The sequence below is a fragment of the Ceratotherium simum genome, chromosome 8 (genome assembly GCF_057802395.1).
Source record: "Ceratotherium simum simum isolate JZ-2026a chromosome 8, ASM5780239v1, whole genome shotgun sequence".
In the NCBI taxonomy this organism is placed as follows: domain Eukaryota; kingdom Metazoa; phylum Chordata; class Mammalia; order Perissodactyla; family Rhinocerotidae; genus Ceratotherium; species Ceratotherium simum.
In genome coordinates, this window is record NC_141907.1 from 40,535,637 (window position 1) to 40,596,521 (window position 60,885).

At 40.7% G+C, this 60,885-nt stretch overlaps 1 protein-coding gene across 7 annotated transcripts; it reads left to right on the forward strand.

The window, feature by feature from the left end:
• The first annotated feature begins 1,214 nt into the window (after positions 1-1,214).
• CWH43 (cell wall biogenesis 43 C-terminal homolog) lies at positions 1,215-58,199 on the forward strand. 7 transcript variants are annotated; one of them, XM_087434293.1, is made up of 16 exons: positions 1,215-1,397; positions 3,505-3,696; positions 15,696-15,816; positions 16,179-16,333; positions 18,556-18,757; positions 22,553-22,641; positions 28,006-28,263; positions 30,841-30,966; positions 34,787-34,866; positions 38,036-38,141; positions 38,889-39,024; positions 40,701-40,850; positions 45,583-45,727; positions 49,990-50,051; positions 54,842-54,997; positions 57,884-58,199. In XM_087434293.1, exons 2-16 carry the CDS (start codon positions 3,543-3,545, stop codon positions 57,960-57,962), a joined length of 2,019 nt encoding a protein of 672 aa, XP_087290419.1. In that variant the 5' UTR covers positions 1,215-1,397; positions 3,505-3,542; the 3' UTR covers positions 57,963-58,199. The 7 variants fall into 7 exon arrangements, with proteins under 7 accessions (XP_087290419.1, XP_087290425.1, XP_087290422.1 ...); XM_087434296.1 differs by lacking the exons at positions 1,215-1,397; positions 54,842-54,997; positions 57,884-58,199 and adding exons at positions 1,527-1,730; positions 50,747-50,805; positions 51,333-51,557; XM_004419055.3 differs by lacking the exon at positions 1,215-1,397 and adding an exon at positions 1,531-1,730.
• Positions 58,200-60,885: the final 2,686 nt, after the last annotated feature.

Below are 60,885 nucleotides of genomic sequence, written 5' to 3' on the forward strand. Positions count from 1 at the left end.
TTCTTGTGCTTATTTGCTACCTGTATATGTTCTTTGGCGAAAGGTCTAACAGATCCTTTGTTCATCTTTTAATTGTCTTTTTATCATTGAATTGTAATTTTTTAAAATCTATTTTGGATACCAATTCCTTACCAGATGTATGATTTAAAAATACTTTCTCCCCATTCTGTGCATTCTTTTCACTTTCTTGATAGTGTCCTTTGAAGCACAAAAGCTTTTAATTTTAATGAAGTCCAATTTATCTATTATTTCTTTTGTCACTTGTGGTTTTGGTTCTGTTTCCAAGAACCCATTGCCTAACTAAAGATCATGAAGATTTACACCTGTTTTCTTCCAAGATTTTTATAGTTTTATCTCTTACATTTAGGTCTTTGATCCATTTTGAGTTAATTTTGGTATATGGTGTGAGATAGGGGTCCTATTTTATTCTTTTTCATGTGGATATTCACTGGTCCTAGAAACATTTGTTGAAGACTATCCTTTTCCCAGTGTAATTGTCTTGGCAGGCTTGTTGAAAATCATTTGACCCTAAATGAGAGGGTTTATTTCTGGACTCTCAATTCTGTTCCATTGATCTATATGTCTATCCTGTGACAAAGAGTAAGTTGGAACTCTTTGCTCAAAACTGCTATGAGCTTATAGCAATAATTGCTCTTAAGTGATTCCTATACCTTTAGGCAAGCAATCATTGTTTGTTTAATTTCAGAGTAAACTTTACAGAAATGATAAATGATAAACTTTTCCAAAAAATTAAACCTAATTAAAATAAACTGCTTTGAGAAGGTTCTAAAGAAAAATTCAAGACATTTTGGGGTATGGTAATATTTGAGGGAGAAATAACTGGCCTAGTTCACTCGCTCCGTTGTTAATTAGAATGTCTCTCACCTTCTCCTTGGGGATGAGCACTCTCAAAGATGACCATCCATAAAGTTGAGGAGGGTAGAATTTCCACTCTCATCAATTATTCTCTCTCCCTCCAGCAAGTGTTGCGACGTCTCTAAAAGCCACAGAAAATCATGTAGCCTCTAGAAGTTTTTGACCACCTATCAAGAATGCAATTTATTTACTATCAAAGCTGAGAAGGAGTAGCGCAGTCAAGCGGCTCTCGCCGGAGCCCGCTCGCGTCCAGAGCGTCGCCCAGGCCTTAAGAACGCCCAAGTCCTGTTCGCACCTGTTCGCCCAGAGCGCCACAGCCGGGCTTACCGGCCCCTTCCGCAGCTCAGGCTGCCCCATCGGGTCTCCAGCCTTATGCACCACCGGTCCGCAGGTGCACTTGTTCCCGCCCTCCTGGGCGTTGGCAGCATCGGTCCCGCGGCTGCCGAGGCCCCCAGGTCTCGGCGCCGGGACGCGTGTCCTCTGCAGTGTGCAGCGGCGACGGTGGAGACGGCGGCGCAGAGGTGCGCTGGGGCGCGGGCAGAAGCAGCGCTGCGAAGGCGGCGCGGGGACACGAGGCGCGCAGGCGGCGCCGGGCTGGGGCAGGCTGGACCGGGTGTGGTGGGGCGGAGGCGGACGGGCCGTGGCCCCACCCTCGCCTCGCCACACCGGCTTTCGGGCGGCGGACTCGGCGAGGGGACGTGGGGCGCGGACGCCGGCCCGGAAGGACGCGGCGGTTGTCTGGGCGCGCAGGGTGTGCGCGGCGGGGCCGGCTCGGGCTGCTTTGCTAGAAAACGCCGCTCCACGCGCGGCCATGGCCTCCCTGTGGCGAGAAATCCTCCTGGAGACCCTCCTGGGTAAGCCGAGGCCGTACTCGCCGCGCGTTCGCGGGTGCCCGCTCCCCGTGGCCCTGCCTGGAGCCGCGGCGCTCGGCCCGGGAGGGGGAAAAGCGCGCCCGGTGCCCAGAATAGACATGCTTATCGCCCCCTGGGAATTTTGCTACGGAAAGAAAAGAAAAGAAAAGACCCAGATTGAGGTTCCGAAGCCGAGGACTCGGCGAGGCGCCCGCGGGGGCAACGCTTCCCCAGCTCCCACGCCACCCTGGGATTGCGCCTAAGGGGCGCGAATTCTCCACGTGCCGGCTTGGAACCCGCTCGCCTGGTACCGCCCCTGAGTCCCCCTACCCGTGACCTTTAAGTTTAGCTTAATAAAATTTAGTACTGAACTTTTAACTTTCAGGAGGACAGGGCCCCCCCTTCCCCCTCCCCCCGGCGGCAGTAGGTGAGCACACAGGGCGGTAGCCGCTGCTTGTGGTGTCCCGGCAAAAGTGGCCTTTGGTGGCCGCTGCGCATTTGGGATTTGGCAAAAAGCGTCAAACTCCAGTCCCATGTGCTCACTTAGCAGCTTTGCAAAAAGTCTCAAGAACAATTATTGGTGTAATTCTGTCGGAGCTGCATGATTAAAATCAGAATTCCGAGACAAACGTTTGGGAGATTGCTAGAATCGCGCTGTCCACTGTGAAACAAGCATTCCTCTGGCCTGGGAGGGGCGCCTGCCTAAGAATCTGATTTGCTGGGAGCTGGTAATGCTCAGGAGGGCCCATTTTTCTGGCTCAGTCTGTATCTTATAAGTGAGGACAGCCATGTAAAGCGAATTACATTAAGTACCTAGGGTGCTAGGTACTCTGTGCGCCTGATCTCATTTAATCCTAACAACTCTGTGAGATGGTTAAAAGTACTATTTTGCTGTTTAAGAAGGGGAGGGTGAGAAGTACCTTGGGAGAAAGTAACTACACTTAATGGTTAGATGGCTATGTTTGGAGCCAGACTGCTTGGGTTTACATTCACTCTGCCGTTTGCTGCTTTTGTGACCTTAGGCAATTACTGACTTTCTGAGTCCCGATTTTATTTTTTGTTTGTTTTTGCATTTGTAGAGAGAGTAGAAATAGTGTTAATTTCATAGGACATGGGTAGTGTGAGGAATAAGAGAGATGATCCCTGTAAATACTTAGTACAGAGCCTAGCACTTGGTAAGTGCCCATTAGTTAATTATCATTATTGTAGAAGATTACACAGTGAGTGGTTGGCAGAGGTGTAACTGCCTTGGGATCTGGGTGGTCCACTACCTGGTACTGTCTCCTAAGGGTGAGATTTAAAGTAGTCTCGTCACAAGAAAGTGATTGTTGCCTAACTAACCTGCCTTTTGATGTAGTCTGGAGTGGGAGGAAGTGGTCCTGCTGTTTGTTGCTCTTGTTGGTTTTCATTATATTTCTCATTATAGAAGGGTCAACTTAGGTAAGGAAATGTTGTCAGTCAGGGTCCTGACAGGAAACCAAATTCAACCAAGATGGTCCAAATGAAGAGGCTTTAGTAAAGGAACTACCTAGGGAGTATGAACTAGGTTAAAGGAACAAACAAGGGATGCTGAGGGACTCACAACAGCAGGAAGCCATTTTCACACTGGGCTTGATGGGAAGGGGAGGAATTCTCTTACTGGAACCCGGTTAAAGCCCGAGTTGTGACAGAGGGTGGCCAGTGGGAGCAGTTGGCCTGTGGTGCAGGGGCAGGGCTATTGTTTGAAACAATGACAAAGTTACATTTTCTCTCTCTCTTTAAAAAAATTTTTTTCTAGGATATGTTTCTTGGTCTCTCTGCCATGGCCTGGGACCGATGATCTATTACTTTCCTCTGCAAACCCTTGAACTCACTGGGCTTGAAGGTTTTGGCATAGCGTTGCTTTCTCCAATATTCCTAACAATTAGTCCTTTCTGGAAATTGGTTAAGAAGAAGTGGATGCTAACCCTGCTGCGGATAATTACTATTGGTAAGATTTGAAGTGTTTCTTTAAGAATTTGTTTTACTTAAAAATCAAGTAAAATTGTGTATACTGTTCTTTGAATACTAAATGATTGCATAAAAAATAAGAGATTTCTCTTTCTCTTACTACTACTTTGAAGGGTTTTAGCAGAACTAGAAGACTAGAGCGAGTCAGTGTATCTTACATTTCTCACTTTTCTGTCGGATTGGAAAAGCCTAAAAATCAGTGAAATGAGGACAGAGACCTTGGTGAACAGGTCAACACTTGAACATATTGTGTTCTTTTTTCCAACTATGACCCGAAACTCAGAAGCCATTAAAAAATTGTTAAATGATACTGCATAAAAATATGAAAATTATCCGTGATGAACACCACAGTAAGTGAAGTCAAACAGCAAATTAGGAAGAACATTTGAAATTCTTTTAGTCAAAGGGCTAATTTCACTAATACGTGGAATTTTTACAAATCAATAATAAAAAAAGACCAACAACTCAACAGAAAAGGGAGCAAGGGATATGATCAGTTTACTGGAAAGGAAATATAATTGGTTCTTAAAAATATACTAAAATGTATAGTGAAGGGCAGGAAGACTATCCTCTACTCACTCTGAGTCCTTTCTGGCTGGGCTACAAATTAAATTGACATGAGACTGTGGGGGAAGAGGGAGAATCCCCCTCTGCCCTTTCCCTTAAGGTTCTTACAGCTGTCGAAATAATTAACAAGACAGGTTAGCTGGAGAAAATAATACCAAGTTTAATAACATGTATACATGAGAGAAAGCAGGGACACTGCATTTCTCAACACAATAGCAGAAATTCTCATCTTAAATACCATCTTCACCTAAAGACAGAGGAGGATGTTGGGGGTGGGGGGAGTCAGTTACAGGAGATCACCACTAAAGCACTGTAAACAAGAGTAAGGTTATTATGCAGATTTAAGGCCTCACCGTCCACACTGATAAGTTTCTAGAAATGAGGTCGTCCCCCTTCTTCCCAATACAGAGAGGGAGATACCTTTACAAATGGAGATTTCCCTTATAAATGTAAATGTTTGTCTGGCAGCTCCTCGCAGGGCCATCCAGAGAATGTGGCCAGAGAGACAGAACTTCAGATAAGATGGGCTTGTTGGTGCCTTTTCTATTGTAACATCTATTTTACACTATATTACAGTGATCAGATAGAAGATCTGTTCCAGGAAGGAGTTACTATGTCAAATTCTTTAGGCAGTTAGTGGGGGAGGTCAAATGTCCGTCAGAGAAAACAATCAAGGTAAAGAGATATATTTCAGGGTGGCCAAATCTTGATCTCCCACAAGACCAAATAGCAGGAGAAAATCAAAACTTTATAACATGTGTACATGGGCAAAACCAGGGAAACTGAGTTTCTCAACAAGGTGGTGGAGGTTCTCACCTTAAATACTACCTTCAGCTAAAGACAAAGGAGGATGTTGGGGGTGGGGGCGTCCGCTATGGGAGATTACCAGAAAGCACAGTAAACAAGTGTATGCAGATTAAGTCCTCACCTTCCAGCCTTCCACACTGATAAGAGTTTCTAGAGATAAGGTCATCCCCCCTTCTTCCTGGTACAGAGAGGGAAATACCTTTACAAATGGAGATTTCGCTTGTCAATGTCAATGTCTCTTACAAAGGGTAACTTCTACTTTTCAGAGCTTCTTTTCCTTCTGCAGTTTTCTTAAAAGTAACCAGCCCCAAATAATCCTCATGCGAAAGAAACACGTTTTGGGGTGGCCAATTCTGATCTCCTACGGTCCCACATTTGAAACTAAGAAATTTCACAGTCCTTTTGAAACTTAAAGAAGTTTTGTAGTCCAGAGGCTGAGTTCGTAGATTCTTCCATCTCATAGAACACATTTCTTAGTTCTGATAATCAATCAGTCCAATTAAGTTCATTTTAGAAGGCGGTGATGCAGGTGGGATCCCAAATTTAGGCCTATATCGTGGAAGCAAGCAATCAGGTATTTAATAAGAAGCATCTCTATGGAAACAAAAGAAAAACAAAGTTAACGGTTGGAGCAAATTATAAACCAGTTTCTGAGTTCAGAGGACAGCCAGTTAAGAAGATTTTTACACGCCAGCATCAAAGCATCTTTTGCAGCTTAAAATATCTCTGATCATGTCATTGATTAATCTCTCTTAAGTTTATGTCAGGTCTACCAGCTTCAGTTTGCAAGGCTTCAGGAAAAAGGGCAGGTTCACTTCTCAGTGATTCCAAATGAAAATGATGGAAAAAAAATCAAAAACATCAGTTTGGAGATTTACAGCCAGATATTTAAGGAGACTAGAAGAATTCAGGATCCAGTCCAGTCAACAGATATAAAACAAAAACCTCAAAGACAACAAAACTAGGATCTAATATCCACAAATGTGTACTGTGATTTTTACTGAAATATAATTTTTCTCTCTAAAATCATCCTCATTCTTTGTAAAAGATAGCCAAGTTAAGACTAACTGGTTTGCAAATTAAGTCTAGTTTCAATAAATTTGGCCCAGTTATTTCCGTAAGTACAGCAAGAATAGCCATGGATCATATAGGCTCTTTTAAATCTGCTTTGCTGGAACTTTTTATAAGGAATCTCAGATTGAACTTCAAAGGCCTCTCGAGGCCAGGAAAGCTAAGCCAAGGACTTTGTCATCAGACTTTGCCTGCAATACCTACAGATTTGGGTGAATTCATCTCTTCTCAAGGTCCTCCAAAGTATTGAGGTTCCTTGCACCTGCCACATAAGTGATGTTCCTTACCTATCCAGTAAGTGTTGCTTGGAATGCTGCACATAAGGTACCAGGTCAATATTTTCATGTGGCTTTATTCCATAAAGTCCAATCTTTGTCTCTCAAAAGCTGTCTTGTCATATCTGAGTTTGTATGTTTTTCTCAAATATAATATTTCAGTCAAAGCTTTGGTAACATAACCAATGTTTCCAGTTGTGTCCTGTTATAAGGAGAACAGATACTTTTTTTGTTTATTGATGTCTTAATAGTTTATAACATTGTGAAATTTTGGTTGTACATTATTGTTTGTCAGTCACCAGATAAATGCCTCCATTCACCCCTTGTGCCCATCCCCCAACTCCCTTACCCCTGGTAACCACCATACAGTTCTCTCTGTCCGTGTGTTGGTTTATGTTTCACATAGGAGTGAAATCACGTGGTGTTTGTCTTTCTCTTTCTGGCTTATTTCACTTAACATAATACCCTCCAGGTCCATCCATGTTGCTGCAAATGGGACGATTTTGTCTTTTTTTATGGCTGAGTAATATTCCATTGTATATATATACCACATCTTCTTGATCCAATCATCCGTTGAGGGACACTTGGGTTGCTTCCACTTCTTGGCTATAGTGAATAATGCTGCAATGAACATAGGGGTGCATAAGCTTCTTTGGATTGTTGATTTCAGGTTCGTTGGCTAGATTCCCAGTAGTGGGATAGCTGGCTCATAGGGTGTTTCTATTTTTAGTTTTTTGAGGACTCTCCATACTGTTTTCCATAGATGCTGCACCCGTTTGCATTCCCACCAATAGTGATTAGGGTTCCCATTTCTTCACAGCCTCTCTAGCCTTTGTTGTTTTTTGTCTTGGTGATTATAGCCATTCTAATGGGTGTAAGATGATATCTTAGTGTTGTTTTTATCTGCATTTTCCTGATGATTAGTGATGTTGAGCATCTTTTCATGTGCCTATTGGCTATCTGTATATGTTCTTTGGAGAAGTGTCTGTTCATTTCCTCTGCCCATTTTTTGATCGGGTTGTTTGTTTTTTTTCTTGTTCAATTGTGTGAGTTCTGGGCCGGCCCCGTGGCTTAGCGGTTAAGTGCTCGCGCTCCGCTGCTGGCAGCCCGGGTTCGGATCCCGGGCGCGCACCAACACACTGCTTGTCCAGCCATGCTGAGGCCGTGTCCCACATACAGCAACTAGAAGGCTGTGCAACTATGACATACAACTATCTACTGGGGCTTTGGGGGAAAAAAATAAATAAATAAAAAATTAAAAAAAAAAATTGTGTGAGTTCTTTATATATTATGGAGATTAACCCCTTGTTGGATATATGATTTGCAAATATTTTCTCCCAGCTCGTGGGTTGTCTATTCATTTTGATCCTGGTTTCATTTGCCTTGTAGAGGCTCTTCAATCTGATGAAGTCCCACTTGTTTATTTTTTCTTTAGTTTCCCTTGTCTGAGTAGACATGGTATCCGAAAAGATTCCTTTATGCCCAATGTCAAATAGTGTATTGCCTATATTTTCTTCTAGGAGTTTTATAGTTTCAGGTCTCACTTTCAGGTCTCTGATCCATTTTGAGTTAATTTTTGTGAATGGCGAAAGCAGATGGTCTACTTTCATTCTTTTGCATGTGGCTGTCCAGTTTTCCCAGCACCATTTATTGAAGAGACTTTCCGTTGTCCATTGTATGTTCTTAGCTCCTTTGTTGAAGATTAGCTGTCCGTGTATGTGTGGCTTATTTCTGGGCTTTCAATTCTGTTCCATTGATCTGTGTGTCTGTTTTTGTACCAGTACCATGCTGTTTTGATTACTATTGCTTTGTAGTATGTTTTGAAGTCAGGGATTGTGATGCTTCTAGCTTTGGGAGAACAGATTCTTATTGAACTTATGCAAATAACTATATTGCCATGAAAATAACAATACTCACTCACTAAGAGTTTCCAAATTCTGGAGGGATCAGGTAGGGAGAAAAAGATAAGTGTTTCAGTTCTGCTTACAAAGGTATAATTTACCAAATTGCCATAAGTCATAGCTAGCTCGGGAGAAAAGAGAAAAAGTTATCCGTAAATCTGAAAAAACAAAACATTAAAAAAATCAACAATATTTCAAACAAAAGTCATAAAAATTATAATCATCCTCATCAGTTCATTCAGTCCAGTGTCATCGATTCTTGATCTTAATCTTGTTAGTAGTTTCACAAAGTTATCAGTTTCTCAGTTAGAATTCTGTAATTTCTTACGCAGTTCAGTTTTATGATCTGAAAGTTTATCAGAAACCTGTGTTCTAGAGTAAGCGCCAGAGTCCTTTCCATGAACTTCTCTGAAGATAAAACATATTTTGCAAAAGCATCAGAGCAAAGAAATAACTGTCTATAAACCCCAAAATGGCAATTGACAAAGAAATTTGTGACATATACTACTTTAAAGTAATAACCAGAACCAGACTGATAACCAGGAAAGACCAGAATTTCAGTAGTTATGCAATTTTAAAACACCTATGTCAATAACATTCACCCACATAATATCCCCTAAGAAGGTTTATCATCACTTGTTTGACAACGCTTCCCATGTGATTTAACACACCGAATAAGCCTAATAAGTTTTACATCTTTCTCCTTATAGGCAGAGGGCAAATTTCTTTGAGAAGTCCCAGGGATCTTTGAAAATTCTCAAAGAAAAAAGTCAAAAGAAAGACTTTATTTAAGATAGGAATTTTGGGGAGCTTGTCAAAAATATCAGAAGATTTTAGGGGCTGGCCCTGTGGCTTAGCCGTTAAGTGTGCGCGCTCTGCTACTGGCGGCCCGGGTTCGGATCCCGGGCACGCACCGACGCACCGCTTCTCTGGCCGTGCCGAGGCCGTGTCCCACATACAGCAACTAGAAGGATGTGCAGCTATGACATACAACTATCTACTGGGGCTTTGAGGGATAAAAAGGAAGAGGATTGGCAATAGATATTAGCTCAGAGCCGGTCTTCCTCAGCAAAAAAAAAAAAAAAAAAAGAGGAGGATTAGCATGGATGTTAGCTCAGGGCTGATCTTCCTCACAAAAAAAAAAAAGATTTTAAAAGACTTGGTCAGACAAGATCAAGGGATTGCTGATCTTGTCGCTGTGAAACAATGCTTAGTTATCCATTCAAACAAAGTGACAACAGAAACAGTCAAGGGCAAACAAAGCATTAAAACAGTCCAAAAAAGCCTTAATAGAGAGACCTCAGTCTTTTGAACACAAGAAATTACCTTAACAAAACATAGATCTCTGTCTTTTAGGTAAACTTAAGAAAATTTTCCTTTTAAGAGAAAGAGAAAACCAAATTCTAATTTTTGTACCAGCTTACTTCTGCTATTAAAACTTATTTACTTAATTAGATTTATTTTAATCTTAGCCAACTTGACCATGTACAAAACTCTTTTTTTTTTCTTTCAGTCTTAGGAATCTGGGATGGGCTAGATATTTTAATCACTTGCGAAAGTCTCTGGAGTTCAGAGGGGAGGCTTTGGGATTGGCAAATGAACTTTGAACTGCTTTCTATAGTCATACCTCTGGCCTTGCAAAGATTTGTAAGACAAAGATGGTTGTTTCCAGGTCCCCAAAGAACTGGATTACAGTTTAAATGACAAAGAAGTTGACCCACCCTCCCAGCTACATTTTTTTTCCCAATTGCTTTTTTTAAATCAGGGAAAATGTTAACTTGAGAGGTGAATCAAAAGATTTGTGTGTTCTAAAACTTTCAGTACAATGTATCACACCTTTAAAAGTCTGTGCCTTTCTAAGTGTACAATTTAACCCTAGACCAATTTACCTTGGGGAAGGGAGTTTTTATTATCCTGATATTAGCCTCTAGTTTTTATCTCATATAGTGTGGACTCAGGCAACCCTATTGATTCCCCCTTTTGTAAGTATAATTACCACTGTCTTAAGGGCAGATTTATGTGCTGTCTTACAATCAGGTGGGGGAAAGCTTCCATTTTCCCAGTGGGCCACAATGTCTATCCCCACAATACAATCTATAATACAATCAGGCAAAAAGAGATACAATCACTTCACATAAAAGCCAATAAATATATCAGTTTTTCTACAAAATTTCATCTGAATTCCATCACCTTTTATACCTCTAGTCATAATTTTCATTAGGACTTTATCAGTAGGTCTTAGTCTTATAATTTAGGACAAGGGAAGCATTCCGGGTCAGACATTTTAAAACATACTCAGACAAAGTTAATACAACCTCTTTATATAAAATTAGCTTAAACATTCTAACCTTTATAATCTTATCAACACCTACACTTTTACATTTTTTAAATGTAATTGTAACCTGAGCCAGGGTCTGGAGGCTAGTCAAATTTTTTTTTCCTTTTTTTTAATCTGGCCTTTTCATAGGTAACAATAAAACAGTTATGGTGAGAGCTCTCACAAATTGTTTTCCCAAATATTTCCAATTTAAACTGTCCATCATCTGGCCAGATTGACCACTAAGATCTTAAACTTAACAGCAACTCATACCAAAGCTTAACCATGGATGTAAGAGATGTCCTCAAAAGAGATCCAGAGCGTTGCCTCCCCAAAATAAGAAAGCACAACAAGCAACAAAGGTTAAGACGACAAAGGCCCCTTATGAAAGCAAATGGGCCCCCTTATGACAAACCCCTGAGAGCAGACACAGGCAGACAAAGAGTGTGTCCCAGAACCCCAGTCCACTTGACTGGCCACCAAGATGAATGCTGGTACATGTATCCTCCAGATGGTGGAGCCCAATGAGGTCACAAAGCCAAGCCCCAGATAACAGTCTTATAGAGATACCTGTGTCTTATGACAAATGACAAAAAAAGATGGAGACGAGAAATAGTGACTATTTCTGGGAGGAAAAGGATCAATTAACCAATGAGTACTCAACCAGATCCTAGAGTTGCTGAGTCCAAGAAGCTAGGTTCACCACTATTTTCTCCTGCTAATCTAAATCTAGAAAAGAAGAAAACTCCCCACTCTTGCTTCCACTGGACCCTGCAGGCAGAGATCCGGGAGACTGACATGGTAAGAACTCTTTACCTCCTGCCAGCTCTTGTCAGGGGTCCAGGAACTCTCGGCTGCAGTAGTCCAGGAGTAAAGAGCATCCAGCCAGTGAAATTTTTATCCCATCCAAGTCACCAAACTGAAGGGGAGGAAGACCGTCCTCTACCTACTCTGAATCCTTTTTGGCTGGGCTACAAATTAAATTGACATGAGACTGAATAGCAGGAGAAAATCGAACAAAGCTTTATAACATGTATACATGGGCGAAACCAAGGAAACTGAGTTTCTCAACAAGGTGGTGGAGGTTCTCACCTTAAATACTACCTTCAGCTAAAGACAAAGGAGGATGTTGGGGGTGGGGGCGTCCGCTACGGGAGATGACCAGAAAGCACAGTAAACAAGTGTATGCAGATTAAGTCCTCACCTTCCAGCCTTCCACACTGATAAGAGTTTCTAGAGATAAGGTCATCCCCCCTTCTTCCTGGTACAGAGAGGGAGATATCTTTACAAATGGAGATTTCGCTTGTCAATGTCAATGTCTCTTACAAAGGGTAACTTCTACTTTTCAGAGCTTCTTTCCCTTCTGCAGTTTCTTAAAAGTAACCAGCCTCAAATGATCCTCATGTGAAAGAGACACATTTCTGGGTGGCCAATTCTGATCTCCCACAGTAGAAGACAAATTATATGTACACCCATGTATATTTATATACAGTTTCACATATCAGATTGGCAAAGAACAGTCTGATAACACTGTATTGTAAGGGTGGGAAAGCAGGTACTCATACGTTGCTGGTGGGAATGTAAAACTTCTGTGGAGGATAATTTAGCAGTATTTATCAAAATTACAAACATGTATGTGTTCTTTTACTCAGCAGTTCCACTTCTAGGAATATATACTACAGATATACTCACATACGTGTAAAAAGATAAAAATACAAGGTTATTTAATCATTGCAGCAATATTTATAATAGCAAGATTAGAAATAACCTAAATGTCATCTATATGGATAGGTTAAATAAATTATGTTTATGAAATTTGGAATACTGTGCAGCTATACAAAGGGATGAGAACATTGTTTATGTAAGGAAGTGGAATGTTCTTCAAAATATTAAGTGAAAAAAAGCAAGCACTAAACAGTGTGTACAGAATACTAGCATTTGGGTAAAAAAGGTTAGATGAAAATGTATTTAGTATTTAATTGAACATGCATTGAATAGCTCTAGAAGGATTTTAAAAAAAGCAACTGATAGCATTTTAGTTGCTTCCAAGGAGAAGAATATGGTACCTAGAGACAGATATGAAGGGCAACTTTGCACTGTATACCTTTTGAATTCTGAATTTGAATATGTTACATTGCCCAAAACTAGCAATTGAAAAAATTTTAAATGTACACTTGCTATTACAGAAATTGAGATTATTAATATTAATATTGAGAGACCTTGGAGAAGTAGTGGTAGTAGAAAAGTAAGAAAGTGAAGTCATGGAGAAAAGGTTTAAAAAATGTAAAACGCCCGACTCCCCTCTGGATGAATCTGTAGCTGCAAACTCTGAATGTCCTGCCCTCCTGCAATAATGCAGTTGGTTTCTCTGAGTTTTCCAAGGGGCATTTGTTCATAAACCATGCTTTACATTTCTTCCGTTTGACTTTTCTCAGAAACAGTGACAGGAATCACTAGGAAATTGCCCTCTGCTTTTCTGTGCGTCAGACCCAGAAGAAGGCAGGATGCAGTTGGTGCAGTGAGTTCTGTGGCTGCCCACCCAGGTGGAGAGCTCTGGTTTTTAAAAAGCTTGGGCTCAGAAAGAACAGTGGTCAAGACCACAGAAAAATGCACCCTTGACGAAGATGGTGTCCACAGGAATGGAAAGACATACAAATGACAGTGAGATTTTCAGCCCCAGAAGTAATAGAAATGCACCTTTCTACCCTGAATTGAGGAGATGGTAACTTTGTTAAACTGCCTTTGCCTTACTGTATCCTTCTATGAATTACTATGGCCTGAGTGTTGCAAGTTTCGTTTTCTCATCACACTCCTACGGAAGTCATCTCATCAGTGGCACTTTTTTGTTGCCTTTGCTCAGTGCTGCCTGTGCCAGCCTTACCTACAAAGCCACTGACTGAGCAGTTACTGGGACAGTTTTTTTATTATTTAAGTCCAGTTCTGGCCCAGTAACTTCTGGTGGCTGTAAGGGATGTGATGTGGAATGCGTTTGGGTTGGGTGTGGTATTTGGGGTGCTTCCTGTTGTTCCCCTTTCGCCTCCTTCCTCCATGAAAACCCATCCCCTGGAGTAGAGGTAGAATTATATTTGAGAAAGCGGAGTAGGTGGAAAAGTGACTCAGAGTTGAGGATGAAGAGGCCAGTTTCTGCCAGATACTCTTCCAGGTAACCATTGAGCTTTGCTAATGCTAAACAGAGGCTACCGCGATTTGCCTTAAAACTCCCTTCAGATGCTTCTTAAGGCAATGAAACAACTTTGTTTTTGAAGAGTCCTAAGGTTCTCACATAACTACAGAGAAGATCTGAGTGTTACATGCTTTCTCACCTCTGGTACCTCAGGTAATTTAGGTTAGTTACTATGTAGTTCACTATTACATTAGTTCATACTCCTATCGATTTAGGTCACTTTTTGACCTTAAAGATTTTGACACACTAGAATGGCTATAATCAAAAAGATAGACAGGGCCGGCCCTGTGGCTTGGTGGTTAAGTGCGCGCGCTGCGATGCTGGTGGCCCAGGTTCGGATCCCGGGTGCGCATCGAGGCACCACTTCTCCGTTCATCCTGAGGCCGAGTCCCACATACAGCAACTAGAAGGATGTGCAGCTACGACACACAACTATCCACTGGGGCTTTGGGGGGAAAAATAAAATAAATAAAATCTTTAAAAAAAAAAAAAAAAAAAAGATAGACAATAACAAGTGTTGGTAAGGATATGGAGAAATTGGAACCCTCAAACGTTGCTGGTGGGAATGTAAAATGGTGCAGCTGCTTTGGAAAACAGTTTGGTAGTTCCTCAAAATGTTATACAGAGCTGTCATATGACTGGACACTCCACTCCTTGATATATGCCCAAGAAAAATCTAAACATACATTCACACAATACCTTGTACACAAATGTTCATAGCAGCACTATTCATAATAGCCAAAAAGTGGAAACAACCTAAATGCCCAACAACTGATGAATGGATAAACAACATGCTGTATATCCATGCAATGGAATATTATTCAGCCATAAAAAGGAATGACACACTGATACATGGTACAACATGGATGAACCTTGAAAATATTGGCTAAGTGAAAGAAGCCAGTCACAGAAGGCTACATATTATATGATTCCAATTATATGAAATGCCCAGAATAGGAAAAATCCATACAGACAGGAAGTAGATTAGTGATTGCCAGGGGCTGGGAGTGGGGCACAGAGGAGGAAAAGGGAGTGACTGCTAATAGGTATGGGTTTCTTCTTGGGGTGATTGAAAATATTCTGGAATTAGTGGAAATAGTTGCACAACTGTGTTTTTTTTTTGTGAGGAAGGTCAGCCCTGAGCTAACATCCATGCTAATCCTCCTCTTTTTGCTGAGGAAGACTGCCTCTGAGCTAAGATCTATTGCCAATCCTCCTCCTTTTTTTCCCCAAAGCCCCAGTGGATAGTTGTATGTCATAGTTGCACATCCTTCTAGATGCTGTATCTGGGACGCAACCTCAGCATGGCTGGAGAAGCGGTGCGTTGGTGCGCTCCCGGATCCGAACCCGGGCCACCAGTAGCGGAGTGCCTGCACTTAACCGCTAAGCCACGGGGCCGGCCCACAACTTTGTGAATATATTAAAAACCATTGGGGGCTGGCCCTGTGGCTTAGCGGTTAAGTGCGCGCACTCCACTGCTGGCGGCCTGGGTTCGGATCCCGGGCACACACCGACGCACCGCTTCTCCGGCCATGCTGAGGCTGCGTCCCACATACAGCAACTAGAAGGATGTGCAACTATTACATACAACTATCTACTGGGCTTCGGGAGAAAAATAAATAAATTATATATTAAAAAAAACCCATTGAATTGTATACTTTAACATGATGAATTTTATGGTATGAATGATATCTCAATAAAAAATTTTTAAAAGATTTGTACACATGCACAATTATATATTAACTCTCTCTTCCTGAGTATAAAGAGGGCATCAGACACAACAGTTACCAAATGCAGATCACTGAGTACCAATGCATGATTGCCAGAAACCCTTAGTTCTCCTTAATTTGTTTGTAGGCAGCATAGCCTCCTTCCAGGCTCCGAATGCCAAACTTCGGCTAGTGGTCCTTGCGCTTGGCGTGTCTTCCTCTCTGATAGTGCAAGCTGTGACGTGGTGGACAGGAAGCGGTTTGCAAAGGTATGGTTTGTGTCTTATACCTTTAGACAAGCAAGTGTGATTAGTTACCAAAGGGAAAGTCGGGACCAGGAGTTCCAGTGTAGTATTTACCTTGCATTTGGCCTTGTAGAAGTCTCATTTTTATCCTTTTCACAAAACCAGGATGTGAATACTTGCCAATAGTTTTAATAATGTTTTCAGAATTAAAGAATTATGACAAGCTGCCTAGGTAACGGGCTCTATAAAGGCTAAGACATGTACATTACTGCAAATTACCAGCAAGACTATTTCCTATACTCATTCTGTGAAACTATGAAATTCATTATCGGCATAGTACATTGAAACCACACAAAAAGTCGTTAAAAATACTTTTGTACTCACAGGTACTTCAGAATCTGGGGATTCATCTTAGGACAGATTCTTCTTCTTGTTCTCCGCATTTGGTACACTTCACTAAACCCAATCTGGAGTTATCAGATGCCCAACAGAGTGATACTGACGTTAAGTACCATAGCCACACTTGATCGCATTTACATGGGTAAGAATACGCCCAGTTTGTTTCGGGATTTTCTCTCTTGCATAGTTTACCTTGCTTATTTGAATGTAACACATCTTGAAAAGATAAAAATGGTCTTTCTGCACTAATCTCCATTTCAACTTTTTCTCCCTCTGAAATAGAAACCTGCGCAGCCAGCGTGGACTATTATCTAAGCAGAAGGCACCTTTTCCTTGCCAGTAACAGAGGGTGAAAGCAAAAAGCTGGCTTGTATCGCTGTGCAGTGGGAGAGTTGAGCCAGACCTCGTGCTCCCAGCTGGCTTCAGCTCTTCCTCCCCTTCCCCCTGGACAGGGCTTTCCAGGATGGGCTCCTTCATCTTTCTGCCTCCATACTGACCCCAGTATATCTCTAACACTGTGGAAAGTTATCTGTGAGCTAGGGCTGTGGGAACTACCTGGGTTTTTTTTGTGTGTGTGTTTTTTTTTTCCCAAGAGTCTGAAAATATTTAAGTTCCAAATCTAAAATTTGAAAAGAAAGGAAATCTTGCAAATTCACACCACCTTTCAAATCCCCTGTCTCTGTCTGGAGCTGACTTACTCTGAGATAGACACATATCCATCTTGATGTTTGCATTGTGTGCTTACTCGAGACCTCCTGAAAAGAAGGGGAAGTGTTACTAGAGTCTAATTATCTTGCTCCTGGCTTTTAGTGTAACTCTCAGTGAGTCACTGTTCTTTTGTAAATACAAGGAGACATCTCACAGATTAATGGAAGTTTAGAGGGTTTTGGCTCACCGTGAACAGAGTGCTTGTATAATGCCCCTTTTGCCCCAATTTTGGCATGAAACGGGGGTAGTGAGAAGAGGGGGAAATCGTGCAAGTGAATTGGTCAGGTGACGTTAATATTAGTTAGAACTTTGAGAACTCCGTCTATATATATATGCTTTAATGTGTTCTATATTTCATAAAACGCTAACACCTAGAGGCGGAACTCAGGCAGCAAATTTCGCAGGTACAGCCTGATAAGGATCGGAACTTCGGGGTATCATTTACATTTCCTGACTTGAGTTTTCTTCTTTCTCGCCTCTGTTTTAAATTTATGTGACCCAGTTGTCTGTCCCTTCCTGTTTTTGCCCTGTGCCCCATTTACAAAACTCAAGTCTTCCCACCAGCTTCCCCAGGGTATCTGATGATAACCAGGAGTTTTTTGTAGTTTTGTTGAAGATTTGCTGGATCCTGGGGGAGGACTCACCCATCATAATACACAGCATATTACTCAGCAGGTTCATTTTAGGTATCTCTCTTCTCCAAAAACTGTCTGCTTAGCCTCCAGGCCATGGCCTCCCTTCTGTCTTCACCACCCTTTCCCTCATCCCTATAGCTTTCAGCTCTGCTCCTCCTTCCTCCTTGTAAAATAGGGCTGCCAGCCACAAAGCCCTGAGGCATCCTCCTATCCTGCAGAGGGCTTCACAGTGTCGTAAGCATCTGCCCAACAGGCTCTCTGTTCCTACAAAGAAATTCTCCTGCCAGCATTTTCTGCAGTTGTTACATTATGTGAAGTCAATGATGCAATGAATTGAGACCTCTTGGTTCAACAGCCCCATGAAGTATAGTCTAGTTAAGGACACAGGCGCTGGCACCAGGCTAAGTTCCAATCCCAGTTCCTCTTTACTAGCAGTGTGACCTTGGACAAATTACTTATTCTCTCTGGGCCTCGGTTTTCTAATCTGTAAAATTGGGTTAGTAATAGAGCCTACCTCATAAAGTTGTGAAAATTCAGTGAGCTCATATAAAGGGCTTGGAACAGGGCTTGGCACACAGTGACTGCTCAGTCTATGCACTATTATTACTCGCTATACAGAGGGTTAGGTGAGAGCCCTGTTCTTTCTGGGGGAAGCAGCCTGGTGTACTGGAAATGTTCCACTCAAGTTGGACTGCATTTGTTCCCTGAACATACCCTTCACTATTTCTATGTATATTTTTGCTCATGCTGTTAACTTCACATGAAGTAAATAACTTTCTGCATTTTTTTGAATTCCAAGATGCTTTGTTGCCTCTATACTGTTCCTGATCTAGCCTGCCTGAGATCAGCTCTCTTACTGCCTAGCTCTCAGGACATTCTGCTTTGTGTTGTAGTTGCACGTCCCATCTCCTCTTCTAAAGTAAGCTCCTAGAAGCCAGGTATATTTCTTACTTGCTAAAAGTCTGTTAAATATAGAGGGTAGATTTCCATGTAACTGACCCTTTTCCATTTTTTATTCTAGATGGTGACTGCAGTAAACCTGAGGGGAAAAAGACTGGTGAGGCAGCCAAGGGGATGGCCTCTAGATCTAACTGGTTGTTGGCAGGGGCTGCCTTTGGCAGTCTCGTGTTCCTCACCCACTGGGTTTTTGGAGAGGTCTCTCTCGTTTCCAGATGGGCAGTGAGTGGGCATCCCCATCCGGGGCCAGATCCTAACCCATTTGGGTGAGTTTGGGTTTGGAAGCAATCAAGAAATTGGCTGGGGCCAGCCCCGTGGCTTAGTGGTTAAGTGTGCGCGCTCCGCTGCTGGCGGCCTGGGTTCGGATCCCGGGTGCGCAGACGCACTGCTTGTCCGGCCATGCTGAGGCCGCGTCCCACATACAGCAACTAGAAGGATGCAGCTGTGACATACAACTATCTACTGGGACTTTGGGGGAAAAAATAAATAAATAAAATTAAAGAAATTGGCTGTTACAGTTGGGGCAAGAAATACCTCCTTTGTAGAGCAGCTAGATCTGCGCTAGCCAGATATTTCATATGCTACTCTCCCTAGATGTCACACACATTGAGTAAGAGGTTCTGGGAGCTCCTGCATGGGCATAGAAGAGTTTTCTCAGTGGTGGGAAGGTGTGATGTTCCCTGGCATTTTCCTCTAGACACCCTTCCCCCCATTACAGTTATTGGCATTTGGTAGGACAAGACCAGAGTGTCCTGATGAGAGATATGGGGTTTGCAGCCTGGCACAGATCTGTATTCTCTGCAAAGGAGGGAAGCCCAGGAGATCTCTGTATCCTCTGGTAGTTTGGGATTTGCTCCAACCGTGGGGCACCTAGGAAGGGAGCAGTCTTGCGTTTAAATATTAGTCCATGTGCTCGGTCCTCATTAACCTTTTCTCTTTTCTTCCTGACACCTCTTTTCTCCCATGTGGGTTCCAGGTTTTCATGTGAAAAGATTGGAGGAACTCTTAAAACATCTGCCTCAGATATCTGTTTTCCCTTAAAGTGCTGAAATTCCCACATTTGGAGACAGGCAGCTGCCTGCTGCATCTTCCCCAGCAGACATCTGGGCATATCCCACAGGCTTCTCAGACTCAGCATGTCCAAACCTGGATTCAGTAGTTCCCAGGACCGAAACGTGTTCCTCTTCCTCCATGCCTTGGTTCACTCTATCTGTCTACTCCATCATCCAAGCCAGAAACCAAGAGTCATCCTAGAATTCTGTCTTCCTCGTTTTCTGCATCTATTTGGCATTAAGTCCAGTTGATTCTACCACTTCTTTCAAATCTCTCCCTTCTTCCCCATCCCCGACCATAACGGCCTTAGTGGAGTCCTCACCATCTTTCATCCAGGCTCTTGCTATTGTCTTCTAATGGTTTCTCTTCAGTGTGGTCTTCTCCACACTGCTCCAGAATGATCTCTCTAAAACACAAATCTGACTGCATCACTCCCTTGCTTAAAACCTTTCAGCAGTTTCTCTCCCACCAATACCAGGTCATATGAGACAGGATCTACCCCCTACCCTCCACTTTTACAAATGCTCCCTACCTTATCCCTGTACTTCACCTGGGCTGAAAGCACTTGCAATTCTCTAGACGTGCTGAGACTGTTCTAGTCCTCCATCTGCATGTATGTGCTCTTTCTTCTGTCTGGGCTGCCTTCTCTTCCTTAAGATCCTGGCAAGCTCTTATTCACCCTTTAAAACCCAGCTCAAGTATCTCCTCTGTGAAGTCTTCTCTGATTATTCCAAGGGTTCCTTTATGCCACATACTATCTTGAATCCCCCCCACCCGTATATCTCTTATTATTATTCTGTGTTACAGATTTTTTAAATACTACAGTTATTTTACATCTTTTTTCATTTCTAGACACTGAGCTCCTTGAGGGCAGGGAATGGGAAAAGGAACTGATATTTATGACTTACTCTGTGTCAGGCACTGAGCTAGGAGATTTACATATGTTATCTCGTTCAGAGTCTATATCTTTTTGCTCTTGGATACTGTAGCATATTTGGGAGGAAAGGAGAGAAGGAAGAAAGGCACAAAGGAAGAGAAAGGAAGGGAAGGAGTTTATTCTCACCTGTTAAAGCTTTGTCTCCAAAGTTCCCTGTGAAAACAAGCATAAGTTGTGTGAAAGAGCAGAGGGAGAGCCGGATCGGGAATGGCAGCCAGGCTTGAGGGCTGGAGTCCTGGTTGGTCAACAGTAACTCGCCATTCTACCTGGGACCAGTCACATTACATCCCTGGCCTTGTTTTTCTCACCTGTAAAATAAGAGTTTTCTGTTCAGATATCTTATGATTCTGTGTATTGGAGTGACACATTGAAGATAGAGATGCAACCTGTGAGACTGGCACTTCCCAAATTGTGTTCTGTAGAACACTGATTTCTTGAGATGTCAGTAGCTACTCTAAGAGAAAAAAAGTCTTCTAGATCAAATAGGTTTAGAAAATATTGCATTTCATATTCCTTTCTTTGTGATTCGCAAGGCACATTAGTGTATTAGAGACTCTTGGGAATTTCTTAAACTTATTTGAACATGGAATTCCTTTTTTAGAACTCCTATTAACATATCATGAAATTGGTATTTCTCGGAACCCTGTTTGAGAAATGTTGCATTAGACCATCATCACCCATGACCATCATAGTAGGAATTGCTTTCTAAAATTCACTAGATTCTACTGAAGGGAATGGGTCATGGGTAAGTTTTGATGGGATAAAGATGTGAGAGGTGGGAGAAAGAGGTGAGACAGAGACTCAGAGGGTGAGGAACCAAAGGGTCAGTGTAGACCGTAGCTCCTGGGAGAATGAGGGAGCAGGACAAACTGTGTCTTAGGCACATGTTCCAACTCCCCTCAGCCCACCCCAGCACTCCTGACCCTGTTACTTTTACTCTTCTGTAGCGCTTTCCACCTTCTGATATCCTGCATTATTTGTTAATTGTGTTCATTGTCTGTCCCGCTGCCCCCACCCCCACCGTGTGTGAGCCCTGCGGAGGAAAGGGATCTTGTTCACTGATGTATCCCAAGCCCCTAGAACAGAGTCTGGCACATAGTAGGTGCTTGTAAACGTTTGTTGTTGAATTGGGGGTAGAAAAAGATCAACAGTGTCCTCCATGGCCTTTTCTCACATCTGGTCTTCTGTAGACCCAGGACGATCCTTAACCTTAGGAGGTGGGGGTAGGCGGGATAGCAGCTGAGAGCCTCCCTCCAGAGGCTGGGGGCCTTTGTTGGATTGTCCTATGTGGGCCACTGTGCATGACCTCAGGCAGGTTACGTAAGTGCTCTTTCCACCAGTGTCCTCCTCTGCAAAATGGGGATAATAATAGCATTTACCTTACAGACTTGTGAGGATTAAATGAGTTAAAATATGTAAAAATCTTAAAACAGTACCTGGAATGTAGTGCTGTGTTTTTTAACTTAATTTTTATTATAGCTACTTAATTGAGTGCCAAGTTGTAGCTATTATTGATGTTGGATTATCCCCTAAAGTTTAGTTAAATTCTTTTTTTCCTCCTCCTACAAGTTTTTGCCAAAGTAGCTAAAGAATGAAATAGCTTCTAGCTGTTTTAAAAAACACACAACTATCGTTTATCAAACTGACACCAGTCTCGGGAAGGCAGTGATTATAGATAAAAGCAGCATTGAGGTTGAGAAAAGAAAGAAAACAGGCGAATTGAATAGAAACTATTCCCAATGCCTTTTTCTTTTTGTCTTTGGCAGAGTCATTTAAAATGTCACATGGCCAATGTGGACTCTAATTTAGTTGTCTGAGAAAACTCAATTACTGCGTTTACATTGACCATGAAAGGTGGCAGGTATCACTTATCTCAAGTCAAAGTTGTTATTACTTCAGTGTTCTGAATGTATATAATATTGGTTCCCAATGGGCTCTCATCTCATTGGTTGTTCCACACTCATATTATCTCTTGGATGTACCTAGAGGTAAGAGATATATTTCTGTTTTATATTTGGGACAGTGAAATATTAATAATGTTGGATATCCTATGGCATGTCGTTTTTTACAGAGGCGCAGTTCTGCTGTGCTTGGCGAGTGGATTGATGCTTTCGGCTTGTTCCTGGTTTCCTGGTACCAGTTTAATCTGGTGGGTTACAGGTATGTGGAGGTGACCTGCAGATATGCCAGTCATTAAGCTTGGCTGTCCAGTTCACTTGCAAGTGTGTGCGCCTAGACTGGAAGTAGATGACCGAGGCAGCCATACAAATAGACGCTGTTGCCAAGCGGGCTATTCTAAACAGCTGCAGCCACTAGAACCCAGATGTCACCACGATTTCCAGTGACTACTGGCTGCAGGTTCCTAGTTCCTCCGTATCATTTTCCCTCTCCTCCTGTAGCTGTCTTATTCCCCCCAAGTATGCTGACATAATGTCCCCCATCTCCCAAACACATATGTCAGTAACAGATTTACTGAAGGTTTGAGGAGACAGAGGGTTGTATGTTGCCACGTTGCCAGACCTCTTCCCCTCTCCAAGATTCCTTACCTCTCTGGTTTTTAGGAATGCCCTCCTTTGGAATTCCATAATGAAGCTCAATTTCCCTTTCTCTTTTACATGTAACAGTTCAGCTCCTCATCCCTCTACTCAGCTTTGGGCTCCATGTTTGCTTATTCAGAGGCTTGGACCCTCTCCTCCCAGTCACACCCTTTAGGATCACAGAATATTGGTGAAGACTGTCATATTTCAGGAACAATCTGTTTATTTTCCCACAACTGAGTTATGTCACGCTTCTGGCTTCCCCTTAAAAGGCAGAAATGGTTAGAGTCAGTTTTAGTGTTAAATAAAAAATCCCCGATTCTGTGACAGAGCAAATACTATATTTGGTTTCTGTGAGAAGAGATGTCCTTATACATATTAATTAGTCGGGTGATTCAGAGCGTTGCGCTAGATGCTGTGTGTGGGTCTGTGAGACTATGTGTACGGGTAATAGAAGATGTGGGTTGAATACATAATCAGTAAATTTCTGTACACCCTGAGTGCCATCACCCTTGCATGGAGATGTATGTGTAATCGACTAGGCTGCTCAATTAATGAGGTTGACCAGGTCCTCATTCTCCCGGGGCTGTGTGAGCACGCTGTTGCAGTCACATTGAGCTGTTTTTACTTGCTTGCGTATTTCGTGGTAGGCATTGCATACGAGATCTGTGGGAGTTTGTGTGAATATAATATAGGAGTAACCTTTCTTCTCATCAGAGATATGCCTCATGAGATTCCTCAAGAAAGGCCAGATAACTTTGTAAATGCTGTTTGCATTGAGCATATATAGCTTCTTAATCTGTATGCAATGGGAGAAGGAACATGAAATACGTTAAAAGTTTGTTCAGCGTTTATAGCATGCTTTTTCTCATCGAATATAAGCTAAATGCTTATTGGGCAGGTAATTAGCAGCTTCATTTTATTTTATTTTTTTGTGAGGAAGATCAGCCCCGAGCTAACATCTGTCGCCAATCCTCCTCTTTTTGCTGAGGAAGATTGGCCCTGGGCTAACATCCGTGCCCATCTTCCTCTATTTTATGTGGGACGCCGCCACAGCGTGGCCCGACAAGTGGTGCATCGGTGCGCACCGGGGATCCGAACCCCAGGCCGCCGCAGCGGAGTGCACACTCTTAACCGCTACGACACCAGGCTGGCTCCAGCAGCTTCATTTTAGACGTGGGAAAACTGAGGTTCACAGGAACATGAACTATTAGTTAAGGAACAGAAAAGCTGTGAATTTATAGTGTTAAGCTAATACTTATTTCCCCAGATAAGTAAGGTCCTAGCCTTGAGAGTCAAACCTAATCTAGTTCTGCTGTCTCTCTGAAGTATTAAATAGCAGTTTAGGCCGGCCCCGTGGCTTGGCGGTTAAGTGCGCGTGCTCTGGTGCTGGCGGCCCGGGTTCGGATCCCGGGCGCGCACCCGACGCACCGCTTCTCCAGCCATGCTGGGCCGCGTCCCACATACAGCAACTGGAAGGATGCGCAACTATGACGTACAACTATCTACTGGGGCTTTGGGGCAAAAAATAAATAAATAAAATTATAAAAAAAAAAATAGCAGTTTAAAAGACCCCAGGGGCACGCAGATTTAAGGCTTCTAATAGGCTCTTTGCAGCAGACGTGAAAGCAGGGCCGTAATTCATGAGTTTCTTCTCCCTCTCTGATAGCCCACTCACCTGAAAGAAGTTGGAGCTCGCACTTAATTATCTAGAGATGGTGCCCACTTTTTCGCTGTGATTCATCTCTGGAAACCACATCATAAAGCAGAGTGTAGAAAAAGAAATCATATTTTTTCATCGTCCAGTTAAAGTTTGCAATCCCAACTGGGTCTCGGTATGAAATTAATTATGGCAATGACCAACAGAATTTCATAAACGCAAAGATACAGGAGCGTTAAATCTTGATGGCAATTAAATTAGTAAAATCAAAGTTCTATTAAAAAAAAGACATTGATATACTAAACACATTGATAGGACCCCAGTGTACTGTAGAGTGTGCCTACAATTTTATTGTATAAACAATTTGATCTATTGAAAGCTAACGTGTTGGTTATTATAAATATTGGACTATTCAATTGCCATTAATTCTGCTTGATGTCTTAGATGTTATAAAGATTTGGGGGAGATTATTTGGAAGGACTCAGTCTCAAACAAAAAACAGTTGAGGTAACAGTTAAGTGAAAAAGGCAGAGTGACTGACAGTGTGTGTCATATGCTACCACTGATGTCCAAAAAAGGAGGGAAATGCACACACATATATATATTTCTTCTATATATATATGTGTGTGCATATATGCGTGGACTTCCTATGCATGGACTGTCTCTGGAAGGATGCAGAAGAAAATGCTAACATTGGTTGCCTTCACTAAGGGGAACTAATGGGTGACAGGGATCAAAGGGACTCTTTTTTACCTTTTGAATTTTGGATTTTGAATTTATAACGTATTTAAAAATACAATTTTAGTGGATTTAAAAATAGATAGCCTATTTAAAAATAGAAACTAAATTAAAAATAAAAGCAATAACAGGGCCGGCCCCGTGGCTTAGTGGTTAACTGCGTGCGCACCGCTGCTGGCGGCCCGGGTTTGGATCCCGGGTGTGCACCGATGCACCGCTTCTCCGGTCATGCTGAGGCCGCGTCCCACATACAGCAACTAGAAGGATGTGCAGCTATGACATACAACTGTCTACTGGGGCTTTGGGGGAAATAAATAAAATTAAAAAAGAAAGATATTCTTAAAATAAAATAAAATAAAAGCAATAACAGTCAAGGGAAATTTGAAGAGAGGTTTTCTTTCCCTCCAGATAAATCTTTGTAGTAAGACAGAAGCAACAAAGTCATTCTAACGTCTTTAGCATATCAAATTAGGACTCTAATACTCTTCTAAAAAATAGTCATTGTAAGCTGGTAAACAGGAAAAATTCACTTCCACTAATAATCAAATAAGTGAAATTCAAAATATGGTACTATTTTCATCATTAATTTGGTAAAGATTTTTGGAAAGAAATACTTTTGGCAGGGCTCAAAAGTTGAGCTTCTTGGCAAGGTTTCTGGAGGAAGTGGAGACTGGTATAACCTCTCAGGAAAGCAGTTGACCACAAGTAATAGCTCTTTAAAATTCTTTTATCTCTTGACACAGTAAGAATTTAAGAATTATTTTAAAGGGGGCCGGCCTGGTGGCTTAGCGGTTGAGTGCGCGAGCTCCGCTGCTGGTGGTCCGGGTTCAGATCCCGGGCGGGCACCGACGCACCGCTTCTCCGGCCATGCTGAGGCCGCGTCCCACATACAGCAACTAGAAGGATGTGCAACTATGACATACAACTATCTACTGGGGCTTTGGGGGAAAAAAATAATAAATAAATTAAAAAAAATTATAGAAAAAAAGGAATTATTTTAAGGAAATAATCAAAGATGTAGTAAGAGATTAATTGATAAAAAAGATGTTCCTCACAGTGTCAGAAGCTTCATAAAAGGCCAACAATAGGAAAATGGTTGCTTATATTGTGGTGTATTTATCCAGTGGAATAGTATATATACTAAAAATGTTTTAGGAAAAAAAATTAATAACACGAGAAATGTTCTTGATATAATGTGACATAGAAAGCAGAATATAATCCTCAATATGTGGTATGATTCCATTTACATAAAAATACTTCTATGTATACACAGAAAAAGACCGAGGGGAAATACGTAGGAGTATTGGCTGTGATCATCTCAGTCTTAGGTGATCCTTAATTGCTTTTTACAGTTTTGTATTTTTAAAATTTCTACAGCGAATAGACATGACATGTATTTATTTCAAAATGAAAAAGATTTTTTGTTGTTAAAATAACCATTATCGGATTTAAGTATTTGAAGGTCTGAACTGTGGAATTAAACTCCATGGGTTGTCGAGGGCCCTGGCATCTGGTTCTCATGTTCATCTGGGTGATGTTCTTTTTGAAGGGGGGAAGAACAGACAGTCACATGGCATTGTCCTGTGAGGTGTAAGTGGGACTTATTAATGGATGAGAGCCATGGGACACTAGGAATCTGGCTGGATCCACGTCTTGCTCCCCACTCCTCCTTTTCTGGAGTTCTTGCCCCAAGCAGTGAAGAGTCTGCTGTAGACATCCTTGAAGGGTGGGTCACAATTATACAACGTTGATTGAAATGTCTGGGAAATGTCATATTCTATGGAAAGATGTTTTATTAATGGCTCCAAAATGAGGTGCTGTAAGACCCTGATGTGCTGTCTCAAAGCTGATTTCACAGGAACTGGGAGAAATGTTATATTTCCTCAGGTTTGACTCAACAAATTAGCAAACATTTAGTAAGTGCCTGCTGTGGACCAGGCAGATTGCACAGCCCCCAGAACCTACTACGCTGTTGGACGAGGAATGAACTGGTTGTAGAACTGCTAAGGCAGTGAGTCCCATGCTATCTCATTCACATCTTCTTTTAGGGCTGTGTGGTTGGGAAAGTCAACTTGCAGATTGTAGGACAAGTGGCAGCATTTAAGTGGATAGAAATTCCTTTAGAAAATTCCTTAACAAAAACATTCTAGAAACCACACTGACTCTTTGTGCTTTCTAATGTCCCAGATCTGGCCGGTTAAATTAAATGGACGTATTTTTGGTGTTGTAGATAATTTCAGTTTTTGCTATTAGGATCTTAACATAAATAATCTAAAAATGCCTTCTTCCCTCCCCCCGCCCTTCCTGAAGAAATAACACTGGACTGAGGTTTACTAGATACACATTCCACTTCCAGTTGTGCAAGTAACTAGCAGTGCGACCTCGAGCAAATCACGTTAACCTCACTAGACCTCAGTTTCTCATCAGCCTGGAGGTTGGACCAGTATGCCCTTGAGGTCCCTCTGGGTATAAACCAGCCATCCCCTAAGCTTATTATCCTCTCCCCTGCCCCCTTTTTTTTAAAGAAAATGGAAGAGACTATGACTGCTTTCCCGTCTGATTCTTTTTCGTTCTCTGTCTCACAAACAGGAGTGGCTTCCGCTGCGGGTCTCCTTTGCCTGCCCACGTGGGCAGCCGCTGTTTCTGGCTGTGTGCTTGCCCTCTTCACAGCGTCCATGTGGCGTCCAGTGCTTGGACACCTTATTAGCTCAGGGTCAAGCCCTGGGAAAACCATGACCGTTGCCATGATATTTTATCTTCTGGAAATATTTTTCTGTGCATGGTGCACAGCTTTTAAATTTGTCCCAGGAGGGGTCTACGCTAGAGAAAGATCTGATGTGCTTTTGGGTGAGTACATTTGAAAGATCTAGATTCAAGTAACTGCTTGAAAATACCCTTCAGGACTGACTAGGATTTAGCTCTTTGCGTAACTGGTGGAAATAAATAGGATGATTTTGCCTTTCTGTTAAAATAGACTCTCTTGATTAAAAAGAAAACTGAAGGAATGTCTAAATTACTACTTAAAAACAAATTTCTTAATTACTCTGTTTCAGTAATATTTATTACTGCAAAGGCCTTTTAAGTGAATTAGTTGTGGAAAAAAAACAAGTTTAATCCATAATAAAGTATAAAAGAGGTACTATGTAACACTTGTATTATATGATATGTTAGGAAAACGTATGATCATGATGGTCACGAGCTCATGTAGGATCGTACATGTATATAGGAATTGTGATTTTTTTTTTGCTTCTCTTGAATTTTATCTGTGATTTTTTACCAATAAAATATATCTCACATATGTGAATCGTAGTGTAAATAAATTTCCAACTTGTAGGATAAATACATTTTCCATTTCAGTGGTTATGAACTTATGTACCAAAATTAAAATTTCATAAACTCAGCTCAGTTTAATATTTTAAAAATTGTCTTATGGCAATAATGCATAATGTACAATGTATGTATGTATACCGATGTATAATGTGTAATGTATATATACTGATCTATAATTACTGATGTAATTACTGTCATTTTAGTTTAAGTAAAGCATGTCAGATGCTTCCAGGATACAGTCTTTGACAAATTAGGAGACAAAACATATTAATAAGGAATTCAGTTCTTGTTTGTTCACGCATTCACTTTTCCATTTGTTCATTTATTGATTAAAAAATTATTGCACACCTACTGTGTTCTTGGCACAGTGCCAGGTGCTGGGGATTAAGAGACATAGGGTCTGTGCCCACCTGGAGCCTCAGTGTAGTGGGGGAGCACCATACATGAAGTTAGACCAGTACTATGGAATTCCAGTTGGGGTGAATGCAGCACAGAAGTCTAGGCTTCTACTTGTGTTTCTTTGCGGTCCCCTCTCGTGTCCTTGGTGTACATCCAACTACTCTGTCCGTTGTCACATGAACTTCTCTACTCCATGAGCTAGACATCTATCAGGACAGGCTATTTTGGAGGATATATTGTTAAATTGTATGAAATATTTTAAAACAACTTTTGAGGGCCGGCCCCGTGGCTTGGTGGTTAAGTGCGCGCGCTCTGATGCTGGTGGCCTGGGTTCGGATCCCGGGTGCGCACCGAGGCACCGCTTCTCCGTCCATCCTGAGGCCGAGTCCCACATACAGCAACTAGAAGGATGTGCAGCTATGACATACAACTATCTACTGGGGCTTTGGGGGGGAAAATAAATAAAATAAAATCTTTAAAAAAAAAAAAACAAAAAAACAACAACTTTCGAGAATTTGATATTTCTGGTAGACACCCAAGTTCTCATCTAATTTGAAACATACATTACTCCTTTTCCTCTGCAATAATCTTGCCTTTGCGAACTTTGTGTTTCTTCTGGTTTCTTTCAGGTGTGTGTACTCTGTCCTGCTCTGTCTTCCTGTCCAATGCCCTGCTTTTTTCTTACTCCACTTTGCTTGGGGGTCTGCCACGTGGAGAAAACAAAGGACAGTAAGAGCCACTCGAAGCATCAGTTTATTTCTTTAGAATGGTAGGAATGATGTGCTTTTTGAATTCCTTCTCACCACTTCTGGGATTGCAGAAACAGTGGTTTATTACAGCTTCAAACAACTAAGAATTTGTTTGAGTAAGAGTGACATTATATTGGTAAGGCGACAAAAACTAAGGAATGTTGGTAATATTCAGAGTAGCTTTTAATACAATTGAAAAGGATCTGTATTAAATCAGAAATTAGTTATAAATTTATTGTCTAGGTTTCTCCTGCTAGGCTTCCACCTAAGTTAATTTTTACTTGACATTTCCTAATTTATATATTATTCAATCATACCTCTGTTTCCATTCTGATTATATACAATTTTAGAAGTATGTAAACTTTACATGTAAGATACATTGTAATGCATCTCAGTGGAGCTCAACTTCATTGGCTGGCCTATTGGCACAGTGTGGGCTCTAGCATGCATCCTCTGTGAGGACCCCCGTCCTAAGCCAGAGTTATTGCCAACGCTGCCCTATTAAGAACCTCTGTATTTCCTTGTGTGCTCCTCAGCTTGGTGCCTGTGAAGTCTCTTCCGTAGACAAGATTGAGCCCCTGAGGCGGTTCAGAAGGCTCCTTTCTCTTGTGCTCCACTCTCCCATGCACCATCAACAGTCAGTGACATATGCTATTAGCAACACAACAACTAGGATACACTCAGGAAATTAAAAGAAATAAATCCCTCATGAGGAAAAGGCTGGGGTCTTCTCGTTTAAAGTGTGATTCCTAGAACCCTAGCTGATTTTCTTATGATCATCTCAATTATCAAAAATACTACTAGAGTAATTGCTTAGGTACTGAGATAAATAAACTCAATAAAATAATTTTAGAGTATGTCTGTTTAAACAAAATCTAGGCTCATGGAATTTACTGTTGGAAGGATTTTTGGATTAAAATGTAATATATTCTTTCTCTTGTAACAGGGATAGTGATGGTAATTATTGGGCTGAATATGCTATTTGGTCCTAAGAAAAGCCTTGACTTTCTTCTTCAAACAAAAAACAGTCCTAAAGTGCTTTTCAGAAAGAGTGAAAAATACATGAAACTTTGTAAGTATAGTTCTGCTCTCTTTTTTTTTAAAGCATTTTATTATAAATATAAATTTTCACACATATATGGAATTAAAGAATATAAGGAACCCTCATGTACCCTTCACCCACTTCCAACAATTGTTAACGTTTTGCCAATGTTGTTAGCAGCTATCTTCCTTACTTGTTTTTGGTGAAATACTTTAAAGCAAATCTCTGATAACATGTCATTTCAGCCATAGATACTGTGTATTAGTTTTGCTTTACCTCTAATGTAGATACGGTGATTTAACAGGTAAAATTTCGAAAACGCTTTGTTCTAATCGTTGAGATTATTTATTTCATTTCTTGTTCTTTTTTGGGAGATTAAGTATGTTAACATTTGGAATATTGATGAACTAGCAACTCAAACATGAAATTAGTTTACTATTCAGTCTGACTGATTTCAAATGGACTGGATTAAATAAAAATGTTTATTGAATGTATCACATTTGCAGATAGTGTATTAGAATTCAGTACACCACGTAACTACATAGTGGTATGTCGGGTACAGACATGTAAAGACTGGTCTGTACCCTCAATGACTTGACGCTTTACTAAAGAAGACAAAATATTATAGTGCAAAGAGATAGAAAACAATTAAGAAGCTAAATAAAATTTCAATATATTTCTTTTGTTTTTTTTTAATTATCGTAGGTTACTTTTTTTCTTTTTCTTTTTTTTTTTTGCTGGGGAAGATTTGCCCTGAGCTGACATCTGTTGCCAATCTTCGTCTGTCTCTTTTTTTCCTCCCCAAAGCCCCAGTACATGGTTGTATATCCTAGTTGTAAGTCTTTCTAGTTCTTCTATGTCAGCCACCACCACAGTGTGGCTACTGACAGACGACTGGTGTGGTTCTACACCCGGGAACCAAACCCAGGTTGCTGAAGCAGAGTGCGCCGAACTTTAACCACTAGGCTGTCAGGGCTGGCTCTAAAATTTCAATATGTTTCTAAAAGAAATGTCACAAAGCAGTAAGACCATTATATAAACACCTTCATATATGTACCATCATAATTTGAAAAGATTAAAATTTAGGGGAAATTTTTTTAATTTAGGGTTTTTGTGTGTGTGTGTTCCTATGTTTTAGGTATGTCTCTTGAAACCAGGATCTGGCAGTTTTTGTTTGTTTTTAATCCTGACAATCTTTGTCTTTATTATTATTATGATTATTGTTATTATTATTAAGAACCATAATTGTTTCATTCATCAAACTGAGGCATTTGGAACAGTTTATTTACAAAGTTGTTTAGACAGTTTTGTGTGTTTTTTTAAATAGACTTTATTTTTTGAGTCATTTGATTTTCACAGCAAAATTGAGCAGAAAGTACAGAGATTTCCCATATACCCTGTGACCGCACACATGTACCGCCTCCCCCACTATTAACATCCCCCACCAGAGTGGTCCATTTATTCCAGTTGATGGACCTAAACTGACACATCACTATCACCCCAAGTCCGTAGCTTACTTTAGGGCTCACTCTTGGTGTTATACATTCTGTGGGTTTTGACAAATGTATAATGACATGTATCCACCATTATAATATCATGCAGAGTAGGGCCGGCCCTGTGGCTTAGCGGTTAAGTGCACGTGCTCCGCTACTGGCGGCCCGGGTTTGGATCCCGGGCGCGCACCGACGCACCGCTTCTCCGGCCATGCTGAGGCTGCGTCCCACATACAGCAACTAGAAGGATGTGCAACTACGACATACAACTATCTACTGCGGCTTTGGGGAAAAAAAGGAGGAGGATTGGCAATAGATGTTAGCTCAGAGTTGGTCTTCCTCAGCAAAAAGAGGAGGATTAGCATGGATGTTAGCTCAGGGCTGATCTTCCTCACAAAAAAAAAAAAATCATGCAGAGTAGTTTCACTGCCTTAAAAATCATCTGTGCTCCAGCTATTCATCCCTCCCTCCCACTATCAATGGCAGCCACTATCTTTGTCTTTTTAAAAAATTAATAGATTTTATTTTTTAGTGTAGTTTTAGGTGTACAGCAAAACTGAGCAGAAAGTATGGAGCTCCCATATACCCTCTCATGCCCCGACCTCCACAGTTTCCACCATTATTAACATCTTGCATTAGTGTGGTACATTTATTACAATTGATGAGCCAATATTGATACATTATTATTAACTGAAGTCCATAGTTTACATTAGAGTTCACTCTTTGTTGTACTTCTCATGGGTTTTGACAAATGTATAATGACATTTATCTACCATTACAGTATCATACAGAATAGTTTTGCTACCCTAAACATTCCCTGTGCTCCACCTATTCATCCTTCCTTCTCTCTTCCCAACCTTGGCAACTACTCTTCATCTTTTTTTTTTTTTGGTGAGGGAGGTTGGCCCTGAGCTAACATCTGTTGCCAGTCTTTCCTCTATTTTGTATGTGGATCACTGCCACAGCTCAGCTTGATGAGTGGTGTAAGTCCGTGCCCAGGATCTGAACCTGTGAACCTGGGCTGCTGATGCAGAGCATGCCGAACTTAACCGTTACACTGCTGGGCCGGCCCCCTACTCATCTTTTTTCTGTCTCCATTGTTTTGCCTTTTCTACAATGTCAATCTTTGTCTTTTAACTTGAAAATGTAATATATTTTTGTTGTGATTTCTCATGTGTTACGATTTAGTTCTATCATCTTACTTTGCTTTTGCTTTTTCTGCTTTCTCTAGGTATATTTTTTTCCTCTTTTTTTCCCATACTTTCTTTTGCATTGTTTGGATTTTCTTTTTCTTTTTTTCTTATCCTCCTCCTCCCCACTCCTCTTTCTAGTTTGGAAATTATACAGTCTATTTCTGTTCTTTCAGTAGTTGGTTATTTGTTTCTCAGCACATTAAAGATATTATTCCTCTGTCATCTGGCTTCCATTTTTGCTGTTGAAAAGTCAGCTGTCATTGTAATCTTTGCTCCTTTGAAGATAATCGGTTTTTTCTCTCTAGCAGCTCTTAAGATTTTTCTTTGTTCTGGTGTTCTGGAGTTTCGCTGTGGTATATCTGGATATGGATCCCCCTCACCTCCCATCTCGCTTGTGAGTGTTTGGGCTTTCTTGAACCTGAAGAGTCATGTCTTTTATCAATTCTGGAAAATTCTCAGGATTATTTCTGCAAATATTGCCTCTTTCCCATTCTTTCTCTTCTCTCTTTTTTGACTCCAGTTAGATATGTGTTCGATTTCCTTATTTTCTTCTCTGTGTCCCTTAACCTCTTCCATATTCTCTACCTTTGTTTTTAAGCTGCCGCTTGCACTTATTCTCTGTTTGGCTTTGTCTAATCTGCTATTTTTCTTGTCTGCTGAGTTTCTAATTTCAATTATTATAATTATTATATAATTTTATTTCTAGAAGTCTATTTGATTTCTTTACATTTTCCTGATTGTTAATTTAATTTCATATTCCTTAGTCATCCTGTTGAATACCCTCTTTTATTTTTCTAAGTACGTTAAGCATGCTTATTTTATATTCTGGTTCTGAAAGTTCCAATATCTGAAGTACTTGTGGGCTTGGTCCTGCAGGGTGTTTTTCCTGCTGGTTCCTGCTCATGGAGACTTGTTTTCTTGTATGTATTTATAATTTATTTTTACTTTAAGCTCATGGTCCTTGGAACATTTTTAGGGGAAGATTCTTTGAAACCTGAGTTTAAAGTATGGGTTGTATATGCATGTCACACATGAAAATTAACCCAGGAATTAGACATTTCCCCTTTGCACAAAATCCTTGGCTAATAGATTGAAGAATTTCATAAAAATTACTTTTAAAAACAAACAGTTTCTTTTAAACAATTATTTGTTCTTTCTGTTTAGTTTTGTGGCTGCTTGTTGGTATAGGGTTGTTGGGATTAGGACTACGGCATAAAACCTATGGGAGGAAATTGGGCAAAGGGGTAAGTAATTAAAATTTTTTATAAAATTTGATATGATATATATATATATATATATACACATTTGTCACTTCACCATTGTGACTGAACTCTAGACCTGGATCTAATGACTTCAGAGCTCTGATCTCATCTCTTTAACCCTCAGGTCCCAGGCTGATAACATAGTGGAGTTATTTTATGAAGTTGGGCTCTTGGGACACTAGAGGCCCGTATATTAGGGGCAAACTGCTCATGATTTTGCTGTATGAAGTTATTTTTGTCATTCCATGATTTAACGTATGTAAATTATGAAATAACTATTTTATAAGGGGCTTCTTTCTACTATTGCGTAGATATTGCTGAACGCAGCAATATGAGATTCTTTGATTTAAGAAAAATCTTACAGGGGCCGGCCCCGTGGCTTAGCGGTTAAGTGCGCGCGCTCCGCTACTGGCGACCTGGGTTCGGATCCCGGGCGCGCACCAACGCACCGCTTGTCCGGCCATGCTGAGGCCGCGTCCCACATACAGCAACTAGAAGGATGTGCAGTTATGACATACAACTATCTACTGGGGCTTTGGGGGAAAATTTAAAAATTAAATAAAATTAAAAAATTAAAAAAAAAAAGAAAAATCTTACAGATAATTTTTGATTTTGCAGATTATGGATAGCTTGTGTATTGATGGGTCATGAAAGTTTTCTTGTCTCTTCCTTTTCCCTCTTGCTTAAATGTTTTATTGTCCCTTTCTCTTCTAGATAGGTAGGCAGAAGCAAGGGTAAGTCATTGCAATGTTGTGCTTTCTATCTGCTCTGATAAAAAGTTTGATGTGTTTCATAACACAGTTAGAGTTACAGTTCTGGCTAAAACAGAATTTGAGGCTAAAACTTTGAATTTTAGCAATCTGTATTACCAGGCAAGTTTTTCATATTAAATAAAGAACTATACCAAGGATGGAGACCATGCTTCTCTTGTTTGCCTTTGTATTCCCAGTACTTTACAGAGTGCTTGGCACATATTTAGAACTCAGTACCTATTTCTGAATAAGTAAGTAATTCATTACATGGTCTTTTTCCTTTGCCCTTTAATTTTTAGTTGTTATTGTTGCAACATAATGTCAGTCAGAAGAGGATATCTAATGTCAGCCAGGGATTCTTTTCAAAAGGAGTCATTTCAGTTGGATTTAATACCTGTTCTTTTGTTTATTTGTTCATTCATTCATTTTATAAATGCTTATTGAATGTCTCTTGTGTGCCTGGTGCCAGGGATACAGAGGTAAACAAGTTGGACAAGGTCCCTGCCGTCACAGAATTTACATTCTAGTAGGGGAGAAAGACGGTATTCAGAGGAACAAATAAATAAAGACTATCACTTTAGATCACGCTGCTCTGAAGCAAATAAGATTATGGAGTAGAGAATTGACTGGGTCTGGGTGGTTAGAGAAGGCTGCTCTGAGGATGTGACATTCAAGTTGAGACTTGAAAGTTGAGACAAAGCCAGTTGTTCAGAGAGCTAGGGGTAAAGGATTCAGGCCGAGGGAACATGTGTAAAGCCTGAGGGGACACAGGCTTGGTGTGTTTGAGGAGCATCAGTGGACAGTGGCTGAAGCTTGGTGAGCAAGGGGAAGAACGGTAGAAGATGAGGATGGAGAGGCTGGTGAGGGCCTTACAGAGCACAGTAAGGAGTTCTGATTTGATTTTGTGATGGAAGCTACCAGAGTGTTTCAGTAGTAGTGTGAAGAAACATGATATATATCAATTTGGCTGCTTTGTGAAGGATGGATTGTAGAGTGGAAGCAGGGAGATAAGTTAGCAGGCTTTTTCACTTGTCCAGAAGAGAGACCATGGAAGTTTGGCTGGACACAGTGGCAGTGGAGTTGGAGAGAAGTGGATAGACTTAGAATATATTTTGAAAGTATAGCTGATAGGATTTGCTGATGGATTAGATATTGCTGGATGAGGAGAAGGAAAGAATGAAGGATGGTTTGTATGTTTTTGGTTTAAGGATGGTGGCATTTACTGACATGGGAAGAATGAGGGAATAACATCACTCTGGAGTGATGAAATCCAGAGTTATTTATAGATATATAGTTATGTGAAAAGAGAGAGCTTGATGAATATAATCATACCTCTTGAAATCTCTGTTGGTGGTTCCATTCTCTTTATATGACATTCACTAAACTGAATAACCTTTCTTGTATAAAGATGAAATGCCCAGCTCTCTGTTGGTAGCACATTGAGCTGTTTATGTTAAGTAGTGGCCCTCCAATGCAAAGAGGTTGCTGCTTATCCTTCTCCCAACCTGATCTCGTGTGGTCCACTTTGAGTTGTCTTTTCAGTTGTGGTGATGGATTTCTTCTAATCCAGTCATACTCTTTCACAGGATCCCTATTGTAGATCAGTAGGTATTAGTTTGAGATGGATGGTTAGAGTTGGGCGGTGCATTCTTTGACTGAGCCCAGGGACCCACAAGAGGAAGTCTCAAAGGGGGCTGAGCTCCTGACCCTTGGCCTTGCCAATACAGTAGGGGAGCGACAACATTTATAACTCAGTTAGATTGGCAGACCACTTTATAAATATATTAAAGGCCTCTATGTATCCTTCTGTGATCTTAATTTTCTCCGGTGCAAAGATAACCTCTATCCTGAATCCAGTATTTATCATTTTCGTGCATCTCTTTATATTGTTACTACATACGATAAATCCCTAGACAATAGTGTTTTTTTCATGTTTTTAACTTTATCTAAATGACATCTGATATATTTTGCAACTTACTTTTTTACTTAAAATCATCTTTGTGATATTCCTGCATATGGAAATATGTAGTCCTAACTCATTTGTTAGGGCTGTGTAGTATTCCATTATATGTATGTGACACCATTTATTTATTCATTTTCCATTGAAGCAACAGCCAATTGTTTCTAATTTTTTGCTGTTATAAAAAATGCTTATTATAAATGCTCACTTTCCAAACATTCCTCCTAATTTCCAAGCTTAAGCTAGAAGTTCACAGATTTATTACGACAGTACCATCTAGCAAGTATCTCCTTAATTTTATGAATTAAATGTGGGCAAACGTCTAAGGAAATTCCTTTGCTGAAATATGAATTTTGGTAGAGAGAGGTGGAGAAAACTGGGTCACTGAAACTGCCATTGTTCACAGTTATCCTAAATTAGCATTAAAACCATTCCTCAGGCACCAACCACAGAGGTATCTGCCGCCATCTGGCCTTTCAGGTTCGGCTATGACAATGAAGGATGGTCTAATCTAGAAAGATCAGCGCAATTGCTCAATCAAACAGGTAAGTCTTGCTGGAATTAGTTCCAGGTTTTGAGGAACTACTATTGTTACTTTTATTTTGAGCAAGATGGTAAGTAACAGGAGGAGGGCTTGTTGGGTCATAAACTAATCTTTTAAAAAGGCTTTTCGTTGGTGGGCAGCTGCAGGAGGATTAAGCTTCTGTAACCACATCTGTCTTTGTTTGGAAGCAATTAATTCAGTTGATTCTGAACAGAGCCTCATCCTGGATATCTGCAGGGGATTCCTGTCATGCCTTTGCTCTTAGAGATGCCCCTGCTGGTGGCTCCTGTCACTTGGGGACCCACTGTTGGGGACCAGAAAACTGTCGGATTAAGAGGCAGAAGGGGCAGAGTGATGCTCATTTGTGAAGCAAGTTGCTTTCAAGAGCCTACGGGCCAATTTTTAAGTTTCCGTGCCCTGGGGTGCTCATCTTTGTATGAAGCATCCTTTAAAATACGTGGGCGTTGGGTTCTTAGATCAACTCCATGGAGTGTGGAGCAAGATACGTAAAGAGCTTTGCTTTTATCCTTTTCTGCATTTCCTCAAGGTGTCCCAAGTTTTCATTGCATTCTAAAAACGGGAAAATTCTTTTATAGTTCAGATTTGAGCCACTTCAATTTAGTGACTCATTAGGAATTACTTCGTTTTTTGATTTCTGAGTAAAGGCAGAAGGTTAAAGAATCAAGTTTTGCTAATTGTTTTTGCATTGCTTGGTTAATCACTATGTACTTTTTTTTTTTTTGGACAGGTGCAGATTTCATAACAATTTTGGAGAGCGATGCTTCTAAGCCCTATATTGGGAACAATGACTTAACCATGTGGTTAGGGGAGAAGTTGGGTTTCTATACTGACTTTGGTCCAAGTGCAAGGGATCACACTTGGGGGTGAGTGTACCTTGGGAATTAATCTTGAACATAGCCCTGGAAAAAGAGGCAGCATCGGCTTGGAGTGGCAAGTTGATATTGTCATACCTTAGTCCTATGAATATGTGCCAGGGATGCGGACATGCCAAAGATATGCATATTTCAGTAACTGTTTAAATGATTTCTGTGTTGCTGGATATTTTCAATTCTTCACCATTATAGACCATTCAGTGTAGGAGCTGAGGTTACGGCACTAAGCATGTCTGACCTAGATGCTGTCCTCATGGAGCTTACATTCTGCTGTCAAGCGACAGAAACTAAACATGTGCACACAGAAATAAATAAGATAATTTGAGACAGTGATAAGTGCTATGTAGAAAAGGAAAGTGACTGGGTGGACAGGGGCAATGGGGGATGCTGCTATAAGTAGAGTGGTCAGGAAGGTCTCTCTGAACACCTCATGATGACAAGGACCTGGGACCCAGCCATGGGAAGAGCTGAGGGAACCACCAGTGTAAAGACTTGAGGCAGGATCCAGCTTGGTGTGCCTGAGTGTAGGGATTGAGGGGGAACTGTTGAAAAATGAGGTCAAGGGTGGCACCTCACCTCATCTTAGAGGGCCCCGTAATCCATGATTAAGACTGATTTAATTCAGTTCTGATAGGAAACCATTGGAGGATTTTAACCCATGGGAGCGATCTGATCTGATTTACTTTTTTGAAAGATCATTCTGGCTGTTCCTAGAAGAACAGATTGTCAGGGGCAAGAATGGGAGCAGGGATACAGGCGATGAGGTAGATGCAATAGCACAGGTGAGAGATGACAGTGGGAGCCGTGGAGGTGGAGAGAAGGGGTCAAATTCAGGACCTATTTTGGAACAGAGCTGACAGGACTTACTGATGGTTCCTGGTCAGGGGCAGGGAAGTGACAAGGGCAACATGTCTGTTTTTCAACTGAATACCTGCTGGGAGGTGACGCCATTTCATGGGATGCGAACGACCAGGCGAGCAGCAGGATTGTGCTAAGTTTGAGATGCCCCTGGACAGTCAAGTGACATCCAGTAGGCAACTGTCTGCAGCCTGGAGGGCCGAGTGGGACAGGACAATCTGGACATGTAAATTCAGGTATCATCCCTGTAGAAGGGCCCTGTTGGGGGGACTCCATGAGGGCGCCAGAGAGAGAGTGCATGCAGCTAGCGAAGAGAAGCCAGCTGAGGTCTGGGCTCTGCTCGTCCCTTTCATATGTAGTTCTTTGACTTAACGTGAGGTGGAACATGTTTTCATATCTTTATTGGACAGTTTGTAATTTCTAATTTTGTAAATTGTTACTTTTGTGTCGCTGGCAAGATTGTACATTCCCAAATGTGTTGATTAATATTAGAATTATGTTGCCAGAGTAACAATGCAAGTAAAATGGATTTGTGTGTTACTAATTCTGCCCTTTTCATGCCTCCATAGCACCTATTAAAACAGAGTTGATAGTATTGTGCTTAGTGACACAGAGAGACATGCTAAATAGCAGGGATGCAACAAACGGTCAGACTGCCACAAACATCTCTGCCACGTTATTGCTCTGAACGCCCCTCAGTGAGATGCTTGAAGTGTGACACATCCCTTTGTAACACATTTGCTTAGTCCTGTCGGCGTGATATCGTGGGACCAACAATGATGCACATGTTTCTTTTCATTCCAATACAGCATTATGGTTTTGTCAAGATACCCAATTGTGAAATCAGAGCATCACCTTCTTCCGTCACCAGAGGGCGAGATCGCACCAGCCATAACACTGACTGTTAACATCTCCAACAAACTGGTGGATTTTGTTGTGACACACTTTGGGAATCACGAGTAGGTTTCTTTGGTCTTTCTTATAGTACGCAAATGAGAAGAAATGTTATCAACACATTACTTTGATTTCCATGCATTGACCTTTCTTACTTTCTTCTTTTTTTCTCCCAAAGTATTTTTTTCTGTGTTGCTGGTTTTAAAAATCAGGCATAGAAACATTTGAGATGCAGGCAGTCCTTTGTGATGGTACAGGGCAGCAGTGACGGCCATGTTAGCCAGCGGTTACTGAGCAGCTGCTGTGCTAAGTGCATTGTTGTGTTTAATCTTCACTCTGTATAAAGTTAGTACTATTATAGCCCTACTTTACAGATAAAGAAGCTAGACTAGAGGTTATATGACTTGTCCAACCAGGGTCACACAGCTAGAATTCGAATTAGGTAGACTCTGCTCAGAGCCTGCAAGTCCTTGGATCCACATGGTAAACCAGACTACAGGAAAATGAAATGCCCTTCTCCTACAGGATTACTACAATTGGAAGTACTGTTGGGATTTGAGGGTATTAAATGACATTCCTTTTTCCTTCCTGTTATCACAATCAATTGATAGGTAGGCAAAGGAATCTGGCAGGGAGACCAAAATATCTTTTTTAATTCAGATAAACCTATTTGGACAACATGGCGTAAGTGTGTCCACATGGACCTGCTAATACATCCCCCAACAATACATGAAACTGACCTCCCCAAAGCAGCAGACCTACCCAGCAGGGGCAGAGTCTGCCCTGTCAAACTCTCTCCTTTGTGGAGAGAATATGTCAGAAAGCAGCCTGTCTGCAAACTGGTAGGTTCCAAGGAGAAGAGAGAGGAAGGATGTAAGACAAGCATGCCCAGTTAATTCTTCCAAACTTAAATAATTAGAAAAGTCCTCCCCCAAAGTAAAGGGTATGAAAGAGAGGCCAGAGATGGTTTTCTAAGAAAGCCCCTCTACAAGGAGACATGAGGAATGCAGAATGAGTTTTATCTTGAAAGAATAACATTCACAACCAGTGACTTAGTGCTGAGTAAATCATGAATAATGCCAACAATATATTGTACAAAGATAAAAGTATATAATTTATACTCTACCATACTAAACATTCTTTAATATAATTGAAAATACTAATGTAAAGTGCTTAGTTCTGTAAAATACGACATACAGGTCCTGTCCGCGTTAATGACACAAGAGGCCACAGAACTTTAAAGTCATATACAGAACATTAGGAAAACCATATTGTTGTCCTGTAAGTTTCACCTGAACAAAACTAACATGTCTGCTACCCTTATTTTCCTGTCACCTCACTTTTTCAGTGTTATGTGGATCTGTGAAAGCATACTTGAATATTTTCTGAAATAAGTTAGAGCGTAAGGAATATAAACAAAGCATCCAAATGTAATTAATGTGAGCTATTTGCTTATCGGACTCTTGCTGGTCTCCTTAGAAATAAGGGTGTTTGGAGGATGGATCATATAGTTGGGTTAATATCTTATTAATAAGCTGTGTGAAGAAATGCCTCTGTTCGTTCTAGTAATTTTCAGGTAGCAAGTATAGGCATTCAAAGATCATTCCACTGACCTTAAATTGCACTTGAAGTGGGTTTATCTTGTAAAAAAATAGACACTTCTGTGTTTAAAGGTTGCAAAGTCTCAACCTAAGAAACAGTTGAATCCACTCCTTTTTTTCCTTTGCTTTTTTTTCTCTGCCCTCTTCAACTCCCTCCAACCTCCACTGAAATGTAAAAAATAGACTGGAAAGGGAAGAGAAGACTAAAAGACAGCCCTTGGAATACGGTTTGGGAAAGAGGAGGGAAGGATTACCTTTTCTAACCTTCTATGAACCACATATTTAAAGCTCTCTGATTAACACCATATCCTTTACTTGCTGTCTTACTCAGTCACTTGATCTAATAATAATGACAACAACAACAGCAGTAATAATAGTAGCTAACACTTATGGAGGAGATGTAACTCGAGGGAGGGAAACAGTGTAGTTTAATGGTTAAGAGCATGGAATTCCATAGCCTGGGATCAGACAAGATGGTTTCAATCCTAATTCAAGGCATATCCTTCCCCAAGTTATTGAACTACCTTGAGCCTCAGTTTCTTCATCTGTAAAATCTGTACATCATAGGTTTCTTGGGAGAGTTAAACGAGATATATTACCTCATGCCAAGTACATGAATACAGTAAGTGCTCAATTAATGCTGGCCATTATTATTAAACGAAATCAGCCAATTCTAAATGTAAGGTACGTTGGGCAGCTTAAAAAATAATTCATTCTTCAAGCGTAAATCAGGCATCTGCTGTGTCCCAAGCACAGTAGGAGGTGACATCTTTTTGCTCAGAGCCACAGCTCTCGTATCACTCCTTAGAAGACCTGTCCATGAACACTGGCCTTCCAAGAAGTGACACGAGAAAGTTCACACTTGCAATAATTTGTGAAGCCATCATTACATATTTTCTCTTGCCTTTGTTTTCTACAATCCTAGATAAAAAAATTCTTACTGTGAATAAATATTTAGAAATTTCATTTTCTAGTGATTATGGCATACAAACATGAAATCATCTTAGAAATGAATTATAGAATGCTTATGCATGTTAGCTGATTCAACAAGATTTTCTAAATGACCGATTACACGAATATCTCTGTACAATCAATAAGTAGGAAATAGCAGCATTCCTTAGAAGCCATTAGGTATACACCATAACTAAAATTGATATAATTTTAAGTAATTAAACGAGCTACCAGTTAATCATCATTCTTTTTTTCTGTAACATGCATAAATGTACAGAGAAGAAAGAACACAGAGCCTGTAGTCTGTAGTTATAGTTTTGGTTCTGTTATAAGATAAATTCAGAGAGTTCCAGTTTCTCTTGTCTCTGAAAATCAGATAAAATTATTTTTTTCAGCCCACATATCAGGTTATTGGGCTGATCAAATATTAACAGATAAGGAAACATAAAATGTATTTTCTCTTTCTCTCTCCCTCCCTCCCTCCCTCTCCTCTCCTCTCCTCTTTCCCACCTCCTTCCTCTTTCTTTGTACTCATACGTATTCTTTTTATTTTTATTATCATCACTGGATAAAATTTATCTGCTGAGAAAATGTAAAGCCAAATTCATAGATTATTTTGGCAATAATATATTGCTAAAATATATTTGAATGAAAACACTATCTGTGGTGCAGTGACTTTGGAATTCTCTAAACTGAATTTGAATCCCAGTTGTGTGTATCAGAAGGAACAGACCTAATGAAGGGACTACTTACCAAGATGTTGGAAGGGTCAGAGGGACAGATGAGAGAGCCAAGACACTCAGACACTAGTAACAGTGGGAAATCATTACCATCCTAAGGGCTGAAGGGACAGGCAGAGGAAATAGTGTTTCCAGAGCCCCGTGAGATCTGGAACGAGGAAGAGGGGCCACAAGGCATGAGGAATGCAGCTACGGGGGAAAAAACACCCCGATTTCTCTCTCCTCACACCTTTTCATCTCCTGCTCGTGCCACCAATTGGCCAAACCTAACTGGAAATCAGCAGACAAGGGAGCCCAGGAGAGGAAGTCTGCAGGGGTCAGCCTCCCAGGGCATGGGGAAGGCCAAGAATGGATCTGGGCAGGGGAGATGGAGAATAACCTTCGGCATGTTTCTTAACCTCGTTTGAAAATAGAGCTAATGCCTGCCTCTCAGTTATTATGAGCATCTGATATCAAAGATTTTAACAAATGGCCATTCTTTTCACTCTTCTATTTCTTGAGACATCTTTTAATAGTACTCAGCTGTCTACACATTCTTATCTAAGCTTAGTTCTGTCTTCGGATCCTACCTCTGTGAGGTCTCTCCAGTCTTCTCAGTCCTTGGCGATCTCCGTCTATCTTCCTTTGTCATTGTATTTTCTTAACGATCATTTATTAGCTATCTTTCTCTGTAAATGCCTGTGTTGATCTACTGCCTATTTGCTCTTGGATCCATTCCTGGCTCAGCTCCCTCTCGGCTACACAATGCAGGGAACCACATTTCCCTGAGTCTGTTGCCTTCTGGCTTCTGGGTAGGTTTAGCCAATGGGAGGCACCAATGCAAGGCTGGAGGGTAGGAGGAGGGGAGAAGACAGGGTATTTTTCATTCCAGCCAGGCAGGAAAACTGAAATACGATGTCCCTATTTTCCCCAAAAAGACTGACTGTAAACCACCCAAAAGCTTGAGGTACCTGCCTAATTATCTCAGTTATACATCTGCAGTGCTTAGCATAATGAAAGCATCCTGTTTAGCCAGTATTTGACAAGGAGAGCCAGGGAGACTTTTTAGAAAGGGTTCAGTAGAAGGAGCTGAGTAGGTTATATAAGCCTGGTATGTTCTGTGAATGTTAGGATTCTCTCTCTTACCAGTACTTCTGGCTGTTTTTTTTTTTTTGACTACTAGTCTTTAGCTGTCATACTGATGACCAGGTCTCAGATTATTGATATAATTTCCTCTGATGAAAAATTAAACAAATGCTGTTTTTAGAATAGATAGTTAAATCATCTCAATTCCAAATGATTTGTGGGGAAAGATCACGTTGTTCTTAGTCAAAGTTTGTCAGCTCACTCCGTTGAAGCAGTGTGTCTCTGTTTTGTTCATTTGCACATTAAGACATTTGCCCAAGTAGGAATGACTCTGGCTTTGTGCACTGTTTGAAGATATTCTTTGGGAACTTAGGTACCTAAGACTTGTTAAAAATTGTTTTTCGAATACAATAAAAAGGTACATTTTTGCATTTTTTAAGAGATGACCTCGACAGGAAACTTCAGGCTATTGCAGTTTCAAAACTACTGAAGAATAGCTCTAATCAAGTGATATTTCTGGGATACATCACATCAGCACCTGGTTCCAGAGATTATCTACAGCTCATTGAACATGGTAATGTGAAGGTAACACAGTCTTAATAGGATTTCTGATTTATTAAGTAAAACGTTTCTTCATGTTTAAAAAAAAAAAAACCCAACCCAACAATTTAATATATACTGTAATTATCTACTGTTGCATAGAAAACCACCAAAAAACATACTGGTTTTAAATAACAGCAATCATCTCTTTGCTCATGAATCTGCAATCTGGACAGAGCTCATGGGGACAGCTCGTTTCTGCTCCACACAGCTAGATGGCTCCACTGGGGACTGGAGGATCCACTTTGCGATGTGATGACTCACAAGTGGCAAGTTGGTGCTGGCTGTTGACTAGGAGCTCAGCTGGGGCTTTGGGCTCGGGGTCCTGGGTCCTGTCAGTGGGCTACTTGGGCTTCCTTCCTGCGTGATGGCTGGGTTCCAAGACTGAGTGTCCCAAGAGAACCAGGAAGAAGCTGTATTGCCTTGTCTGACCTAGCCTTGTGAGTCACGTAGTGTGACTTCTGCCACTGTCACAGCCTGCTCACTTTCAGGTGAAAGAAACATAAACCCCATCGAGGAGTATCAAAGTCACATTATAAGAATACCATATGGAAAGTGAGTTATTGTAGCCATGTTTAGAAAATATGATGTACCACATTATGCAAGCTATTACGATGTTGAGAGTAAAAGATAAAATGAAGCGGCACACAGAGAGGCTTGCTGATCAGCCAGACAGGGCCTCCCTAAATGACACTGAACTAGTCCTTACTTGTTCGGGTCCAAAACACTTGAATTTGTTAGTGTACCCAGATGTAATCATGCTCTGGGGAAAAAAACTGACACACAAATCAAATCCTTGAGACTGATATATACACTAGAATACTAAATGCACTAATTTATAATGAGAAATGTGATTGTTGTATTATAGTGAAGCCCTATGTAGATTTCTTGGTCCTTTACATTTTGTTTTCAACTTCATTGTCTTGAGATAATATCTGCAGACAAAAAAGCTTATCCATCTTATCAAGTGCTTGGAAAGACAGGTGAGAGAGAGCACGGCATGATGAGGGTTTCTGCACGTGACAGAAAACACAAAATGGCAGTGGTTTAAATAAGAGAAGTGTATTTCTTTATGTACAAGTCTAGGCAGGTGATTCAGCACTGGTGTGGCATGCCGTGGTATCAGGAATGTGCTCTTTCTGTCTTGTGGCTCCACTTTACAAGGGCTTGGTTCCCAAGTTTGCCTCATGGTCCAAGATGGCAGCATCCATGTTCTAGTTAGTAAGACAGAGGAAAGGTTACAGAAGGGGCCAAGAGCATATGCAAGTTATCTCTAAAGGCAAATTCCAGGAAACTGACCTCCAACACTTTGACTTACATTTTATTGACTGGAATTTAGTCATATGGTCACACCTTACCATACAGGAAGTTGGGAGGTGCAATATTTAATCTTGATACTTGTATACCTAGCTAAAAATACTACACCTTTGGAACAAGGGCAAGACAGATACTAGGGAGATGAGTTAATCTCTGCCATGGATAAGGCAGAAAGTGGAGTCAGTATGGACTCCTGATTTTGGCCAGAGAGTTTCTGATGGTGACATTTATTACTATAGGGAATTTATAAGGAAGAAGAATTTTGCAAAGATGATGAGTTCAGCTTTAGGTTGAGTTGAGGTATCTGTGGGCTATTAATGGAAATTGCCATTAGGCAGCTGGATATATGGATCTGGAATTGAGAAGGGCCACTAGGACTAGAGATATAGATTAAGGAGGTGCCATCATCTAGGTGATCATTGAAACCATGGAAGTGGATGATATTGCTTATGGAGTTAGAGAATTGCAAAAGGAAGTCCAAAGAAAAGCCCTGGTAAAGCCACAATTAATGTGGCTATCTTGGGGGTGATGAGTGAGGGACGAGAATGGAAATTATCTGAGAAAAGAGATTAAGGAAAGGTCAGAAGAGTAAAGGGAAAATCTGGAGAGTATGAAATCACAGAGGCTGTGTTAGTTATTTATCACTATGTAACAAACCACCTGAAACTTGAGTGCCTTAAAACAACAATGGTTTAATATTCTCATGATTCTGTGGGCCGACTGGGTGGTTTCTGTTCTTGCCTGTATTCACCCGTGCAGTTAGCTGGTGGCTCAGCTGTGGCTAGGGGGTCTAAGATGGCCCCACTCACATGTCTGTGACTTTCGCACGGATTGTTGGCTGGGCCTCCCTCTCCATATGGTCTCTTATTCACTAGCCTAGCAGGTGCTGGATTTCCTAGCTGTGTGATCTTTTTTTTTTTTGTGAGGAACATCAGCCGTGAGCTAACATCCATGCTAATCCTCCTCTTTTTGCTGAGGAAGCCCGGCTCTGAGCTAACATCTATTGCCAATCCTCCTCCTTTTTTTTTCCCCCCCAAAGCCCCAGTAGATAGTTGCATGTCATAGTTGCACATCCTTCTAGTTGCTGTATGTGGGACGCGGCCTCAGCACAGCCAGAGAAGTGGTGCGTCAGTGCGTGCCCGGGACCCGAACCTGGGCCGCCAGTAGCGGAGTGCGCGCACCCAACTGCTAAGCCACGGGGCCGGCCCTTGCTGTGTGATCTTAAGGCAAGTTATTTAACCTTTTTGGGCCTCACCTCAATGTTCACATCTGTAGAGTGGTGATAGTAATATCTATTGTATCATAGAGTTGTTATGAGGATGGAATATAAGATAATGTCTGCAAAGCTGTCAGCCTCGTATGTAGCAGGCACTCGATAAGTGGTAGCTACGTATATGTATTGTGTGCATCTGGCTGTATGTATAAAATCAAATAAGATAAATGTGCAAATATATAGTCTATAAAGTACAAAAGAATGTTAGACAAGATGATATTTGGTAAGTCTAAGGAAAAATTGCGTTCTAATAAGAGAGGGAATTCTTACGTTGTGTGTGTGTGTGTGTGTGTGTGTGTGTGTGTGTGTGTAATGGATATACATGGCGTTAAGAAAGAGGAATTTTATTTGATATTTATTTAATCCTCTGTTGGTTTCTACTATCACGGTCAGAAGCTGTGTCAAGATTGGCAGTGGATTCTTATATAGCTTTTTTCTATTAGGAAGTTTATTAATGCAGAGAGCAATTTTAATCATAAATGCTTGGATGAACAGATTTTTCTCTTTAAGAAATGAGTATTTAAATTCTGCAGTCTTAAAATTTGACAGCATCTCTTTAAAATCTAGTAAAATAAAATGATAGTTAAACGTATTCATAGTTTATTATTCCCAATATATACAACAGAATGACTAAATTTTATTTCTTCCCAAGGCAAATCAGAACAGTACTTTTAATTTATTTGCTTTTTTCATCATTAAAATTTTTAAATTTAATTTTTAAAATTTATAGTTTTTTCATATATACAAAAAGCCTATGTGTGTGTGATATATAAGTAATAGTAAAGACTAACAAGCATCCATGTGTCCATCACTAAGATTATGAAAGAAATTAAGAAATAGATAATAAATTGTGGTGTGTTCTTTTAGTGATTTAAAAATATGTTTTAAATTAAATTTTAATAGTAAAGTTGAGAAATGGTGAAAAGTCAGGTATGTTTTTAATTTATGGGATTTTTAAAAAGAAGAAAATGGAAGTTTCTTCAGTATAAAAGCTCCATACTGAGAGTTTTCCAAACATGTTATAGAAAAAGAATATGTTTAGGTTCTGCTTCTCTGATGAAAAACAACCCTGGTCTCAAGCTTTCAACATCAAAGGACTCATGATTACTCCCGAAACGTATTTATTTCCAATGATTCAATTTAACAAACACAGATTGAGCACCTGCCAAATGCCAGGCTTCATGCTAAGTACCAGGGAGCCAAAGTGATTAAGAGTCCCTCTGCTCAAGAGGGGAGGGTGGAGACATATAAACAAATAACTGTACAGAATGGTGTAGCTGGTGTGCATAAAGTACTACATATGATGACGGAGGAGGGTGCGGTAAATTCTGCTTGGGATGAGGGACTTGGAAAGCTGTAGGGAGGCAGCGACTGTATTGTAACCGCTGATCTACCTGCCTTGCTCCCTCTCTAGACCACCTTCATCTTTGTACTCCCAGCATCTAGTACAGGGGCTACGTGGACACATAGTAGGTGATCCAGAAATATCTGTAGAATGAATAAACAATTTGGACCTTAACGGATCAGTAGGAGCCAGGCAGAGAAAATAGCGAGCACGAAGGCATATTTATTACTATAGCTCACACATTTCCTTGGCAATTCGGAATAAAGCACTATTTTTTATGCTTTAAACATTCTCTTTTCTGTTCTTTATTAGGATATCGACAGCACAGATCAAGACAGATGGTGTGAATACATTATGTATCGAGGGCTGGTCAGGTGAGCATAGGTGTTTGTTGGTTGTTTTTTTTTTAAATCTATTATTACTGTAATCTTTGGGGTCTATCTTGGAAGGAAAAACTTTATGGAAGCAATTAATTAATTGTGTTGCTTTTTCTTTAAATAAAGCAAAGAGCAGTTTAATACCAAAAAAAGGGACTAACCATTCATTCTTTCATTCATTGATTCATTTATTCAACAAGTATTTGTTAAATACCTATTATGTGCCGGGTGTTCTAAGTGGTGGGGATATAACAAGAACAAAACAAAATCCTTGACTATCATAGAGCTTACATTCCAGTGGAAGGAGACAGAAAACAAGTACATAAGAAATAGAATAGGACAGGTGGTGATAAATGTGTTGAAAAAGATGAATGAAACCAGGTAAGAAGGATGGGGGTGCCAGGGGTGGCTGTGGTATGTTACATAGGGTGGGCAGGGTAGCGGCTCTGATGGGGTGGTGTTTGGGCAGCAGCCTGAATGGAATGAGGGAGTCCACCTGCCTACATCCTGGCAGAGTTCTCCAGACAAAGGGAACAGCAGGTACAGAGTTTGAGTGGAGCAGATTCAGTGTTTTTGTAATAGCGAGGAGGCCAGTGTGGCTGGAGTAGAGTGAGATGGGAGGTGACGTGAGAGAGGTAAGGGGAGCAGATCATGTAGACAATGGATTGATTCACAGGTCCCTCCGCTTACAGGGTTCTTCAGTGGAGCGAACATGCTGGAGACTGTTCCCGAAATTCACCAGGTTCCTCCTGTTAGTACAGAATCTGTTTGGAGATATTTGACTTGAGACCTCTAACTACACGCCTTGGGACAGTGCTGGGAACTCTGGTGTGGGCTTTTAGGCCAGACCTCTCTGGGCCTTAGTCCCCTCTCCATACTGAGCAGTTCCTCACCCAGAGGAGTCTTGGCATTGCCTACCTGAAGACAGGGGCTGATGTTGACCTGATTACCCCTTAAGTAACCTTATATTCTAAGATCTGTGGTCTACATTTATAATAGAAAATGGTTGCCTTCTAGGGATGATATAGAATCACAGGGTCGATTTCTCTCCTATTGGAGATATGGCTTGTCAGTTATGGGTTTAAGTCCAGTGAAAGCAAACTGTTAGGTTCTCCTGTTCTTTACCCCATTTGTCATTCAACTAGTATGGAGTACAATGTATGCCAGGTACTAGGGGTATAGCAGTAAACAAAACAGAGAAGGATCCCTACCCTGGCAGAGGGAAGATGACAATGATTGGAGTGATGCAATCAATAATTCCATGATGTTGTATTTTAGGAGGGGATGAGTGTGGTGGGAAAAAATTGAGCACAGTAAGGAGCATCCAGTATATGAGGTAAGGGTGCAGTTGTAAATAGGGGGTTGGGTAGGTCTTATTGAGAAGGTGACATTGGAGCTAAGATTTGAAGGAGTAGGCCATGTGGCTATCTGGGAGAAGACCCTTCCAGGTAGAAAGAACAGCTAGTGCAAAAGCCCAAGGGCAGGAATGCCAATGTGTTTGAAGAAAGGCGAGCCTAGTGGGGCTGGAGTGTGTGCAGGAGGGATGGCCGTAGAGGAGGTGAGGGGGGAGTGTACGGGCAGGGAGGGAAGGGAGCATGTAAGGTTCTGTGGACTCTTATTAAGGACTTTGGATATTACTTAGTAAAATGGTGACCTTTTCTGGTTCCTGGATAACTCCATCAGTTCATATGCTTACTGAGGTGGGCCAAGGAGGCCCTTGAGATGCTAAGATTGTTCTGGTTACGCTGATAATTCAGAAACTCTAAAAGCCCAGCACATGCCCACATGGCTGCAGGACAGATAGCGTGACTATTATTTTAGTGTTTCTAAAGGGTTAAGCTGGGAGGGAGCGTGCTAAAGTGTTAGTTTTGTAAAGTATTTGATATCTCACATTGAAAACACTGTTTCTGTTTAAATTCATATTAAAGTGGTTGTTTTAATGGGGATATTAGAATTTCTAGAAAACAGTTTAAGATATACACTGAAATAGGTATAAATTCAAGTTGTAAAAATTGCTAGTTGCCAAGGAACAGCGATATTTATAGTACCAGTGCTCCTAATTGCTAATCCCTGGGCTCTGTTTGTACGTTGGTGGCCCGAGACCTTTATTCCCTCTCCCTAGGAGAGTGGGAGGGCAGATACACGCACACACACACACACTCTAAATATGACTGTCAAAGATGATATATTAGTCTGCTCAGGCTTCCATAACAAAATACCATAGACTGGGTAGATTAAACAACAGAAATTTATTTTCTCGCAGTTCTAGAGACAGAGGGAAAGAGCACACGTGAGCATGCATGCTCCGTCATATGTCTTCTTATAAGGGCACTAATCCTCTTGGATCAGAGTCCCCCCCTTATGACCTTATTTAACTTAACTACTTCCTTAGACGCCCCATCTCCAAACATGGCTACAAGGAGGGTTAGAGCTTCAGCATATGAATTTGGGGGGTTACAAACATTTAGTCTATAACAGATGGGAAGGTAGTGTTGAAAATACCCAAATTAATGAAATCAGGGACAACTGGTTTTCAGTTTCTGTCCACAAAATCAATTCTATTAACTTTATCTCAATCATCTAATTCAGTGTCCTGCACTTAGTAGGCAATGAGTAGGCACTCATTGGACAACAACGAGAGAGTCCCCTGTTTAAGTAGAAGATTTGGATTGTCAGGTTCCTTATCGTCAAGGACTTTTGGAAGGTCCTTTGAAGACAGTATCTATGAAACAGGTTAGAATTTGATCTTAGAGATTTGGGAAATAAATAACTTAGATTTACTGGAGACAGTGACCTAGAATTACAGGGAACTGCACGGATTTGGGCCCTGAGCTTCAACACTAACCTGTCAGACAGCTCAGAGCCCATTCTGATGCCATCACACCTCTTTGCTGACCCTTCACAGTGGGCAGACTTGCTGCCTCTGCTTGCCTGGCTCTGTGTTTCTGTCTCTATTTTGTATGTCATTGCAGACTTTGCTTTAAGTTCCTCCTCCTACCACTGTGGCTCAAGCCCCCATCATCTTTCACCTAAATTATTGCAGCGGCCTCCTAACTGGTCTCCCTGCTTCCACCCTTTCCGTGGAGTCTGTTCTCTACACAGGAGCCATTGTATCTCTGCACAAAACCCCTTGGACTCCGATCTCACTCTAGAAGAAATCTGAAGTCCTTATAGTGGTCTGCAAGGAAGGCTTTGCATCATCTGCCACCCCCGGCCCCCTGTGCAGACTCACCTCCTAGCATGTTCCCCCTTATGCACTCCACTCCACTCATGGTGGAGTGGGTCCTTGGAAAAGCCAAGAACATTCTACCTCAGAACCTCTGCATTTGCTGTTCCCTTTCCCTAGAACTCCCTTCCTCCAATGTCTGTATGCTTTGTTCCCTCACTTCGTTCAATTTTTTGCTCAAATGTCACTTTTTCTGAGAGGTGTGCTCTGACCATCCACTATAAGATAGCAACCACTGCCACCTAGCATTCCCCGTCCTCTTTCCTCCACTTATTCCCCATAGTACTTAGGCTCTTATCACCACCTGATAGACCGTATACACACATACATGCATTTTTGCTTTTTTTCCGCTGAGGAAGATTTGCCCTGAGCTAACATCTGTGCCAGTCTTCCTCTATTTTGTATGTGGGATGCCGCCACAGCATGGCCACTGATGAGTGGTGTAAGTCCACGCCCGGGAACTGAACCCAGGCCACTGAAGTGGAGTGTGCCAAACTTAACCACTAGGTCACGGGGCCGGCCCACATCCATGCATATTTAATTTGTCCTCCCCAACTAGAAACAAAGTTCTATGAGAGAAAGGGCTTCAATTTGTTTCTTGTTTACTCCCTGTACCTAGAACAATGCCTGCATGTAGTAGGGACTTGATGTATACTTGTTCATTGAATAATGAGTAACTGAAGCTGACAATTATTTCTTTTGAAGAGGCAAAATATAAATAAAATAAAATGAATTCTTGACTGCTCACAATTCCCCAGTTTTTCCACCTGAGCTTCTCCATAATTATTGGGATAACATCTATAAAGTGCTTTGATTTCCTGGAGAACCAAAAGCTCTAAGCAAAAACAGGATGTGCCAGAGGCCAGCCCTGTGGCGTAGCAGTTAAGTTCGGCATATTCTGCTTAGGTGGCCTGGGTTTGCAGGTTCGGATCCTGGGTGCCGACCTACACCACTCGTCAGCCACACTGTGGTGGTGACCCATATAGAAAGTAGAGGAAGACTGGCACAGATGTTAACTCAGGGCTAATCTTCCTCAAGAAAAAAAAGAGGAAGATTGGCAACAGATGCTAGCTCAGGGCTAATCTTCCTTGGTAAAAAAAAAAAAAAACAGCATGTGCCATCTTTTCAGAAATATAAAATCTTTTATTTTAGACTTGTTAGCGTGGATGAAAATTTGCATGTGGTATTTGAATTTTTAAAGGTAAGAAAGAATTTAGACATATGCTGCTATCATTCTGAGGAATTTTTCTTATTGACTCAAAACATAATTGGGTAAGAGGCAATTTGTATAGACAGAATATTCATTAGTATAGAAAAGTAGAGTAAGGTTGTCAAGTATGTTTAGTTAATTAAATTTCTGTGCATGTTCCTTATTCATTTGTATCATAAAAGCAATATTTTGATAAATATTTAGAGTAATAAATCAAGTTAATTCTAGTGATGTACAGAGTAGAGTTACAAATGGGAAATTGGCTTAATAACGAAGGTGTTATCTACTAGATCTCATCAGATTTCTGTACGATGATAAAAGCTTTACAAACCATTTCTATTTCTGCCACAGATTGGGTTATGCAAGAATCTCCCATGCTGAACTGAGTGACTCTGAAATTCAGATGGCTAAATTTAGGATCCCAGATGACCCCATTAATTATAGAGACAACCAGAAAGTGGTCACAGACCGCAGGGAAGTTCCCAAGAAAATTCATTTCAATCCCAGGTGAGTGAGTTCCTTTGCATTGTAGATTACAGTTATGAGGCACCACATCCCCTCTAGGGACCTAAATATTACCCCACGATGAGCTACAAATTGTGTTTGGTTCTAGAGCTTCGTTCAGGGAAGGGAGCTCATGGTAAAGATGATCAAATCCTGCTTGGGTTGAAGTGATGGTCCCTGCTTTTTGGGATAAAGAACTATGTTATAGGACCAAGCTCTGGTAAAAAAGATCACATTGGCATCATCATCACCATCACTGTCATTAACACCATATTTGAGTGTCCTATGTCCCAGACCCTGTTCTGGGTGCTCTGTGTGTTATTTCGATTAATCTTCACTGGGTTGGTACTCTTGTTGTCCCCATTTTATAGGTGAAAAAGCTCAGGCTGAAGGACATGGAATAACTTCACTAAGGTTACATGGCAGTCAGTGACAGAGCTAGTAACTGGGAAGGAAGCCTGTGGGCATGGTTGGGTACTGTGATTCTCAGTGCTGGCTGCACATTAGACTCTCTTGGAGAGCTTTAAAAACTACCACTGCCTGGGCCCCACCCAGGACCGGTTCATCAGCACCTCTTGGTTGTCTAGGCTTTGGGTTTTAGAAAATCTTTCCAGGTTATTCTAATGTGCAGTTAGTATTGAGACTATGGAGAGTGGGAGATGCCTTTCCATTGCAGATATTCTACCAAGTGAAATATATCGGGTTTTGTTTAGTTTTAAATAGAGGTTATCTGAGAAATCCATTTGCAGCGAAACATGTGATTTGGAGTATGTGCTCGATTCTCCTCCCATGACTGGATAATGAGAGGAAACGTTTGCACAAAACCAAACCCAGAACATGTCATATCCATTACTATTATTTGACATTTCTACTACTCTTACCAGCTAATAGCTATAGAAACTTCTCAGACCTCATTTTGTTTGAGGGAAAAATGAAATTTATCTATTCTCTTTTTCTTCCTTGTCTCTCCTTACAACAAGAAAAAACTGTACCAAAGTGTAGGCAGTGAATGTAAGGAGAGCTATAACCAAGTCTTGATTTGCTTCGTTCCTGTGTTTGATCTCGCCCTATGTAAGTGCAGTGGGATTGTGAGGAGCGTGGGGTCTGGGGTCAAGCTGCCCAGTTCACATCCTCATTCCTGCCAGTGAACAGCTGGGTGTCTGTGGGCAACTTCTTTAACCTTTCCAAGCCTCAAATCTCTCATCCACAAAATGGGAAAAATAGTAATGCCTAACTCTTAAGGTTATTTGAGGTTCCAATGACACATAAAAGTTCTTAGAATAGTGCATGGTGAATGCTCAGTAGCCAGTAGCTAAAATAGCAACAATAGTATGTGTAATAGTAACAGTAGAAGTAAAATAAAAAGTTTCCTTCCTTTTGCTGATTGAGATGACTTCTTAAATGGAAGCTAGAAGATCCAGGAAGAAGAAGAGTTCCCTATTTCCTTGTTAATCATATACCAGGAGTGTAGAGAAGTCAAAATAAAATATTTTTGGCTAATCAGAACTGCAGAGTGATCCACACCAACTGTGAGGGGAGCTATATCTGCTTTCCCACTCAGTTTAATGATTAAAATAATAGAAGCATGAGTAAAAGTCCTGCCTTAATTTTAAAATTCTTTATTACAAAGTATATACATATGAAAATTTATAAAATAGAAACAATCAAAGAATACTAGGTTCACCAAAAATCTCATTCCTTAATTCAACAAATATTCACTGAGTACCATGATGCCAGCACCATGCTGGGCCTTGTGCTCAATACTGAGGACAGAGTGATGAATAAGACCAAGTCTTGTCCTGTGGATCTTATGTTCTAGTGGGGAGATAAGCAAGTCAAAGGTTATTGCTGGTAATATTTTTGGATACATCTTTGCTTTTAATATGCATATATATCTATATCACACATTTATCTCATCTTTGTAAATGTGTCAAACATATATGTGTATGTGTGTGTATATGTATATGTGTATTCATTCTATTTGTTAATCTGATTTTTTTCATCCAAATAGTATGTGATGAACTTCCTTCCATAAAAAGTATTTTTCTGAAAATATTTTTAATGATTGCATAATATTCCTTTGTATGGATGTACCAAATTTAGCTAACACAAGTTAGTTGTTTTTGCACATTTATTCTTTCATTATTATAAAAAGTCTTCCAGGGGCTCCTTATTATATCTTTGGCCATATCCTTGATTATTTCCTTAGGACTCAGTTCTAATCATGGAATAGAAGACTCAAAGGTTATGCAAAATTTTAATATTCTTTATCATTATTGTTTTGAGATGACAAAGTAAACAGATCTCCTATCTTCTACAGTATGGAGGTTATTTGAATATTACAATTGCTGATGAAGAAAAGAAAGTCAATGGCTTCATTTGCTCAGGTCTTAGTTTCGTATTTCATCATACCAACCTAAGCTGTATAATTAATTAATTATTCATCAGTAAAGTAAATCATTAATCTGTAGCACCTGAGCACTTGTAGAAGACTTAGAACTTGAAATTGTGCCAAAATATATCTATATATGTGTAAATGTAACATGAATAACATTTGAGGTTTCATGATCCCTTTACCTATAAAGTGAATATTATTCAAACTGAGGACTAGAGAGAAAATGCAGACTTATTTTTCACCAATGTTATCAGCCAATAATTCTTAAACAGCTGTGCTTTTGGAATGATCCATAACCATGGAAAGAGGACTTTGAAGGTTAAAATTTTAGTCTGCCTTTCCCATATGCATGAATCCTTTATTTGTTTATTTGCTATTTTATAAATTGATTGCATCTCTCCTGGTCTTATCCATTGTCAACCACAATAAACTATGGTCGAAATTTTACATAAGAACATACTTACAGTGTTTACATGTCAATTATTTTTTTTTAGATTTGGATCCTACAAAGATGGACATAATTATGAAAACAACCATCATTTTCATATGAGTACTCCCAAATACTTTTTATGAGCTATTTAAAACAAGAATTCGTTGACTGGGCAAGTCTAAGGAAAACAAAAGTATGTAAGATAAAAAGAAGAGATGAATCAAAGTGGGAAACCACATACAAAGAATGAAAATGTATGCTATCTATGCAGTGGGAAATTCTATCAATTTATAAAATATATTGCTTAATAAAAGCATTTCTCCAAATTGTTTTTCTTAAGTTTTTGATAAAAAATAGAATGTTGGGTAATATAAGAAAGTTTTACTATTAAACATAAAATAATAAAAATGTCTTACCTTCTTCATGCTTAAAAATAGGAAATTGATTTATCAATGAGCTAGAAGGTCTACTTACAAAAATTAAGCAGCCTTAAATCCCTCTTGGGACAAAGTGGGAAAAAAATATTTAAAGGTTAAGTCTGATTGTTAGAAGAATATGTGTGTGTATGACTATTGCTGACCCAGCAGCAGCAGCAGCGTGCCCATCACCATCCTTCTCTGAGCTCTGATAGAATCATCTGTCACTTCTCCTATGCTTGTATCACTCCATGGCTGCACATGACACACTGGTGTTGTCTCCAATCAGTCAGGCCACCAGATGTCAGGGAGCACACCTCAACATACAGAGGGGTCCCACAGAATGAATTTTTTTTTTTGGCATTCAAGGTTTTTTTAAAAAAATTATTTTATTGAGGTCATATTGGCTTATAACTGTAAATTTCAGGTGTACATTATTATATATCAGTTTCTATATAGACTGCATTGTGTTCACCACCAACAGTCTAGTTTTTCTTTGTCACCATACATATGTGCCCCTTTTCCCCTTTTGCCCTCCCCTCACCTCCTTTCCTCTGGTAACCACTAATCTGTTCTCCTTATCCATGTATTTGTTTATCTTCCACATATGAGTGAAATCATGGTATTTGTCTTTCTCTGTCTGGCTTATTTCGCTTTGCATAATACCCTCAAGGTCCATCCATGTTGTTGCAAATGGCATGATTTTGTCTTTTTTATGCCTGAGTCGTGTTCCATTGTATATGTATACCACATCTTCTTTATCCATTCATCTGTTGATGAGCACTTGGGTTGCTTTCCATCTTGGCTATTGTGAATAATGCTGCAGTGAACATAGGGATGCATAAATCTCTTTGAATTGTTGATTTCATGTTCTTTGGATGAATACCCAGTGGTAGGGTAGCTGGATCATATGGTATTTCTATTTTTAATTTTTTGAGAAATCTCTATACTGTTTTCAGTAGTGGCTGCACAAATTTGCATTCTCACTAGCAGTGTAATTTTCTTCCCCAAACCAAGCAGGTAGATGATGGGCAGAATTCAACCTAGGAGCACCATATCTGTAGGGAATAGTGATTTCAATGTTGTTCAGGGAGGCACTTAACATCTTAGAACTGGAAAGAGCCCTGAATGTTGTTTTATCTTTTGGGGCAGAGATAAAAATTACAAGAGAATTTCCAAAGGTTTTATGTCACAGTCTCAGGGGGTTCCTTGGATCTATTAATAGACACATACGAGCACACCGCCATTTACAAAATATTATATCCCTGTGACGGTTTTAAAAACATGTCCACAAATGATTTGGTGCTTCCTTCAAAAGGTGGAACCTAGTTCACCTCTTTTTGAATGTGGGCTAGACTTAGTGACCCCCTTCTGATGAGAATAAAGGGAAAGAGATGGCATGCGACTTTCAAGCTTAGGTTATAAAAAAATATTGCAGCTCCTGCCTTAGTCTCTACCTCTTGGATCTGAGAGAAGCCAGCTGCCATGTCCTGAGCAGCCCTGTGGAAAGGTGGTGAGGTCCTGAGGCCTCTTGCCAACAACCATGTGAGTGAGCCACCTTAGACATGGAACCTCCAGCCCCAGCCAAGCTTCAGATTATACTTGAGCCCCAGCTGACATCTTGACCTAAGCCCAACCATCTAACTTAGCCACTCCTAAATTCTCAAGGGATAATAACTTGTTTTAAGCTACCTGTGTATTGGGGTAATTTGCTATGCATCCGTAGATAACTAATACTGCCCTTGAACCTGTTCATATTTGGGGAACTTTGAGAACCCGACAACAACAAACGTATTTACTTAGTGTCTATTATATCCATAGTACTGTGCTAGGCACATGGTGGTGGTAGGAGGTGTCATTTAATTGAAAAAGATATTGCCCTTTTCTTTGGATCCTAATTGCCAAGTTTGGGAGACAGAAAGATATAGACATCTTGAATATAACTACTGACTTTTGACCCTCTATTGAGCCAAGTGCTTTATCAGCGTAATCTCCTGACAACAATACTGCAAGGTTAAGTAACCCAGATGCCAAGTGGGGTCTCCTTACCTTTCAGCTATGGATAAGATATCGGCCAGAACCCTGATTCCACTTCGTCCTGAAGACGGTGTCCTCCCCAAGACTTCTGTGAATTGTGGGAGGTTAAGAGGCAAGGTTCACATTTTTATAGTCACCTCTCTCACTGATCTCCTTCCACTGTCATATTTCAGTTCATAAATGGTCTTGTTCTTGCATTTCTGACACTTGGGTTATGTTACAATGCAAGGTAAATGCAAGGAGAGAACGCATTTAATGCACCTAGCTGGTGCTTGCCTGGCACTCGGCAAGTGCTCAGTATTTCCCAAAGTTCTGGGGAGGCAGATCCACACACAGATGGCAAGTGCTGCCTCTGTACTGTGCCAAGCAAACATAGAACTCGGTTCATTCCTTGACTTCCTTAAAACGAAGTAAAACGAAACACTCTCACCATTTGTTTTAGTGGGTAGTGTATTTTACTGAAGATTTGGAAAGACAGGGGATTTACATTATAGAAACTCAAAACATCTTCAAATCTGATATTCCCTTGTTTTACAAACCTTTTGTCTCTTCCACATCACGTAGTTTAGGAATCTCCCGCTTCTCTGGTTTTCCACACTTCTCCCAGATTTCT

Coding starts and splice junctions, on each gene's coding strand:
- CWH43 (XM_004419055.3), top strand. CDS start 1,688: ATGGCCTCCCTGTGGCGAGAAATCCTCCTGGAGACCCTCCTGG. Junction 22,642..28,005: donor TTTAATCTGGTGGGTTACAG/GTATGTGGAGGT, acceptor TCTCACAAACAG/GAGTGGCTTCCGCTGCGGGT. Junction 50,052..54,841: donor ATGTATCGAGGGCTGGTCAG/GTGAGCATAGGT, acceptor TTTCTGCCACAG/ATTGGGTTATGCAAGAATCT.